This window comes from Leucoraja erinacea, chromosome 11 (genome assembly GCF_028641065.1).
Source record: "Leucoraja erinacea ecotype New England chromosome 11, Leri_hhj_1, whole genome shotgun sequence".
Classification (NCBI taxonomy): Eukaryota; Metazoa; Chordata; class Chondrichthyes; order Rajiformes; family Rajidae; genus Leucoraja; species Leucoraja erinaceus.
Window position 1 is genome coordinate 3,337,651 of NC_073387.1, and position 72,089 is coordinate 3,409,739.

At 47.5% G+C, this 72,089-nt stretch overlaps 1 protein-coding gene across 2 annotated transcripts; it reads left to right on the plus strand.

The window, feature by feature from the left end:
• Positions 1 to 3,731: 3,731 nt before the first annotated feature.
• Positions 3,732 to 57,864, plus strand: LOC129701419 (programmed cell death protein 4-like). Of its 2 annotated transcripts, none has more exons than XM_055642575.1 (11): positions 3,732 to 3,897; positions 27,899 to 28,138; positions 30,290 to 30,387; positions 36,192 to 36,305; positions 39,260 to 39,481; positions 43,952 to 44,049; positions 45,950 to 46,061; positions 47,562 to 47,669; positions 49,420 to 49,530; positions 53,133 to 53,272; positions 57,340 to 57,864. In XM_055642575.1, the coding sequence occupies exons 1-11, from the start codon at positions 3,873 to 3,875 to the stop codon at positions 57,398 to 57,400; spliced, it is 1,329 nt and encodes a 442-aa protein (XP_055498550.1). In that variant the 5' UTR covers positions 3,732 to 3,872; the 3' UTR covers positions 57,401 to 57,864. The 2 variants fall into 2 exon arrangements, with proteins under 2 accessions (XP_055498550.1, XP_055498551.1); XM_055642576.1 differs by having other exon boundaries at positions 27,902 to 28,138.
• Positions 57,865 to 72,089: the final 14,225 nt, after the last annotated feature.

A 72,089-nucleotide genomic window follows, 5' to 3' on the forward strand; every position in this document is an offset into this window, starting at 1 on the left:
CCAACCTTTCCAGTTTCAAGATATCCTGGCACATTGGTCTAGTTCAAGGAGGAAATTGTAGTGGTCAGACAGCATCTGTTGAAGGCATTGGACAAATAACCTTTTGGGTCAGGACCCTTCTTCAGTCTGTTGGGGAGAAGGGGTTTCAAGAGGGCCAGAACACAAAAACATGAATATAATGCTGAGGCTCCAGAAGGTGCTGGTCAGACCGCATTTGTAGTATTGTGAGCAATTTTGTGCCCCATATCTGAGGGATGATGTGCTGGCTCTGGAGAGGGTCCAGAGGTGGTTTACAAGAATGATCCCAGGAGTGGGTGGGTTAACATATGATGCCCTTTTGACGTCACTGGGCCTGTACTTGCTGCAGTTTAGAAGGATGAGGGGACACCTCATTGAAACTTGCCGAATAGTGAAAAAGGCTTAGATAGAGTGGATGTGGAGAGGATGTTTCCACAGGTGGGAGAGTCTAGGACTAGAGGTCATAGCCTCTGAATTAAAGGACATTCCTTTAGGAAGGAGATGAGGAGGAATTTATTTAGTCAAAGGGTGGTGAATCTGTGGAATTATTTGCCACAGAAGGCTGTGGAGGGCGTCAATGGATATTTTAAAGGTAGCGACAGAGAGATTCTTGATTAATACGGTGTCAGTGGGGAGAAGGCAGGAGAATGGGGTTAGGAGGGAAAGATAGCTCAACCATGATTGGAATATGTTCGAAGCAAGTTCCAGTGACGTCAGTGAGTTCGCGGAAGCAGTCACGGACTTCATCGCAACAGTAACCGACAACATCGTCCCCACGGTAAGGGTAAGCACCTTTCCGAACCAAAAACCCTGGGTAGACAGGTCTGTTCATGTGGCCCTGAATGCTTGCACCGCTGCCTACAACTCGGGCCTGGCATCAGGAAACATGGACGTCTACAAGGCAGAGTCCTACCGACTGCGAAGGGCGGTGAAGGACGCAAAGAGAAGGTACAGAGACAAGATGAAGTTACAGATGGAGCAGCAGGACACCAGAAGCCTGTGGCAGGGGCTACGGATTGTAACCAACTACCGGAGCACCCCTCCCTCACCCGCAAGTGCCGGCACCTCCCTAGCTGATGACCTGAACTCCTTTTACGCTCGTTTCGAGAGGGGCAACACCACTCCAGGTCTGCCGACTATCGACAATACCGACAGCGGGCTGGCTACCGAAGTTGAAGGGAGGAATGTGCACACATTCTCGCTGTCCGAGCACGACGTGAGGAGGGCTCTGACACGGGTGAACACGAGAAAAGCTGCAGGCCCCGATGGCATCTCGGGGCGAGTACTCAAGTCCTGTGCTACGCAGCTAGCTCCAGTGCTCACTACATTATTCAACCTCTCCCTGGTCCCTGCCTGCTTCAAAAAATCTATCATTGTACCGGTACCAAAAAATGCCTCCCCAGCCTGTCTGATTGACTACTGTCCGGTGGCCCTTCCCTCGGTAGTCATGAAATGCTTTGAGAGGCTGGTGAAGAAACACATCTGCGCCTTCCTCCCTCGGAACATGAACCCGTTGCAGTTCGCATACCGTCCGAACAGACCCACAGACGATGCGGTCTCCCAGGTCTTGCACACCGCTCTCTCCCACCTGGACAGCCAGAAGGGGGGCTATGTGAGGATGCTGTTCATAGACTACAGTTCAGCCTTCAACACGATAGTCCCCACCAGACTGGCCAGGAAGCTAATGGAATTGGGGTTCAACACCTCCCTGTGTGCCTGGGTCCTGGACTTTCTCACCGCCAGGCCCCAGGTAGTCAAGATGGGAGGAAATACATCGGGGTCCCTCACCCTGAGCGCAGGATCGCCCCAGGGTTGCGTCCTCAGCCCCCTATTGTACTCCTTGTACACACATGACTGTGTGGTTAGGTTCAGCTCCAATTCAATAATTAAGTTTGCTGATAACACTGTGGTGGTGGGCCTGATCTCAGACAACGATGAGAAGGCCTACCGGGAGGAGGTGGCGATTCTGACACTCTGGTGCCAGGGTAACAGCCTCCTCTTGAACATCAAAAAAACGAAGGAGCTGATCATGGACTTTAGGAGGGCACATCATCCGAGGACGTACACTCCATTGAGGATAAATGGGGATCCTGTGGATAGGGTGAACTGTTTTAAATATCTGGGAGTCCACATCTCCGAGGATATGACATGGGCATCACACGCCTCAGCACTCGTGAGTAAGGCAAGGCAGCGCCTTTACCACCTCAGGCAATTGAGGAAATTCAGAGTGTCTCCGAGGATCCTACAGTGCTTCTACGCAGCGGCAGTGGAAAGCATCTTGTCCGGGAACATTACCATCTGGTTTGGGAATTGCTCTGCCAAGGACAAGAAGGCTCTGCAGAGAGTAGTGCGTTTGGCCGAACGCACTATGGGAACTTCACTCACCCCCCTGCAGGAACTATACAACAGGAGGTGCAACTCCAGAGCAAATAAAATCATGGGAGACCCCTTCCACCCCTGCAACGGACTGTTCCAGCTGCTACGGTCAGGCAAACGCCTCCGTTGCCATACGGTGAGAACGGAGAGGTTGAGAAGGAGTTTCTTCCCAGAGGCAATTCGGACTGTAAAGGCCTACCTCACCAGGGACTAACTCTACTGAACGTTTTTCCTTCCATTATTTATTATGTAAAAGAATATGTGTGTTATGATTGTGTTTACAATTTGTTTGGTTGTTTGGTTGTTTGTCTTTTGCACAAATGTCCGCGAGCATTGCCACTTTCATTTCACTGCACATCTCGTATGTGTATGTGACAAAAAAACTTGACTTGACTTGATTGAATGGTGGAATAGACTCGATGGGCCGAATGGCCTAATTCTCCTATCAATTCTGACCTGATGACCTAAGAGGAGGGATGAAGGGACCCTGTCAAGTGATAGTTGGATTCAGGTGAGGAAGGTTGATTACCGGATGGGTGGAAAAAGGAACCAAGGCTTTCAAGAGAGAGCTAGATAGGGCTCTTAAAAATTGCGGAGTCAGGGAATATGGGGAGGAGGCAGGAACGGGGTACTGATTGGGGATGATCAGCTATGATCACATTGAATGGCGGTGCCGGCTCGAAGGGCCAACTGGCCTACTCCTGCACCTATTGACCTGCTGGTGATGGAGGTGGGAGAGTTGAAATAAAGGTGTGTGCAGGCCGGGGGAGGGGTGTTGAACAAAGATCAAAGCTGAGCTCTGTGATCTTTGGTGTTGACTGCTTGGATGGATTGGCGAATGCAGTGTCGTGCAGGCTATCCAAGGGGAATACAACGCTCTGTTCTCCATTGTAAATGATTGTGGAGCTGATGTTTACTCTGGGTTGCCTGTGTAAAGTCCCACGTTCATGTCGCCGCCAGCTCGGTCGACCTGTTTACGCCCTTTGCAAATTCAATCTCTGCCCTCCCTCTCTCTCTGTGTGTGTGTAGGAAGCAACTGCAGCCAGACACAGAATGCTGGAGTAAGTCAGCGGGTCAGCCAGCTCCAAAGATCCTTGTGCAGCATCTCTGGAGAGAAGGAATGGGGGACGTTTCGTCTCTCCCTGCCAAAGATCCTATCTTTGCTCCTTCTCTGACTCTGACTTTGTCTCTGTGGCTCTGTCTGCCGCCCCCTCTCTTAAGTAAACAGTGATGGTTTAAAAATACTGAGCGCCCTGTCCCTCCCCCGGCAGCCTAGGCCAATCCCGCCGCCGTCATGTGATACGAACGTGGAAGATACGGAAAGTTTGCAAAAAAAGTTTCTCGTCCTGTTGACTTGTTTAGTGTGAGTTGGCGTGGCGGCATCAGGGAGAGGCCCGGAGTGAGCCAGCGAGAGAGAGAGTGAGAGAGCGGACCAGCACCTTGACACAGTGTGATACAAACAAAGAACTGCAGAGGCCATGGCCACTGACACCCAGGGGTCGGGTAAGCAGCCTGCGACGCTTGCACCGTGGGGGTGGGTGGTGGTCACCCAGTTACTCGGGGCATGATCACCCCGGGGAGTAGATGTGGTCCCAGCCCCGGCTGATCCTCCCTTGCTGCCCCGAGTAATTTTGGCTTCATGCCCCCGTGTGTGTGTGTGTCCACCCCCCGTCCCAAACTCGTGGTAAACTCGCACCGAGCCCCCCCCCCCCCCCCCCCTCCCTCCCTCCTCCCCCGCCAGAAACCAACGCTCAGCTCAGCAAGAGTTGCACCTTCTCTCTCTCTCCCCGCCTCCACGTGCAGTTGGGGACACATGTCAGAAAATAATGTTTGTCTTTCCTCTGGAGAATGCAGCAATGAACTGTGTGCAGGGAGCAGGAGAATCTGCAGCTACGGTCACCTGAGCCAAGTGACGATTCAACTCGTTAGTGCACATAAGTGATTTGTCCCTATGGATCTTTGCTGTGAAGTTCTTCCCCAACACTGTGTAACCTCGCCCACACTCGGTGACGTTGGTTCTAGGTCCAGAACACGTACACATTTGAAATTCCTTGTCTTCAAATCCCTCCTCCAACCCAAATCTATCAACCCAAATCGAAGGTTACACAGAATCTGATCTCACCCGTTTCAGCACCAGCCAATATTGTAACTACTTCCATTCCCCGCTGCTGGTTGCTGAGGTCCAGGTCGCAAGGAGTCTATTCCAAAATAATGGAGCCCACCTTATTAGGTCCTCCTGTGCCTTGGTGCCAATGCTAACAGTGCTACGAGTTGCCTTGGAACTGATGTTTGTGGTGAAAGTGTGGTAGGACTGCCTCTCGGTTGCTTGTGGGCATGGAGTGAGTTGGCCTGACCTACCTAACAACAGTAATTGCCCTTGTGTATGGACAGCGGAGAAATGTGTACAGAGAGGATTCTTAACCATTTACACCCCTGATATTTTTAAGGCAGAGATAGATTGATTCTTGATTAGTACAGCACCAGAGGTTATGGTGAGAAGGCAGAAGACTGGGGATAGGAGGGAGAGATACATCAGCCATGATTGAATGGCAGAGTAGCCTAGATGGGACAAATGGCCTAATTCGGAGTAGAATTATTCCTTATGACCTTATGATCCTAAATCACCAGCACGTTTTAACCTTGACGTGTGGAAAACAATGTTTTTTATGACTGCGTAAAACTGATCCCAGGAGTGAGTGGGTTAACATATGACACTGCTCACAAGCAAACACTTTCTAATGCGCAGAATATCAGTATCCACCACCAGAAGTGGCTGGATAACACTGCCACATGTTACATTCTGGGGGACAGAGTTGCTTTGTGTCTTTGCAAACTAACACAAGGTATAACTCTTCAGACACAAGCAACTACTGATATTGGAATCTTACGCCAAAATGAAATGCTGCTGGAAGAATTTAGCAGATCATGTGGAGGGAATGGATGATGACTGAAGAAGGATCCTGACATAGAAACATAGAAAAATAGGTGCATTTGGTGTTATTTGGAGTAGGCCATTTGCCCCTTCGAGCCAGCACCACCATTCAATATGATCATGGCTAATCATCTAAAATCAGTACCCGGTTCCTGCTTTTTCCCCATATTCCTTGATTCCTTTAGCCCCAAAACATCCAGTGTATTGGCCTCCACTGCCTTCTGTAGCAGGGAATTCCACAGATTCGCAACTCTCTGGGTGAAAAAGATTTTCCTCATCTCAGTCCTAAATGGCCTATTCTTAAACTGGTTCTGGACTCCCCCAAAATCGGGAACATTTATCCTGCATCTAGCCTGTCCAATCCTTTAAGAATTTTACGTGTTTCTGTAAGATCCCCTCTTATCTTTCTAAATTCCAGTGAATACAAGCCCAGTCAACCTCATTCTTCCATCGTATGTCAGTCCCGTCATCCCGGGAATTAACTTGGTGAACCTACGCTGCACCCCCTCAATAGCAATAATGCCCTTCCTCAAATTAGGAGACCAAATTTAAGGAGACCAAAATTGCACACAATAGTCCGGGTGCGGTCTCACCAGGGCCCTGAACAATTGCAGTAGAACCTGCAGGGCCAGACCTGAAACTTTGGCTGTCCGTTCCCTCCACTGATGCTGCCCGAGCCACTGAGTTCCTCCAGCAGTTTTTGTTTTGCGCAAGGTATAACCCAACGTCCTCATCCTCACCAGTCCACCTGATGTAGCTGTGTATAAGAGCTTTGGCAGAAATGATGAAAGTGTTTGTGGAGACACCACCCACCTTTACACTGAAGATACCCTCCATTGATTGATTGATTGATACTTTCTGGTTACGTGTACTTGGTACAGTGAGATTCTTTGTGTGCATTCAGTACAAGTATGCAAGAGTAAAGGGTGACAACAAAGTTACAACAGTTTTCAATTGCGTCCCTCTTCCTTGTACTTGGTGATGTGTCTTCCACCGACCACTGGGATTCACGTGGGCCTGTCCCCGTCAGACCTCACGCAGGCGATGTATTGGCGACGTCCCTCTCACTCGCCAACATCTCTCCTCGCTCTCCCGGCAACTGATCCCGCTCCTGGTCTGCTCTGACCCGGTGGCCAGGCCCAGTCCTGGTCTGCTCTGACCTGGTGGCCAGGCCCAGTCCTGGTCGGCTCCATTATTTTGTTTGACATTATATCTGCGGAATCGGACAGACTCAAGCCATTTATGTCTGACCATCCATGAGACCTGGACTACTGCTATCTGCCTGGCATATCCCTCACTCTACCGCTGCCATCAACCAGAGGGTTGCCCCCTGCCTCAACGAAGGTTGCAGGAGGGTTTGCAAGAAGTAACAATGGGCATACCTGAAATGAGATGGCATCCTGGTGAATTTGCATTGCAGGGCAACAAGCATGCTAAGTATGAAGCAGTGTGAAGCAAAGTGATCCCACAATCACAGGGTCATACCAAAGCCCCATCAACACCAGTCCAAAAGATGGGGAACAGGTAATTAGCAGCAGAGTTTCAAGTCTATGTCTGTTCTTATTGGTGACTAGACTAAGTGGGACCCGTTGGGGCCCATTGTCACACGGGAGGCCTGGTCCCCCAACGCAATGTTCCACCACTCGCGCTTAGCCCCCAACTGCGCAGGCGCGGCTGACGGGTTCCCTTTGTGACGCCCCTGATATCCCCTCACCTCTCCGCTCCGCCCCTTGCCCTAACCCCCCCCCCCCCCCGGCCTGCCCCATGCACTCACTCCATCCCCCCCCCCCCCCCCCCCTCAACCCTCCCTCTCCATCCACTCTTAGTGGCTCTCCGGTGGCGCAGCCATTCCCCGCCCATTGGGTTCCCATTGTGACGTAGGGCACGCAGGTATTACTGCGCAGGCGCAGCTGACGGGCACGGAAAGTGGGAAAGGGATTTATTAAAGCTTAAAACGCGAATAACTCTTCAAATATAACAACAATTTAAACGTTAAAGAGGGGGACGGCTTGAGGCAGAGGCTGTTGCGTGCTGTGCTGGTGGGGGGTGGTGGGAAGCATTCTGTAGGTGGGGGAGGGAAGCGCCCTGCAGCTGGGGACAGCTCCAGGTGGGGGCCGGCGGGAGTGTTCTGTAGTTGGGGGACGGGAAGGGCTTCAGGCAGGGGCCAGCGGGGAGTGTCCTGCAGCTGGGGGGAGGGGGACGGCTTCAGGTGGGGCCTGTTGGGGGCTGGTGGGGGGGGAGCGCTGCCTTGGCCTACTGCTGCCGTGGCCTACCGCTGGCCTGCTGCTGCCAGGGCTGGCAGGAGCGTCCTATAGCCGAGGGACGGCTTCAGACAGGGGGCGGTGGGCGGAGAGTCCTGCAGCTAGGGACGGGCTTTCTGGAGGGTTAGTATGGGTGTTGTGGGCCAAAGGGACTGGTTTCCAGAGGGCTAGTATGAACATTGTCGGCCGAAGAGACTTATCTTGGGCTAGTATATAGGTGTTGTAGGCCAAAGTGACCGGTTTCCAGATGGCTAACATGGACATTGTGGATCGAATGGACTTTTCTTGGGCTAGTATAGGTGTTGTGGACTAAATGGACAGCAGCTGGGGCCGGTGGGAGCGTTCTGTAGCTGGGAGGCGGGGAGAGCTTCAGTCGGGGCCTGTCGGTGGGGGGGAGGGAGGGGGCACTGCCATGGCCGACCCCTGCCGCTGCCTACCCCTGCCGCAGTCGTGGCCTACCCCTGTCGCTGCCTACTGCTGCCTACCGGATTCAGGCGGGGACGGGAACAGCTCCCGGCCTCATTCAACGTCTCTCGGCCCCGGCCACACTCAGCAGCTCCCAGCTCCCGGCCTCACTCAGCGGCTCCCGGCTCATCGTGGTGGTCAACACAGATGCAGTCAGGACAATGGCGCGTAAGATGACAAAAAATCGTAGCGCTATCGGGTACTGTTTTTGCGCAAATATGAAAAAAACGCACACCGGAAGAGGACAAGATGAGAGTTTTAGTTACGTATAGATGCCCATTGTGTGAGTGCCAAAGACTAAATGTAGCTATTGCAAGTATATTTAGCCTGCAGTGCTGAGTGGGAGACCTATCTCATTTCCATACCATGTGTAGGAAGGAACTGTAGATGCTGGTTTAAACCAAAGATAGACATAAAATGCTGTAGTAACTCAGTGGGACAGGCCGCTCTGGAGGGAAGGAATAGGAAGGGTTTCGGTTCGAGACCCTTCATCAGACTAGTCAGGGGAAAGAGAAACGAGAGATATAGATGGTGATGTTGTGAGATATGGAATAAATTAATGAAAGATATGCAAAAAAGTAACAATGATAAAGGAAACAGATCATTGTTAGCTGTGGCCGAGGTGAGAACGAGAAGCTGGTGTGACTTGGGTGGGGGAGGGATGGATGAGAGGGGAAAGCAGGGCTTACTTGAAGTTAGAGAAATCAAGCGAAATATGAGATGCTGATCCTCCAATTTAGTCTCACTCTGACAATGGAGGATGTCTAGGACAGAAAGGTCATTGTTGGAATGGGAAGAGTTTGGCAACCGGGATATCGGGAAGGTCCAGGCAGACTGAGTGAAGGTTTTAAACAAAATGATCACACAGTCTACGTTTGGTGTCCCCGATGTATAAGAGTCTTAAGGACTTAACTAAGGGAGGTCCCTTTGCAAGGTAGTCAGAGGAATGCAATGAATGCAGGCCTTGCCAGCGGTGCCACAACTTGCAAATGAACTTTTTAAGAGGAGCCAGTGAGCGATTTTTGAAGTGTGGTTATTGTGTGGGAGCCCACTCTGAGCAGCAATGTAATAAATCTGAGAGTTGGAAATCGGAAGTTTGCATGAATCATTGAGGATGAATCACATGGAAATTGTTCCACCCTCGTAATAATACCATCTAGTTTGCAGCAATACAGCGGACATTTCCAACAGATACACGCAAAATGTTGGAGTAACTCAGTGGGACAGGCAACATCTGTGGATAGAAGGAATCTGAAGAAGGGTCTCGGCCCGAAACATCACGCATTCCTTCTCTCCAGACATGCTACCTGTCCCACTGAGTTACTCCAGCATTTTGTGTCTTATCTTCAGTGCAAATCAGCATCTGCAATCCCTTCCTAGACGTTTCCAATATATCGTTATTGGATTATTGTGATCATGATAATTGCTCATATCTAAGCTTCCCCCCAGTCTAGTTTCAGTCAAAAAACTAAATCAAGCACTTGAACAACTAATCTTTATTTTATCAATGCGCAATTACAGTTCAACAGTTAGATTTACTAGAATGTTGCCTGGGTTTCAGCAACTAAGTTACAGAGAAAGGTTGAACAAATTAGGGCTTTATTCTTTGGAGCGCAGAAGGTTAAGGGGGGACTTGATAGAGGTCTTTAAAATGATGAGAGGGATAGACAGAGTTGACGTGGATAAGCTTTTCCCACTGAGAGTAGGGACGATTCAAATAAGGGGACATGACGAGAATTAAGGGGCAGAAGTTTAGGGGTAACATGAGGGGGAACTTCTTTACTCAGAGAGTGGTGGCTGTGTGGAATGAGCTTCCAGTGAAGGTGGTGGAGGCAGGTTCGTTTTTATAATTTAAAAATAAATTGGTTAGTTATATGGACGGGAAAGGAATGGAAGGTTATGGTCTGAGCGCAGGTATATGGGACATGGGGAGAATACGTGTTCGGCACGGACTAGAAGGGTCGAGATGGCCTGTTTACGTGCTGTAATTGTTATATGGTTATATTGTCATAACTGCTGTACCTATCCCACTGCGGGTTCGATCCTTGTATCTACCTGATCAAGCCCTCTAGGCTTCACTCGAAAGAGACACTCCACGCAGTCCCAAGCGCTCTCCCAGAAGATTGATGTTGGACCTCATGGTAGCAGACTTGTATAGGTCCCGGGACCTCGAGGGGCCGAACTACATGGGGGTGGTCTCTGAATAATCCAATTACAAATATGGATTAACCCCATACATAACAGACATTTCCCTAACCCAATAATACAGCAGCGTAATACATTGTATTCAAACAGGACTTCTCAAGGAAGTCAACTTAGAAAAATTTACCCTGATCTGCAAGAAACCCAGACAAGGCTCAATGCCTCACCCAATCAACACTCGACAAAGTGGAACTCTGTAACATTATTTACAATCATTTACAAGGTGTATGTCTGGTTTGCAGCCATCCAATCCATGCTATGCATTTTGCACCTAATTGACAGGGTCTGCAGATGTTCTTATTCTTTTCTTGCAACATGAATCTAAGCGCTAGACACACTGGTGCCACTCCGCAGCTTGTCCCAGCTCTGCAGAGAGCAATTCCAAATTGACCAAATCTCCCAGCAGCCCTGAAGCTTTTACCCCATTTTAAAGTTCTAGCCTCTCCAATTTGGCAAGGATTAACATTCCTTTCTTTGTATCATATATGATAACCCATCATTTATACATGATAACCCATCATTAATATATGATAACCCATCATTTATATATTATAACCCATCATTTATGATAACCAAATAGTTCAATAATCAGCTAACCAGATGTACATATGTGTGTACATTACATTTCCCATCTTATCAGCAACACAAGATGATGATGTTTCTTCCCAGAATCTTGTCAAGCGTCCTGAGTTTTCATGGGCAGTAGCTTCACAATTTCCGTCTTATGAGTCTTCACCTCCTGAGTTTTTGTGGGCGTGAATTCCCTCCATCTGTGTTGCTGCCCATTCTTCCATCACTTTCCACAGTCAAACCTAAAATCTGAAATTCCTGAAAAACCTGGGACAAAGCAAGTTACCATCATGCACCCATGCTTTCCCATACATTCTCTATAGTTCCCTAATACTAATACTATTCCCATTCCTACCTATTATATTACTGTATCCCTATTCCTATTCTGTTCCCTAATATACTCTTTATTATTCTAGGATCAACACTAATCAGCCTTCTTCATATTCACACGATGTTCTAATATGTATATCTGATGATGGGTCCTCATATAAATTTCAGCTGGGTTCAGTCCAGATTTCCCTACAGGCGTGATTCTAATTTAAAGCAAACCATGATAAATGTTCCAATTCAGTCTCAGCCTTCAATTTCATATGTCAGTGTCCATCTCATCCTTCTCATTCCACAGCATTATAGCCGATAATACAATTCCATTCCAATTCCTGTGGAATTCCCAGCTGTTCAAATTTAAACAATTAATTTTCATATGTTGTCAATTTCATCATAAATCCAATCAAGACTGCCTAATCCAGCGACAATTTATTTCCACCTTGATAATAGAAGCCGCTTTACCATCAAGGATTAAACAATTTAATTCCATCGGTCAAATATGCATTGGCTCTGCTATTCTCAATACCTATTCAAGTTTTTCCCTCTAATTTACTCGGTCTCTCCTCCAGTACCTCTTCTTATTTATGTATGTCTCCTTACTATGTATGTCTCCTTTCTATGTTGGCTCTTTACTATGTTGATTCTCTACTACATTGGCTTCGTTCTCTGTCTAGGGGTTCTCGCTTTTACTAGTTCTTTTTAAGTCTCTAAGTATCTTTTCAGGATGGTTAGTATTGACTTTCCGAGGGGAACTCGTACATTTTCAGTCTACCTCGTCATTTTATACCACCACCTTACGTTTCCGAGGTATGTCTTAATTCCTGACATTCGCTAGGGTCTGTCCCTTCCTTGATAATAACTAAATAGTCCAGTCCCATCTTCGACTATCCTCCTATGAGTGAGACAGCAGAAGAATGTCAAATTAACTGTCAATTCTCTCACAATTTTAAGAATGTATCCCATAAGCCCTCTTTAAATTAATTTACTGTAAACGAAATTTTGGCGCAAAGTGAGTATTTGGCCCGAACCACAGAGGAATTCCTTTTTTTAATTCAAATCCAATTCTTAAAGAGGAGCTTATCCCAATAATCATTACAAGTTGTCGGTGTTGTATCTTTTAAAGATGATTAGAGTGTCCTTTACTCTCCTTCCTTTTCTTTCTCCAATAGCTAGGTGATATAAACGTTGGGCACTAGGGTAGGCCCTTTCTTCTTTTCTGATGGTAGTTTCAATTACAAGGGAGTAGGGATACTGAGCAGCAGCTTTCTCTGTCTACTGGCCTTCCCAAATATCTTAAAGGGGCAGGACAGTATCATTTCCTCACCTGTTTCTGGGGAGCTACATTACCTATTGCTGTTTTCTTCCCTTCGTTCTTAAGGGGTCTGTGCATTATTTCACCTCACTCCCCAGATAGTGTCTCGTCCTGCAGGCACAAACTCAGCAACACATTAATCTTCTTTCCCCACTCCCGTTCCTCTTGCACAGTAACTTTGTTTCTTCTCTCCCTAGTGCCATTTACATTCCTTTGTTGCCATCCCTTCTAACGCTAGCTACTATGTTCCTTTTCTTACTTTCTTTATCGCCCCTTGGTTTTTCTTCAATCCTGCTCTGTTCTGCCTTCTCGTTGGACACTCCTTACTCCAGTGACCCAATTGGGTGCAGTTGAAACAAGTTCCATGATTTACAATCTTCTTTAAGGGGTTTTCTGGGGAAATCATAAAATGGTTTATAATTTTCTTCTGTGTGATTTTCAGTTTTTACTACGATAGTACATCCAATTTGTTAATTCTGGTAAATTACTTGAGGAGGTTCTAGAGTAGGGGTCATGTCTCCACGCCCACAATTTCAGGGCGGGTTGGTGAGTCAGGACTGAGAAAATGGGTTAGCTTGAGTGAACGGTGTGTGACTTCTTAGTTCCTGACATTCGGACCATCTCTCTCTCTGGTCTCTTGGGTCCCAGTAGTCTCTTGAATTAAAGGACCTCCCATAATTTCTTGGATTTCGGATGTGTCTATATTCTCTAGGATCTCTAATTTCTTCGTAATCCTGGAAATCCTTTCTTTGACCCCTCTCTTTCATTCGCTCCTTTGTTGGGCAGGCCCGACTCCAATGTCCCATTCCACCACAAGTATAGCATTGATTAGGCAACATGGTTGGTCTTATTCTACCCCTGGGTACCATTGGAATGGGGTCTAAATTGGGAGTGTAGAGGTGATAATAATCTGAGTAATCTGGGACCCTAATTTCTCCCAATCAGTAATTTGCTGGTACTCTGGGAATCCATGGTTCAGAGTTAGATTTTGGTAATTCTTCCTTGGTTATGTGTTCACTTTCTCTCCCAGTTGCAGGATAATTTTCCTGGTTCCTACCTTCCTTCCAATAATATCTCACAGCTCTGGCTATTTGACTGGCTCGGTTCTCAGACCAGTTCCTGTTATCAGTTTTATTTAAATCCGCTCCTTTAGTGGAGAGACAATTCAACAAGATAGCCCAATATTGAGGGGAACTTGCTCCATTCTGTTAGTCTAAATCACCGGATTGGTCCATATATAATTTTGAAAAACGGTCTAGAAATTCGTCTGCTCCTTCACCCTTCTCTGGTTTTATTTCCAGAACTCGACTTAAATCGCCTGGTTTCTGGAACGTTTTTGTAAACCAGTCATCCATTACATTGCACTGTCATCCATTGCTGCGTTTTCCAATGTTTCATAAGTCTGGTGTCCTAGGGCTACTAGAAATTTGGTATTCTCAGCTGGAGTAATTATCTGTTGTATGGTCTCCCACAAATCCCAGGAATCTGCATGATATACACGCATTGATATACACGCATTGATATCCATGCATTGATATACACGTAAATAATCTATAAAGGCAGCAGGTGACTTCATCCAACTGGGGATTCTATTTAGTACTGCCATTATTTCATGGGGCTTCCACGGCATATGGTGCGTCTGTGGTACGGGGATTATTCATACTCACTGCGCTGGCCGAATCTGCTGTACCTATTCCTTCCATTACTGGTAACTGCCCATGGGATACCTGTTCAATTTGCAAGCTTTCGGTTACGTCAAAATCTATCTCGGTGTCTAAAATCACTGTCTCACTCTCAGATAAATCTTCCTGTTCTCTGGGGGTTTCCCGATACTGCCCAAATAAATCATTCCTTTCTACTCGAGTATTCTGTCTAGGTTGTGGTTCACAGAAATACTCTGGCGGTGGCACTATATCTAACATACCTTTCTTAGCAATGTTACAAAATTTTGAGATTTTAAAAATCAAGTCTGCAATTTATCCCATCAGATAATGCATAACAATAAGTTTAATTTGACACCAAATTCACTTTCATATCTCAAGTATTAAAAAAGTTATGGCCATTTTCATACTCGGAAATTAGCATCTTGTTCCCTATTGATTTTCAATGGACATTACAAAAAAGCTGTGATCTTGGATAGTCAAAAGCCCATTTCTTAAGGAAAGATTAACATTTTTAAATAGCCTAAGTGTCCAAAGATTATTCACAGATAATTCACAATATAACATGATTTTTATATCTAATTTACATTAATTTATAGACCAAATGGAAGGAATTTAGTGTTCAATTGCTGTAAATAAATGCCCATTTAAATTGGCTTTCTAGTGGGTTCATGTGAACGCGCTGGTTTAGAACGTTGACATCGCGCTGGATTAGTGCCCTCAAATGCCGAGAAAAATACTGCGGGATATAAAAAGCCCAAAATGAACTACTCGCTATAGATAACTTGATATATAGGGTTATATATATGCCCCATTTAATGTAAAAATAAGGTACATACCTTTAATTGTTTGCTTTATAAAACCCTAAGGCTGCGAGAGGTTGCGGAATGAGACAGTAATTTTAAAATTATTATAACTATATTATCGAGGCCTATAAAACTAATAATACCTTTTGCGACCGGGTCTTGCAGCGATTTTTCGTTAATGATTTACTAGGCTGAACATCTGCGATTAGTACAGCCTAGTAAAAATCGCGTTTTAAACCCGCCCCCTCCAAACAGCGCCAAAACGCAGACCTGGCTGTGGGCAGATTCCCAATGACGATTCAGGTAGGTTTTGTAACATACCTACCTTTCTTTTCCTTAAACACCGGAGCTAACATTTCCGTTCTACTCCGGGTGCCATAAGCCACTGGACGATCCATCAATGATGGCGTGGATAGGATCGAAGGATCTGGTACCTCAGTATCTGCTTTTGGTAGAATCTGTTTCATAGGTAGAATCTGCAGGAGTTGTTATAGATTCTGCTAAAATACTTATGACAGACGCAAGTCATACACGGCGGTAATGAAGCCTGGGAAACGCAAGAGGAACATGGTGGGAGCTGCGAAGTTCCACTGGCGTTAACATTTGTCCACTCTTCTAAATACTCATCTCCTTCCCCCTCAAAGTCTGCACCAACCATAGGATTCCTAATCTTTAATTGTACAGGGACTAATGTTCTTCCAGGAGATGTACATTTCCCTTATTCTGAGGTTCCCTTCATCTCCACTCCTGTCCTTCCCACTGCCTGGAGGTCGATCTACTTTACCTTCTTTTAGTTATAGTCCAAGTTTTGCGATCGCTTTGTCCCAATTAGCCATTCTCACAACCTCCTTATTCGCCTTACGTTCCTCAAAATATTTTCTCCATAACCCTATTAATTCTTTTGCACTTTCGTTATTACTATGCTGCCAAATGATCCGTTCTATGTATTTTATTCCTCTTGCTGCTCTAATACCCCCCAGCGACCATAGCTTATTTCCTAATTTGTTATTTAATGCTCCTGATAAATTTCATAATTTTTCTTCCTTGTGAGGAAACTCATTACACATTAGTTGCAATGGGTTCTGTTACATCTCGATTAACATTATTCCCCATGCTTCCGAACACCTAATATAGAATTTTTAAATCCTTCCTTTTGACCCTTAAATTTACCCAGCTCACTCCTAGACAATGGCTAATGGTTCAAAGCGATTGCAGCCTTGCAACTCGTTGCTTCTTCGCTCCACAAATCCTACTCTCCTATTCAAATTCTTTTCCTATCTCCCACAAGTCCACACACTTTCAACCTTACAACTTTTTCAATCCCCAGCCACTCAAGAATCAGAGTACTCCAGGGAACAATCAAACACATCCAACCACAATCAAACACACTCTCGCACTCATTTAATCCTCAATCAAAACATCCAAAAATCTTCAGACACGTAAGTAACACAGTCCACAATTAGGATAACACGCTACCTATTACTGTCAGGCACAACCACACTCCTAAATAAACCACAAACATTTGTCTATTATAAATCACGCACTCTAAAAAGTCCTCCTCGTGGTGCAATCGGTCAGCGGGATGACACCTCTCCCAATGTAGCGATCGAAAGAATACAACCCCTGAACGAACCACCCCAATTCAGATTCTTCACAATATGATCTTAAACAAATAAAAATATTTAACTCAAACACAATCTTCAAGTTTCTAAATCCGTAAACACTCGCACAAGCAGCAACACAAATGACGGTCTGCGGACTTAACAAGATCTAAATCTTAACTTTCTAACTCTCTATATACTCTAAGTTTATTCACATACACAGAATATTTACAAAATCCGGATCCCATGACAATACGAAAAGCTAGATTCTTACAATTTACAAAATGATTTTAAAGCTCTCGTGCAGTTCACGAACACTCGATCTCGATACTGCGTCACGCTGTTATCACGCAGTGAACCTCTCCCTTTGATACCGAAGATTTTCCCCTTCCTAGTTTATTCTGTGCTGAGGGGTACTACTCTTTAAATGATTACTTTTCCTCCCGAATGTTACTATCCTTCTGCTAAGACTGGACTTCTATAGGGGGACCTCTATCCCCCCCCTCTCTAAGTTCGATATAATTAGGGGTATCCTTCGCTATTCGGATTACTTTTCAAGTAAACAGGTTCCCGTCTCTCAGGTACTCTTCGCTGTCAGGTACTAATCAACAATTGATCAGAGGGCTATTATTCACTGTTTTTCAGCTGCTATTCAGAATCGATCACGGACATGCACCAACTCCGAAGTTCTATATACAGAAATTCGAATTCCACCTTACTGGCAGAACTTCAATATGAAATTTAATATTTGAAAATTTGGCTTTGCAGATATAGACTGGAACTTCTAATTTTAGTGCGTATCTGTCCTACTATGCGGGCACTCAAATCAAACTAAAATTGCCCAGTTGAAATCTTGAATGGACTGGAGTATTCCGGCCAATCTATACTTTGTCCACCCAAACCCAGTACCTTTACGAGGTTCCTGGTCCGTCACTTCAGAGAGAGACTCAGATACCCTCCCGCAGACATTCCTCTCTGCTGAGCACCGAGGATTCAGCGCATAGCCGCTTTGCGCTGTGAGTTATCGATGCCGATTTTCAGAGCGCAACTTTTTAATTTGCGCTCCAGGCAAAGATCCGATCGATACGTAGGTCAGACCTGTATTTTAATACCACACCAATTGGATGCCAAATCTAACCCTGGGCCATTCCTTGCCTGATGAAGCATGTCTGGCTCGTGTTAAAGCAGCTGCAGTCTGCCAACTATGACCAAAGTGTTGGGCCTCTAACCCATGAAAGGGCCTCTAACCCAAACCCAGCAGGGCCTCTAACCCCACCCTAGTTTTATGGGGCCCCTAACCCAAAAGAGCGGTAATCAACCCCCGTGCTTGCTAGACTCTGTACTAAAGATCTCGATTAGATCCTTTTCCCAAGCCCGCGAATGATCGATTCGTTCCGACTAATAAAGTGCTGAAAATCAATGCGAAAACCGCACCGTGAGCCCGATTACTGCACTCGCGATCGAAACAGCTCAACACAGATGATCGCAAACTTGTGTTTGGGGGTCTTTTGAGATCCCGGACATGCCCCCAATGATAATTACTTGTATCTAAGCTTCCCCCCAGTCTAGTTTCAGTCAAAACACTGAATCAAGCACCTGAACAACAAATCTTTATTTTAACAAAGCGCAGTTACAGTTCAACTACTGTACCTATCCCACCGCGGGTTCGATCCTCGTATCTGCCTGATCAAGCCCTCTAGGCCTCGCTCAGACAGAGACACTCCAGAAGGGCACGCAGTCCCAAGCGCTCTCCCAGAAGATCGACGCTGAACTTAGTGGTAGCAGACTTTTATATGTCCTGGGACCTCGAGGGGCCGAACCACATGGGGGTGGTCTCTGAACAATTCAATTACAGATATGGATTAATCCCATACATAACAGACATTTCCCTAACCCAATAATACAGCAGCGTAATACATTGTATTCAAACAGGACTTCTCAAGGAAGCCAACTTAGAAACATTTACCCTGATCTGCAAGAAACCCAGACACGGCTCAATGCCTCATCCAATCAACACTCGGCAAAGTAGAACTCTGTAACATTATTTACAATTATTTACAAGGTGTATGTCTGGCTTGCAGTCATCCAATCCATGCTGTGCATTTTGCACCTAATTGACAGGGTCTGCAGATGTTCTTATTCTTTTCTTGTAAATTGTATCTAAGCGCTAAACACACTGGTACCACTCCGCAGCTTGTCCCAGCTCTGCAGAGAGCAATTCCAAATTGAACAATTCTCTCAGCAGCCCTAAAGTCCTAGCCTCTCCAATTTGGCCAGGATTAACAGTCATGTGTACCCAGATACAGTGAAAAAATCTGTTTGCATGCTATCCAGTTGAATGATACCACACATGAGTACAATCAAGCCATATATAAGTTGTTTGCAGTCTTAAAATAAAGCTTTCTGTCCTTTTGATGAGACGGGATGTGATGCTGAGGGGTAGAAAGAGAAAAGAGAATCTGTTTATATGAAATTTTGTTTTTCAAGTCTGGTTTTGGACACTTGCCTCATGGAGAAGATGTGGTTGCAATGACAAAGGATAAACTGGATTAATTCTTGTTCTTGATATATTATTCATCCAAATTTGCTGCCACAAACCACATCAGTATGGCATGACCTTCACTTTGTTCATCCATTTTTGTGTTTAGATTTAGGTTAGTTTGGAGATGCAGTTTGGAAACGAGCCCTTGGGTCCACAGACCAGTGATCCCCGCACATTAACACTACTCCACACAAAGTAGGGACAAGTTTTCATTGAAGCCAAGCCAAGGGAATGTGGGAGGAAACCAAAGAGAAAACCCATGCAGGTCACGGGGAGAACTTACAAAGTCGGTACAGATAGCACCCATAGTCGGGATCCAACACTGGTCTCTGGCGCTGTAAGGCAGTAACTCTACTGCTACGCCACTCCCCCGCCCAGCGCTCTAACAAAATAAAAAAACCCGAAGATAGACACAAAAAGCTGGAGTAACTTAGCGGGTTAGACAGCATCTCTGGAAAAAAAGAAATAGGTGAAGTTTCGGGTCGAGATCCTTCTTCAGACTCTGAAACATTACCTGTTTAATTTAGAGATACAGCACGGAAACAGGCCCACCGAGTCCGCACTGACCAGTGATGCCCGCACATTAACACAAGCCTACACACACGAGGGACAATTTACACTCCAAGCAAGTGTACAAACCCAAGCCAATTAACCTACAAATCTGTACGTCTTTGGAGTGTGGGAGGAAACCCACGGGGAGAACAGATAACCCACGTTATCAGGATCAGCCCCGGGTCTCCGGCGCTGCAAGGCAGCAAATCTGCTGCTGCGCCACCGTGTCGCCCGTATTTCTTTCCAGAGATGCTGTCTGACCCGCTGAGTTACTCCAGCCTTTTGTGTCTACCTTCAAAAGAGACACTGTTTCATGTTGAAGATTCTTGGTCAGAACTATGAAAATAATCTAATTAGTTTAATTCATTATTTATGCTTCTTTGATTTCTGACATAAAGCTGTAAATTGGGAGGAGAATAGGCCATTTGGCCCCTCGAGGCTGCGCTGTCATTTAATAAAGTAATGGGTGACCTGTACCTACTCTACGCTCCTGTGTCCTGTAGACATGTTCCACATGATGATTGCACTCAACATATATCTGCCGTTTGGCATTCCACACGGGATTGTTCCCTAGAGGGGGCACTCTCATTCTTCCATCTCTCACTCGCGCCTTTCATTGGAACTTCAGGAAGAGTAACACCTGCCTTTTTCCCCTCCTCTCTCCAGGGATCCCAACACATCTCATGCGTCTATTATATTATGATTGATATATTACTTCAGGTTCAGTGCACTTAATTTGTTCCTCGCAATGTTGTCTTTTTGACTGTATATTAAAAAAAAATCGAATGGAGGTCGGTGAATGCAGATGCTCTCTGTTTAGTCCGCAAGGTAAACCTAAGATTCCAGCATCCTGCTGCTTTAGTTGTCCCATGCTCGCTACCTTCTCTTTGGGCTCCAGCTATGGCTGTCCATGCATGGACAGGCTATGACTGTCATAGAGTCATGGACTTGTGCTGCGTAGAAGCAGGCCCTTTGGCCCACCTTGTCCCTGCTGTCCATGATGTCTTTCTATGCTAATCCCATTTGCCTGATGCTAATCCCATGACGCCAATTCCATGGCCCATATCCCTTAATTGTTTTCCGATATTAATGTCTAAAAGGCGTTTAAATGTGGTTATTATATCTGCCCAGGCTACCTCTGTGGCCAGCTCATTCTCAATATTCGCCATCTTCTCCCTGAAACACTTGACTGCCAAATCCCCTTTAAATTTCTCCCCTCTCACTTCTGCCACTTAAACCTCTGCCCTCTGGTTCTAGACTCCCCAGCGATTGGGAGAAAGATTGATGATCTAGTCCATCGGTGACCCGCATTATTTTATATAGCTCCAAAAGGCTACCTTTCAGATGTCTATATTCATGTGACAATAAATCCAGACTGTTCAATCTCTCTTTATAACTACAGACCTCTGTTCCAGACAATATCTTCGTGAATTTCTTTTTAGTTTAATTTAGTTACGAGATACAGCGCTGAAACAGGCCCTTTGGCCCACCGAGTCCGAACCAACCACAGATTCCGCACATTAACACTATCCTACACACACTAGGGATAATTTTACATTTACACCAAGCCAATTAACCTACAAACTTGTACGTCTTTGGAGTGTGTGAGGAAACCGAAGATCTCTGAGATAACCCATGTAGGTCACGGGGAGAACGTACAAACTCTGTACAGACAAGCACCCGGGATTGAACCTGGGTCTCTGGCGCTGTACGGCAGCAGCTCTACTGCGGCTCCACCTTCTTTCGATGGCTGCCACATCCTGTAATGTGGTGACCAGAGCTGTATACAACCAAGCCTAACAGGAAATGTAATCTTGCCTTCTGATGAGACACATTACAGCTTTCAGTCCTGAACTATGAGGAAGTCCTCTGAAGAAGGGTCTCAACCAGTAACGTCACACATTTCTTCGCTCCAGAGATGCAACCTGTCGTGCTGGGTTAAGGGCCAGTCCCACTTGGCCGTCATTTACGTGACAGGCCGGCCTTGACTGACGCGCGACTGTTGCGCACGTCATCACGCGTCCGCACAGCCGTCTGGATCGCGTGACGTCATTTGAAGATAGACACAAAATGCAGGAGTAACTCAGCGGGACTGGCAGCATCTCTGGAGAGAAGGAATGGATGATGTTTCGGGTCGAGACTCTTCTTCAGTCTTGGCCCCGCTCTGGGAGTAGGAGTAGGAGTGGGGTCGGATCCGGATCCGCACGGCCGTGATCCCCAGGCCGAGCCCGGCGATCGCTTCCTGCTTCTGCTGCTGTTGGAGGTGAGACGTTGCGCCGCGCCAGGGTGTCCCACGTGCAGCACGAAATCCTGGCGCTGCGCGATACAGCGCGCAACTCCACACTCCTCCACGCCACTCCATGCACCCGTCACATACTTCCCACATGCTACAAGGACGCGTAAATGGCGTGCAAATGACGGCCAAGTGGGACAGGCCCTTTAGCATTTTGTGCCTATCTTCAATGAATTAAACAGTCTTCTCTTATTTCCCACATTTCCATTTCCCGCCATCGCCTTCTGGTAACTTCTTTCATCTGATTTCACCTGTGTAAAATGTACTTTTGGTATGCACTAGCCTGCACTAACTTCATCACTTGCCACCACCCCCATCTGTCTTGGTCTGTCACACCTTTCCTTCATTTCCTCTGTTCCTCCTCTCACTCCCTCCACAACTTGGAACGCATTGCCTCTTAACATTTCCTATTCATTCTGCTTCTCTCCCCGCAGATGCTGCTAGCTCTGAGTATTTTCTGTTTTCTGTTTTGTTATATAAAGTGCACATTATTTTTAAGGGGAAATTAGATGCTACAGTGCCCTCCATAATGTTTGGGACAAAGACACATAATTTATTTTTGCGGCTAACCAGTGGTTTGCATTTTACAGTGTTGCCTCTGTATTTCTGTTCATGAAATCTTCTGCAGACAGTGGTCATTGACAAACCTACACCTGACTCCTGAAGAGTGTTTCTGATCTGTCGGACGTGGGAATTGTTTGGGATTTTTCGTTATTATAGAGAGAATTCTTCTGTCATCAGCTGTGGTCTTCCTTGGCCTTTGCGATTAGTAAGCTCGCCAGTGCTCTCTTACAGATGTTCCAAACAGTTGATTTTGGTTTGGCTGATGTCTCTAACGGTTTTATTCTTGTTTCTCGGTCTTAAAATGGCTGATTTGACTTTTATTGGTGCAACTTTGGTCCTCATGTTGATAAACAGCAATAAAAGTTTCCAAAGGTGATTGAAAGGCTGGAGGAAAGACTAGGTGCTGAGAGCTCTCTTATACCTGCATTAAGGAGGCATTTAAACACACCTGAACAATTACAAACACCTGTGAAGCCATGTGCCCCAAACATTATGGTGCCCTGAAATGGGGGCACTATGTATAAACGCAGCTGTAATTTCTACCTGGTGAAACCAAAATGTATCAAAATACCTTATAATAAAATCTGACAATGTGCACTTTAACCGCATGCATTTTTTTCTATTACAAATGTCAAATTGTGGAGTACAGAGACAAATAAATAAATGATGGGTCTTTGTCCCAAACATTATGGAGGACACTTCATTTCTAATTTGTGGTTGTCCGTCCCTCCACCCAAAATGCTGGAGTAAGTCAGCGGGACGGGCAGCATCTCAGGATAGAAGGGATGGGTGATGATTCAGGTCGAGACCCTTCTTCAGACCCACTTCAAGATGATGTGAGGTAGTGGAAGGACCTGCAGTTTAATTAACAGCCCGATAGGGTGGCATTCTAAGCATTTCTGTATCTCCCAAGTCTTCCTATGGAGATAGATAATAGTGCAAGTTTAGTTATTGCCACATGTACCGAGGTACAGTGAAAAACTTTTGTGCATGCTCACCAGTCAGTGGAAAGACAATACATGATTACAATCGAGCCATTTACAGTGTATAGATATATGATGGAGGGACTATGATGTCAGGACTGTCTTATGAAGAAAGACTGGATAGACTTGGTTTATTCTGTCTAGAATTTAGGAGATTGAGAGGGGATTTTATAGAAATATTATAGAAGGCGAAAAACTTACAAAATTCTTAAGGGGTTGTACAGGCTAGATGCAGGAAGATTGTTCCCGATGTTAGGGAAGTCCAGGACAAGGGGTCACAGCTTAAGGATAAGGGGGAAATCCTTTAAAACCGAGATGAGAAGAACTTTTTTCACACAGAGAGTGGTGAATCTCTGGAATTCTCTGCCACAGAGGGTAGTGGAGGCCAGTTCATTGGCTATATTTAAGAGGGAGTTAGATGTGGCCCTTGTGGCTAAGGGGATCAGGGGGTATGGAGAGAAGGCAGGTACGGGATACTGAGTTGGATGATCAGCCATGATCATATTGAATGGCGGTGCAGGCTCGAAGGGCCGAATGGCCTACTCCTGCACCTAATTTCTATGTTTCTATGTTTCTATGATAAGGGAATAATGTTTAGTGCCAGGTAAAGCCAGTAAAGTCCGATCAAGGATAGTCCGAGGGTCACCAATGAGGTAGATATAGTAGTTCAGGACTGCTCTCTATTTGTGTTTAGATGATTCAGTTGTCTGATAACAGCTGGGAAGAAACTGTCCCTGAATCTGGAGGTGTGTGTCTTCACACTTCTTTTCCTTTTGCCTGATGGGAGAGGGGAGAAGAGGGAGCGAGCGGCCAGCGTGCAACTCATCCTTGATTATGCTGCTGGCCTTGCCGAGGCAGCGTGAGGTATAAATGGACTAAATGAAAGGGAGGTTGGTTTGTGTGATGGTCTGGGCTGTGCCCACAATTCGCTGAGGTTTCACAAGGAAACGGTTGGTTTAGTGCTGATGTGAATTCCATTTTCAGCATCAGAACAGTTGACTGGAAGTAATTAAATCTTCATGCCACGAGTGTTCTATTGGCTTTGAGAAACGTCCGGTCCAATTAGCAAGAGGGGTAAGAACTACAGAAGCTGCTCAGCCGGTTTGAAACAACATCTCAGAGGAATAGATCGGTAGATGCACAGAGTCTCTTGCCAGAGTAGGTGAATCAAGGACCAGAGGACATAGTTTCAAGGTGAAGGCGAAAAGGTTTAATAGGAATCTGAGGGGTAACTTTTTCACACAAAGGGTGGTGGGTGTATGGAACAAGCTGCCAGAGGAGGTAGTTGAGGCAGGGACTATCCCAACATTTAAGAAGACAGGATAGGACAGGTTTGGAGGGATAGGGACCAAATGTAGGCATGTGGGACTAGCGTAGCTGGGACATGTTGGCCAGCGTGGGCAAGTTGGGTCGAAGGGCCTGTTTCCACACTGTGATACTCCATGAGTCTTATGGCAATGCTGGATACTTGGATAACGCTTGGTTTACAAAGCAGGGAAATCTGTGAAGGAAAAGTAGTCTGAAAGGGTCTCTGCATGTGTTGGCATCACAGTGCCGAGTCACAGCTTCCCCAAACTCTGACCTTGTCAGATGCAAGCATGTTAAACACTTCATGGTGTGCTCTGAGGCGCAGTGTGTTTTGCTGCGAGGGTATGTTGTGGCACTCTCTCTGATCGCAGTTCTGTGCATGTGGAAGCAGAGGGTTGGCTGCTGGGAGGGGGTGTGGCGGGAAATTGCCAGGAGTCTGCAACTGCCCAGCTGCAACGTCATCTCACAAACAGACTGCAGTGTGCATGCATCACCACTACTGGCGGCTTCTGCTGGCCTTTTTTGGAATACTGCCCCCTGTTTTATTTTGATGGTTTCCTCAAATTCCTTCTCAAGCTGAGCCTGTGCAGAAATACTCGCCCACACAGGGGGAGGATCAATAACAAAATGTTCGCTGAATTGTGCAGATTTTAATCCTTCTTCCCACCCAAAGGTTTGAGCAGGTGCTCTGGGCTGAATTGCCAGGAAAGAACTTCCCTGTGGAGTAGCATTAAAACACGCAGATTAATAACCAAATAAACTGCTATTCCACAGACATATTTCACTTGGGCAGCTTACACCCCAGCAGTACGAATATTGACTTCTGTAACTTCAAGTAACCCTTGCTCTCTCTCTACACTCTCCCCCTTCTCAGTTCTCCGATTAGTCTGACCACTCCTGATTACAATTTATGCTTTGTTGTTGCTTCGAGCTAACAATGATCTGCATATTTTCCTTGATCACCTCATTTGATGTCTGGTACTCACACCTTACACTTCCTTATCTCTGTGTCTTCCCTTCCCCCGACTCTCAGTCTGAAGAAGGGTCTCGACCCGAAACGTCAGCCATTCCTTCTCTCCAGGGATGCTGCCTGTCCCTCTGAGTTACTCTAGCATTTTGTGTCCATCTTCGGTTTAAACCAGCGACTGCAGCTCCTTCCTACACATCCCATTCAACGTCGCTTCAAAAATTAGTTCCTGCACTTTGCCACGTTTGTGGAATCCTGTCTATCAGCTGTTTGCGTATGTTATCCCAGTGATTTGCTGAAGTATATTGCACCATTTGAATAGTGTAGTGGGATTGTCTCTTGTCTCCCTTCAAGGGACACACAGGAACTTGACATAATATTTCACCTTGAAGATGGCTTTTTGGATGTAGATATATACCATGTGCATGGCGCTGAACTCTAAAATCTCTGGACAGGATAGTTACAGCAACTGCTTCAGGTATGAATGCTCACTCCCATCTAGTTAAGGCTGCTGCTGAAGAGGTCACTTAACAACTGATCAGTGTACATGTGACACCTTTTAACTTTTTGTGTTTGTGATGATCAGAAGCTGCTCCACTGAAGGAGTCTCTTCCCATATTCTATGCTTCCCTTTCATTGCAACTTGCGCTCCTCTGCCCTGGATTACTTACCTCTTTGTACTGATAGTGCCTTGTCTGGTTGGCGATCTAGACGTTGGCGTCAAACAGGAACACCTTGACCGACTCTGAACTTGACACCCTGGTCACGGAGTTGCTGCCTTACAGCAAAATGCAACGCCGGAAACCGCGTACATAATCCATCCCGATTACGGGCGCTGTCTGAATGGAATTTGTACGTTCTCCCCGTGACTTGCGTGGGCTTTCTCCGAGATCGTCGGTTTCCTCCCACATTCCAAAGACATACAGGTTTGTAGGTTTGATTAATTGGCTTGATAAATGAAAAACAAAATGTATAAAATTGTCCAGTATAAAATTGTCCTACTTCCAGTCCCTGGTGGACTCTTCGGAAGGTTCAAGGTACCCAAGAGGAGTTACATAAATCGCGTCTTAGCTCCAAGGCCTAGGTAGCCTAACAAAGTTCGGCAGATTATAGGAAATTAATGCATTCTTATGAAATTTGAGGTCTAGGCAGTACTGAAGACATGTGGGCTTGTAGATGTTAGGGTATCATGGTGAGGATGAGCTATTCTGCTGACTGGTGTTATGTTTTCCCTTGTGGGTGTCTGGAGTCGGAGGTTAGACTTGTTGGTGCTGCCACCAACAACATAAGGATTGTGCACAGCAAGGTCACGATGTGTTTTGAAAGTCACCTAATGTACTTGGCAGTCTCTGTTGCACGCACACAAAGTCTACACTGGGTGCCCAAGAGAAACTTCAGCACAGCCACCGCACAAGTGCCCGAACAGACCAGTTTGTGATAAAATTACTTCCAATAATAAATAAATAACTACTTCGGCTAACTTCCCGTCCAAGTGTGAAATGTTTCGCGTGGCTTTTTCTGACATGCGTTTTTGCTTTCGGTAACTGAAAACTTTTTTTTTTTTGGCCCTCTGGCATTTTTCTCTGTGCACTATTATACTTGTGTATAGCTTGGTGGCACTCAAGCATGGTATGATTTGGCTGGAGAATACACAAACATCATAGCTTGGTACGTGTGATGATAATGATCCAATGCCAATAACAAACAATGTGGTCACCAGTTTTAATGCTTCTAGTTTTATGGCTGTAGGTGGTTGTTAGATGTTGTTGTGGTGAAGCTCCTTGGACCGTTTCAGTTTAGTTTAGAGATACAGCACAGAAACAGGCCCTTCGGCCCACCGAGTCCACACCGACCAGCGATCGCTGCACATTAACACTATCCTACATACACACGCATGGGACAATTTACATTTATACCAAGCCAATCAACCTGCAAACCTGTATGTCTTTGGAGTGTGGGAGGAAACCTTAGATCTCGGGGAAAACCCATGCAGGTCACGGGGAGAACGAACAAACTCCGTACCGACAGCACCCGTAGTCGGGATCGAACCCGGGTCTCTGATGTTGTAAGGCAGCAACTCTACTGCTGTGCCACCGTGCGGCCCCCTGTTGTGTTGTGGGAGATGGGTGTGAAAGCCTGTGTGTGTTGTGTTTTTCAGCAGTTGAAGACCATGCTCTGGGCCAGGCTGCAAAGGCTGACTCTCTAGCTGAGCGGGAGGAGGAGCTGCACAAAGCCCGTCTGAGCGCCAAGGCCAAGAGGAAGCTGCGGAAGAGCTCGTCGCGTGATTCTGGGTCTGGCCGCGAGTCGTTTTCCGAGAGTGGGGATGGAGGCTGCAGCAAAGGCAAGATGGGGGACAAGAAATCCCGATCTGGAAAGGGTCGAGGCCTTCCAAAGAAAGGTAATTGGGATGAAGGTGTTGAAAATGGAGAGTAAATCTCTAGCCTTTCTATGGACGCATGCTTCCTTATCCCTGTTAGTTTCCTTGTAGCCATTCAATTGCCTCTCTGCATTCTGGATTGTGCACAGGCTTGCACTAACACTTCTGTGGACTTGAAACCGCCCAGTCTCTGAAACAAAAGTGGTAGTAGTAAATCCAGGCAAATATGGTTTCAGACTCCTCTGACAGCAGCCACGGCCTACAGCGGTGGAGGACATCATGTCTATACTTGGCCAGGCTGACCCTGCAACAGGTCGGCCAGAACAACGGACCTTCATCGTCAGATTAAGGTCCCTGCGCTTAGAACAACTGGGACTTGCAAATGGTGCCAAATCTGACGACTCTGTATACTCTCTTAGTGTACTACTGCTGTACACTTGTATTGTATATGAGATGCTTACAGAAATATTCTGAGCAACACGGCTGCAAACTCTGGTTGAACTGCATTCCAGGGAGTCTGAGCACATGAATACCTGACTCATGAACTGTGGCAGTTGCTTGGCCAACATGTTAATCCCCCAGTAATGATGGGATTAGATATCAGCTGCAGAGCTGCTCAGTCCATTCCCAATTTCTTAAAAACATAGAAAATAGATGAGAAGGCCATTCGGCCCTTCGAGCCAGCACCGGCATTCAATATGATCATCCAAAATCAGTACCCCATTCCTGCTTTTCCCCCCCATGTCCCTAGAATCTGTTAGCCCGAGGCGTTAAATGTAACTCTCTCTGTCTCAGTGAATTGGCCTCCACTGCCTACTGTGGCACAGAATTCCACAGATTCATAACTCTCTGGGTGGAAGGTTTGTCCTCATCTCAGTCCTAAATGGCCTACCCCTTATTCTTAAACTATGAACCCTGGTTCTGGACTCCCCCGACATGGGGAACAATTTTCCTGCAACTAGCCTGTCCAATCCCTTAAGAATTCTATATGTTTCTATAAGATCACGGATCATCCTTCTAAATTCCAGTCAATACAAGCCCAGTTCTTTCATCATATACAAGTCTCGCCATCCCGGGAATTAACCTGGAGAACCTATCTCAATAGCAAGAATGTCCTTCCTCAAATTAGCAGACCAAAACGGCACACAATATTCCAGGTGTGGTCTCACCAGGGCCCTGTACAACTGCAGTAGGACCTCCTTGCTCCTATACTCCAATCTTCTCGGCATGAAGGCCAACATGAGAGATGCCTGCCCCAGCCACCATGCAACCACTGAACATTGTTCAATTGGAAAGGAGGATGTCCACTCCCAGTATCAATCTCTGCTTGGAAACTCCAGACCAAGGTGGGGATGCTTCACCAGAGCTGAAAGTGAGAGGGAGATCTCTCGCCCTTTGTGACACTTCATAGAAAATGGTGGAACTTCTAACAAAGCAATGGATGAAAGAAGACACACAGTGCTGGAGTATCTCAATGGGTTAGGCAGCATCCCTGGAACCTGCTGGCATGAACATTGAATTCTCCCAATTTTGTTAGCCTTTGCTGTCTCCTCCCATCCCTCAGCCCTCGGGCTCCTCCTCCTCCTTTTTCCTTTCTTCTCCCCGCCACCCCCCATCAGGGTTTCGGCCCGAAACGTCGCCTATTTCCTTTGCTCCATAGATGCTGCTGCACCCGCTGAGTTTCTCCAGCATTTTTGTGTCCCTGGAACCATGTATAGGTTTAGTTTAGTTTTGAGATACATCACAGAAACAGGCCATTTGGCCACCGATTCAGGGCCGACCAGCGATTCCCCACTCCTACCACTAATCCCACACACGAGGGCCAATTTTACATTTATACCAAAGCCAATTAACCTACAAACTGTACGTCTTTGGAGTGGGGGAGGAAACCAAAGATCTTGGAGAAAACATACAAACTCGGTGCAGACAAGCACCTGTAGTCAGGATTGAACCTGGGTCTCCAGCGTTGTAAGGCAGAGGCTCTACTACTGTGCCATAAAGATGATGGAAAATGGATATGAAGCCACGGGTCAGATCAGCCAACACCTTGCCAAATGAGTGAGAAGGTTGAATGAGTTATGTCTCGTGATTTTTATTCTTCTCTGTCCTGCTGGAAGGTGGCAGAGCATCAGTGCGTGAACCCTTCTGATCGAGGCCTATTTTGTGTTACAGGGGGAGCTGGAGGCAAAGGTGTGTGGGGTGCCGCAGCCCAGGTGTATGATGTGGAGCAGCCGGACATTCACGACCCCAACTATGATGATGATAAGCAGGTACTCCCGGGTGAAGTTCCAACCAAAGTGGTCGAGGGGCAATCAAACGGGGATCCAAGAAATATGGTGCAATTTCAACAGGATTGCACAGAGAAACTATCTCCTGTATGTTGCCAGGGGGCGCTGGGGGAGGGAGATGTCATCCCTGTCGGCAGTCTTCGTTTTTTCATCCTTTTTGTTATTTTTAGCGTTTGTTTAAAGTTTATTTTTTATGTTCTTCTGTTTGTTTTATGTGGGGGGAGGGGGAAACTTTTTTTTCAGGTTCTTACTTTCCCGGGGATGTGATCATGTTTCGGATCACATTCTCCGGGCTCTTCCGGCCTACCATCGATGGAGTTGAAAAGCCGCCTCGGACTGTCGCGAGCCCCACCGCGGGGCGCGGACGTACCATCGGAGCGGATCCCTTGCCTGGGATCGCTCCCACCGCGGCCTGCGAACTTACCATCAAGGGCTCAAAGTCTCGGGAGAGGCTGGTCGGGAGCTCCAACGCCGCAGAAGGTTCGTCCAGCCCCGACGCGAGGTTCGATCGCCCGGCGCGAGGGGAGCTGACATCCCCCCCGAAGCGGAGGGTCTGAACGCCGCCGGCTACGGGACTCAAGACCGTCCCGTCTCGAGGCCCCGGACCAAGGAAGAACAACAAGGGAAGAACTTGAACTTTATTTTGCCTTCCATCAAAGTGAGGAATGTGTAGGAGTCACTGTGATGGATGTTCATGTTAAAATCTGTTTTTTGAGTCTGTTGCTTTTTTAAATTGTATGACTGACCTGGCTAGTGAACCTTATGAACCTTATGGTGTTGGGACAGGGGGGGGGGGGGGGGGGGGGGGGAGGTAATCATAATCATAATTATACTTTATTAGCCAAGAATGTTTTGCAACGTACAAGGAATTTGATTTGCCATACAGTCATACCAATAAAGAGCAACAGAGCGCACAAAATACATTTTAACATAAATATCCACCACAGTGACTCCTCCACAATCCTCACTGTGATGGAAGGCGAAAAAAAGTTCAATCTTTTCCCTTCCTTGTTGTCCCGCGGTCGGGGGCCTCGAGCCTTCCGTTGACGAGACGATCTTGGCTCCCGTAGATCTCCCGTTGTTTGTTCTCTCGTGGCGGCGATCAAGCTCCTGCATTGGGGGGGATTCTCAGCTCCCATACGCCGGGCAATCTGATCCCGGGCTGGTCGAAACCTTCTGCGTCCTTTGGCGCTCCCGACATCGATCTCTACCCGAGACTGCGAGCTCCTCGATGGTAAAATCCACAGGCCACGGTTCGAGCGTCGATCCCAAGGAAGGGATCGCAGGCTCCAATGGGAAGTCCACGGCCCTGCTGTGGGGCTCAAAGTCAGTTTCGAGCAAGGCCGCCAGCTTCATGATGACAGGCCGCAGAGCGACCAGAGATACAATCTGGAAAACAATCACATCTCCGTCAAGGTAAGAGATTGGAAAAAAAGTTTCCCCCGCCACCACCGCCCACCCCCCACATAAAACAAACCAGAGATCATTAACGCAAACACACTAAAAATAACAAATAAACCCCGAAAAGACATACAGACTGTTGGCGAGGCTGCCATCGCAGCACCACCCTGTGGTATCTTCTGATGTAGAATTTTCCCGCCACTGTATGGAGGTATTCTTGGTTTTTAACGTGCGTTCAATTGCTCTTGTGCAGTGATTATTTGGGACATTGCTGAACATCCCTAATGCTTTCATTGGGTTACCGAAGGTTTTGTTTCATATATCACAACCCATATGTCAGGATATATTGCAGGAGCGACAACACATAGATATTGTAGGAAAGAGCACCCTGTTGCTTTTCTGTTGTCATATTCTAGGATATTAGTGCGATCCTCTAATGAAAGTTCAGGTATAGGGAACATTGAAGATGTGTTGGCATCCATACATTAGGTTATTTCAGTTGTTCTGCTGACTGGTGTTTCATTTTCCCTTGCGGGCGTGTGGAGACTGGTTAGATTTGTTGGTGTTGCAGAACAATTTAAGGTCTATAATCCCTCCCCCTCCTCTCTATCCCTCCCCCACCCAGCTTCAAAGTCGTCTTGTCGAGTCTCTGCCTGCCCTCGTTCTCACAGCCCACAGCCAACAACGGCCTGTTTCTTTGTCATTGTTAATTAGTTTTGTATATCTTTACTTAATTTGTTCTATATCTCTCTCGACACTGTCTATATCTCTTGTTTCCCTGTCACCCTGACTCTCAGTCTAAAGCAGGGTCTCGACCTGAAAAGTCACCTATTCCTTATCTTCAGAAATGCTGCCTGTTACACCAGCTTTTTGCAGCTATCTTCAGTTTAAACCAGCATCTGCAGTTCTTTCCTACACGACAATGTGCACAGCTTTGAGGGTTGCCCAATGTCACTGCACGTACCTGGGCAGTCTTGGTGCGTGCACCCGCACTCTGTGTTGGATGTCCAAGACAAACTTCAGCACAGGGCACAACAAAAGTGCCCGAACTGTCCAATTTCTTTGATACCTTTGATACCGGGAGGCACAATAAGGCCTTTGACATGGTTCCTCATGGAAGGTTGGTTAAGAAGGTTCAATTGTTGGGTATTAATGGTGGAGTAGCAAGATGGATTCAACAGTGGCTGAATGGGAGATGCCAGAGAGTAATGGTGGATGGCTGTTTGTCAGGTTGGAGGCCGGTGACTAGTGGGGTGCCTCAGGGATCTGTGTTGGGTCCACTGTTGTTTGTCATATACATCAATGATCTGGATGATGGTGTGGTAAATTGGATTAGTAAGTATGCAGATGATACTAAGATAAGGTGTTGTGGATAATGAAGTAGATTTTCAAAGTCTAAAGAGAGATTTAAGCCATTTCGAAGAGTGGGCTGAAAGATGGCAGATGGAGTTTAATGCTGATAAGTGTGAGGTGCTACATTTTGGCAGGCCAAATCAAAATAGGACGTACATGGTAAATGGTAGAGAATTGAGGAATGCAGTTGAACAGAGGGATCTAGGAATAACTGTACATAGTTCCCTGAAGGTGGAATCTCATGTAGATAGGGTGGTAATGAAAGCTTTTGGTGTGCTAGCCTTTATAATTCAGAGCATTGAGTATAGAAGTTGGGATGTAATGGTAAAATTGTATAAGGCATGGTGAGGCCAATTCTGGAGTATGGTGTACAATTTTGGTTGCCTAATTATAGGAAGGATGTCAACAAAATAGAGAGAGTACAGAGGAGATTTACTAGAATATTGCCTGGGTTTCAGCAACTAAGTTACAGAGAAAGGTTGAACAAGTTAGGTCTTTATTGTTTGGAGCACAGAAGGTTAAGGGGGGACTTGATAGAGGTCTTTAAAATGATTAGAGGGATAGACAGAGTTGACGTGGATAAGCTTTTCCCATTGAGAGTAGGGAAGATTCAAACAAGAGGACATGACTTGAGAATTAAGGGACAGAAGTTTAGGGGTAACATGAGGGGGAACTTCTTTACTCAGAGAGTGGTAGCTGTGTGGAATGAGCTCCCAGTGGATGTGGTGGAGGCAGGTTCGATTTTATCATTTAAAAATAAATTGGATAGTTATATGGACGGGAAAGGAATGGAGGGTTATGGTCTGAGTGCAGGTAGATGGGACTAGGGGAAAATAAGTGTTTGGCGCGTACTAGAAGGGCTGAGATGGCCTGTTTCCATGCTGTAATTGTTATATGGTTATATGGTTAGAAGGCTGTGCCCCTAGAACATGTACCTCAAGCTGAAAGCGCCCATTCAGCAAGGTTACGAATGCAGTTTTCATACACAGCGCGCATGTTCACAGTTTTTTTGACTACCTCTCTGGGTTTATTGTGTTAATACAATTGCCTTAATTTATTTTAGCTATTTTTACATTTCTTTATTCATTGGATAGTTTATCTCTTCCAATTTCTATCACAAAAGAAGTATTTTAACTTCCCTTCTCAGTTTTGCTATGTAGGCGTGCCTAAAGAGGAAGTAGATTGGAATTTTTTGCCTTGCATCACAAAATACAAGATACAATTTATTTGTCATTTGGACCCCTTGAGGTCCAAACGAAATGTCGTTTCTGCAGCCATACATTACAAACAAATAGACCCGAGACACAACATAATTTACATAAACATCCATCACATTGCTGTGATGGAAGGCCAAAAAAACTTATCTCTCCACTGCACTCCCCCCCCCCCCCGATGTCAGTCAAAGTCAAAGCCCCCGGCTGGCGATGGCGATGGCGATTGTCCAGTGGCCATTAAAGCCACGCCGGATGATGCAAGGTCGCACACCTTGATGTTAGAGCCCCCGGCGTGCGCTCGCACAGTCCCGCGGCCATTCCAAGCCGTGCGGGGCGGTGATGTAAGGCCCTGCTCAGGTGCTCTTCAACCCCGCAACTCAGGCGGGAGAAGTCGCCGTTGCGGGAGCCCTGAAAAGTGGTCTCCCTCCAGGGACCCGCGGGCTCTCAGTGCCCCCGTCCGATAGACCCGCAGTTGCAGCCTCCGAATCTCCGCAGTGAGGAATGTGGGGGAATCCACTGTGATAGATGTTTATGTTAACTTTTATGTAGTTGTGTGTCCTGTTGCTTTTTTCCTCCCTACGGCTCTATGGTAATTCGCTGATCACTGTACCTTAATTGGTACATGTGACAATAAAAGACCTTTGAAACCTTCAGTTTAGTTTACCGTTTCTTCAATGATGCCAGATGGGTCATTCTAAGTCTATCATTTAAGTGTTCCTGCCTTCACACACAATTGTGAAGTTCAAGGTGGGTGCATCAGGATTGAAATTGGAACTGCGGTTCCCAATCACAGGGTAAAAGTTCCTATCATTCACTTTAAAAAAAAAAAAAAAGCCAATTCCGAAGTTAGTTATGTTTTTGAGGTGAGGTGGTAGATAATTGAGCAAAGACTGGGAATGGTGTTGAGGTACAATCAGGAATATTTTTATATTTCATGGAAAGAGGCCATTATGCCCATTAAATCCATGCCGACTGGCATCATGATCATGTTCCATCACTAATTTATTCCCCTGTGACCTATTCTCTCCAAATTTCCATCAACGACTCTCAGATTTTACCACCCACATACTCCAGTGGTAACTTTCATTGGCCCATTAACCTGTTCAGTGCCACCCCCGAGTATACTCGGGTCAGAGTGAACAGGCGAAACAAAAATCTTGGCCGTGTGGAAAGGATGTTTCCACTGGTGGGAGAGTGTAGGACCTGAGGTCACAGCCTCGGAATTAAAGGGCGCTCTTTTAGAAAGGAGGTGAGGAGGAACGTATTTATTCAGGGGGTGGTGAATCTGTGGAACTCATTGCCACAGAGGGCGGTGGAGGCCAAGTCAGTGGGTATTTTTAAGGCTGTGATGGACAAATTCTTGATAGAATGGGTGTCAAAGGTTATGGGGAGGAAAGGCAGGAAAATGGGATTAGGAAGCAGAGATCAGTCATGATTGAATGGCAGGGTAGACTGGATGGGCCGAATGGCATAATTCTACTCCTATAATTTGTCAATCTGTGAACAGGTTAATCTACTAACTGCCGTGCCTTTGGGATGTGGGGGGAAACAGAAGGAAACTTGCACGGTAATGGGGCGAATGTGCAAACTCCTAATAGAGAGCATTTGTGGTCAGGGTTGAACCTTGGTCCCTGGCTTTTTGAGGCAGTGGCTCTGCAAGCCACTGAACTGCTACTAATCAATCTGAGTGGCTGAGTAGGAGCAAGGGGAAGGTTGGCTTACACCAAACCCTGTGATCTAACACTTGAACTGGCTCCTTACTTGGTCTGGTGATGAGTCTCTTGAGTGTGCCAGTAACTGATGCCTTCTTTGTTGCAGGGTGAAACTGTGTTCCAGACAGTTGTTCCTGAGCTGGATGACAGCGAGTTTGAAAAAGCAGTGACCCCCATTATTCAGGAGTACTTTCAACACGGCGATACCAAAGAGGTTGCTGTAAGTGTGATTCCCAGTCCTTCTCTCAAGTGGAAATCCCTGCACTGAATGTTCAATGGTTCTTCAAAGATGTGGGATCAGATAACAGTGAGAATCTTGTTCTGTGGAGCCTCCAGCCCTGGTTGATTAATTAAAGTCAAATGTAGATTTTGACCAAAAATCAAGAAACATTCGGCAGGATGTTTAAAGAGAAATGCACATAACGCTAGGGTAGGATGTGTCAAATCTTGAATTATGTGGCATCCCTTGAATCAGGCTCGAATCTCATGAATCAAGTAACTAAAGTTTGAAATCAAGCTTCAAGCGAAGTAGTTGGGGGTAAGAAGTTGGGGACATGTGTTCTTTCGAAGTTGTAGTTGTACAGGGTCTTGGTGAGACCACACCTGGAGTATTGCATGCAGTTTTGGTCTCCTAATCTGAGGAAAGACATTCTTGCCATAGAGGGAGTACAGAGAAGGCTCACCAGACTGATTCCTGGGATGGCAGGACTTTCATATGAAGAAAGACTGGATAGACTCGGCTTGTACACACTAGAATTTAGAAGATTGAGGGGGGATCTTATAGAAGTTTACAAAATTCTTAAGGGGTTGGATAGGCTAGATGCAGGAAGATTATTCCCGATGTTGGGAAAGTCCAGAACTAGGGGTCACAGTTTAAGGATAAGGGGGTAATCTTTTAGGACCGAGATGAGAAAATCATTTTTTTACACAGAGAGTGGTGAATCTGTGGAATTCTCTGCCACAGAAGGAAGTTGAGGCCAGTTTGTTGGCTATGTTTAAGAGGGAGTTAGCTGTGGCCCTTGTGGCTAAAGGGATCAGGGGGTATGGAGAGAAGGCAGGGATGGGATACTGAGTTGGATGATCAGCCATTTTCATAATGAATGGCGGTGCAGGCTCGAAGGGCCGAATGGCCTACTCCTGCACCTAATTTCTATGTTTCTTTGAAGGGATGCTTAAGAAGTTTGAGAAGGAATAAAGCACAAATTACAGGGAAGCAAAATGGCAAATGGTGATCGGACTCTCAGGAGTGAGTGGTGCACCTGTACATGGATTTGATGCAGGGAGAAGAGGCAGAATGTTAACCACCATCAACACCTTTCAATCTTTTGCCAGTTTAAAAAATACTTGTGCAGGAGAGAGAAAAAAGTCCTCAATTCCAAGTTGCAGAGGTTGGCGGAGAGCTGGATTGCACAAAGGGGATATCTGCAAAAGCGTGACACCAGGTCAAATGGAGGAAGTTAAGGGGGTAATAGATTCTTTGCCTCTGTTAACTGCTGCTAGTAGCAGGTTTATTAATAAAAGTCATCTAAAAATACACAATATTGTTGCTCAATAGGCGGAAGTTGGAATTTAAAATCCAATATTATTACTGATGAGTAGATATGAGCAGGACTTGATATGTGACCGAGTCATATGGTCACAGTTTTACTTCACGGATTCTGGATTATGTTCTTGTTCTTGCATCATTGACAAGTCTGGCATCGCTTGTCCTTGAGAATTAGTTTGAACAACATGCCTGGATAGAACGGATGTGGAGAGGATGTTTCCACTAGTGGGAAAATCCAGGACCAGAGGCCACGGCCTCAGAATAAGAGGACATTCCTTTAGGATGTTTCTTTAGGCAGAGGGTGGTGAATCTGTGGAATTCATTGCCACAGAAGGCTGTGGAGGCCGTGTCAATGGATATGTTTAAGGCAGAGATAAATAGATAGATTCTTGATTAATACGGGACTCGGGGGTTATGGGGAGAAGGCAGGAGAATGGGGTTGAGAGGGGAAGATAGATCCGCCATGATTTGACGGAGTATAATTGATGAGCCGAATGGCCTGCTCCTATCACATGAACTATGCTAGAAACAGGGGTTGGTTAAAATTTGGCCTTATCATTGCGGAGCTGAAGTCACATATGGGTCAATCCGGGAAATGTTGCCAGTTTTCCTTCCTCATGATGAATCTATTATGTTTTTAATGGTAAATGATCATTTCTTGGTCACCCCTACTGATATTAATGCCTTCCTGTTTCAATTCTTGAGCTGCAATAGTGGGTATGAATTAACCTTCTCTGGATTAGTAAACCCAGTGCCTAGATCACTGTTTCTACTCTTAGCTATTGGTAGTCGAGAAGGATTGGATGGTGCAGTCTCTGTCCTTGGCAATAATGCAGTAATTATAAAAATCTTTTGGCTGGTTTGACATTCCAGTTCCTGATCCTTGACATCGGGCAGAAGGGATGGGGAAGTAATGTTGGATTGATCCATGAAGAGTGAAAGACATGGACACTTGGGAAGGAGAAGGCCAAGAGGTGATTGCTTGGAGCTTGGAGCCCAGCATTCGGTCAACCGCGCTTATTGACGTTGGGTTGTAATCTTCCCGCACTTCCGTCGCGAGGCAGCATGGTGGCGCAGTGGGTAGAGCTGCTGCCTCACTGCTCCAGAGACTCGGGTTCCATTCTGACTATGGGTGCTGGCTGCCCGGAGTTTGTACCTTCTCCCCGTGACCTGTGTGGGTTTTCTCCGAGATCTTCGGTTTCCTACCACACTCCAGGTTTGTAAGGTTAATAGGTTTGTTGGTCTTAAGAGGCTGCCTTAATAGGTTAATGTATAAATATTTTTTTAAGTTGTCCCTAGTGTGTTACTGTGTGGGGATCCCCGGTCAGTGCCGACTTGGAGGGCTGAAGGGCCTGTTTCCGCTGTATCTCTAAACTAAACTACAGCAAGCCTTAGAGGACTGCAACTCATTCTGCGAGTGTCATCTGTGCTTTGCATCCAGTTTGACATGGCCGGCACTCTGATATAACCAGTGGGTGAATGAAGGTGGGAGATGGGGCAGAAGGTATGTTAAGGTTCCGTGTGTGCCTGTTGGTAGCAGGTGTGTGGTTGGCAATGGTGTGGGGGGTAGGGGGTAGGAGATTGCATGCAAGACCATGCGTAATGCGTAATGTTGTCTTCCCTCCTAGACTCTGCTGAAGCAGATGAACCTCGGCAGCAAGAAGAGCAAGCTGCCATTCCTGTCGGTGAGCATGTCACTGGAGGGCAAGGCCAGCCACCGCGAGCTCACCTCCCGGCTCCTGGCCGACCTGAGTGGGAAGCAGCTGCTGACCGAGGACGTGGCTGGAGCCTTCGACAAGCTGCTGCGTGACCTGCCCGACCTCATCCTCGACACACCCGAGGCACCTCAGGTTGGTAGCACTGACTGGCTCTCTCCATCTCGGGGCCACACGGTGGTGCAGCGGTAGAGCTACTGCCTCACAGCGCCACACACCCGGGTTCCATCCTGACTACGGGCGCTGTCTGCAGGGAGTTTGTACGTTCTCCCCGTGACCTGCGTGGGTTTTCTCCGAGATCTGCGGTTTCCTCCCACACTCCAAAGACGTACAGGTTTGTACAGTGCCCCCCATAATGTTTGGGACAAAGACCCATCATTAATTGTTTAAGAAGGAACTGCAGACGCTGGGAAAATCGAAGGTACACAGAAATGCTGGAGAAACTCAGCAGGTGCAGCAGCATCTATGGAGTGAAGGAAATGGGCAACGTTTCGGCCCGGAATGTTGCCTATTTCCTTCGCTCCATAGATGCTGCTGCACCCGCTGAGTTTCTCCAGCATTTTTGTGTACCTCCCATCATTTATTTATTTGCCTCTAAACTTCACAATTTGAGATTTGTAATAGAAAAAAAAAATCACATGTGGTTAAAGTGCACATTGTTAGATTTTAAAAAAGGCTGTTTTTATACATTTTGGTTTCACCATGTAGAAATTACAGCAGTGTTTATACATAGTCCCCCCCATTTCAGGGCACCATAATGTTTGGGACACATCAATATCATGTAAATGAAAGGAGTCAATTTTAGTATTTTGTTGCATATCTTTTGCATGCAATGACCGCTTGAAGTCTGTGACTCATGGACATCACCAGTTGCTGTGTGTCTTCTCTGGTGATGCTCTGCGAGGCCTGTATTGCAGCCATCATTAGCTTATGCTTGTTTTGGGGACTAGTCCCCTTCAGTTTTCTCTTCAGCATATAAAAGGCATGCTTAATTGGGTTTAGATCAGGTGATTGACTTGGCCACTCAAGAATTCACCTTTTGTTAGCTTTGAAAAACTCCTTTGTTACTTTAACAGTATGTTTGAGATCATTACCTTGATGTAAATTGAACCGCTGGCCAATGAGTTTGATTTTTGAGCAGATAGTATGTGTCCACACACTTCAGAATTCGTTATGCTACTACCATCAGCAGTTGTCTCATCAATGAAAATAAGTGAGTCAGTACCTTCAGCAGCCATGCATGCCCAGGCCATAGCACCCCCACCACTGTGTTTCACAGATTAGGCAGTATGTTCTGGGGCAGTTCCTTCTCTCCTCCATACTTTGCTCTTGCCATCACTCTGATACAAGTTAATCTTCGTCTCATTTGTCCACAAGACCTTTTTCCAGCACTGTGGTTGCACTTTTAAGTACTTCTTGGCAAATTGTAACCCGGCCATCCTATTTTAGAATCGGAATTAGAATCAGAATTTATTCACCAAGTATGTTTTGCAGCATACGAGGAATTTCACTGGCCAGGTCAGTCATACAATTAAAAAGCAACAAATCACTCAAAAACCCATTTTAACATGAATATCCACCACAGTGACTCCTACACATTCCTCATTGTGATGGAAGGCGAAATAAAGTTCAAGTCCTTCCTCGGTCGGGGGCCTCGAGCCCTCTGTTGACGGGACGGTCTAAACTCGAGTAGGCGGCGGCATTCGGACCCTCCGCGTCGGGCGATCAAACCTCGCGTCGGGGCTGGACGAACCTTCTACGGCGTTGGAGCTCCCGACTCAGCCTCTCCCGAGACTGCAAGCCCTTGATGGGAAGTCCGCAGGCCACGGTGGGAGCGATCCCAGGCAAGGGATCCGCTCCGATGTTAAGTCTGCGCCCCGCGGTGGGGCTGACAACAGTCCGAGGAGGCCTCCAGCTCCAGCGATGTTAGGCTGCAGAGCCCTGAGAATGTGATCAGAATATTGATCACACCTCCAGGAAGGTAAGAACTTGAAAAAAAAAAAAGTTTCCCCCGACCCCCCCCCCCCCCCGAACCCCCCCCCCCCCCCCCCCCCCCCCCCCCCATAAAACAAACTGAATAACATTTAAACAAACTTTATACAGACGCTAAAAATAACAAAAAGATTTGCATCTTGCGGTGTAGCCTCTGTATTTCTGTTCAGTAAATCTTCTGCGGACAGTGGTCATTGACAAATCCATACCGGACTCCTGAAGAGTGTTTCTGATCTGTTGGACAGGTGTTTGGGGATCTTTCTTTATTATGAAGAGAATTCTACTGTCATCAGCCTGCCAGTCCCATTGCGATTAGTAAGCTCACCAGTGCTCTCTTTCTTCTTAATGATGTTCCAAACAGTTGCTTTTGGTAAGCCTAATGTTTGGCGGATGTCTCTATAACAGTTTTATTCTTGTTTCTCAGTCTCATAATGGCTTCTTTGACTTTCATTGGCAAAACTTTGGTCCTCATGTTGATAAACAGTAATAAAAGTTTCCAAACGCGATGGAAAGACTGGAGGAAAGACTAGGTGCTGAGAGCTCTCTTATACCTGCATTAAGGGGGCATTTAAACACACCTGAGCAATTACAAACACCTGTGAAGCCATGTGTCCCAAACGTTATGGTGCCCTTAAATGGGGGGGGGACTGTGTATAAACACAGCTGTAATTTCTACACGGTGAAACCAAAATGTATAAAAATACCCTTTAATAAAATTTGACAATGTGAACTTTAACCACATGTGATGTTTTCTATTACAAATCCCAAATTGTGGAGTATAGAGGGAAATAAATAAATGATGGGTCTTTGACCCAAACATTATGGAGGGCACTGTAGCTTAGAATAGAATAATGTTTATTGTCATTTGAACCTAAGTTCAAACGAAATTAGCTTGATATCAATGTTAAAAAATTGCTTGTGTGTGTAGGAAAGTGTTAGTGTGCGGGGATCGCTGGTGGTGGTGGATTCGGTGGGCCGAAGGGCCTGTTTTCCTGGCTGTATCTCTAAAACTAAAAAACTAAAACTAAAATGTGCCCACTGCCAAGCGTGTTGTGTGTCCACTTCCTCCACACCCTGCGTGCAGTAGCCCGAGCAGGGAGACATACGGCAGGGCTGCCAGAGGTCGCAGTGGTGTGTGTGTGTGTGTGCACAGCTGGCTACGTCAAGGACATGGGTTGCTGTCAACCAAGGATGACAGTGCAAATTCACTCCCCCACCACCCCCCCGTCCTTTCCAAAGTGACACAAGCGCGGGTCGGGCAGAAACTTCAAGACTTGTGCATTAAAAACAGTGCTGTATTACCACTCAGGTCAAGCAGCATCTCTGGAGAGCATGGAGAGGTGACGTTTCAGGTCAGGAGCCAACTTCAGACTGAAGAAAGGTCCAGGCCCGATACTGACCAGATCCTGCCAATCCATATTCTCCAGTGATGCTGCCTGATGCACTGAGTTATCCCAGCACAAGTTTTTTTTTTTTTTGCTCAAGGTCCCAGTATCTGCAGTTCCTTGTCTTCATTGACTTCAAAACTTGGATCGGTCATTTGTTTTGGTCAGCCTAGGGCTTTGGTGGAAAATGAAGCAAAGCAAATAGAGTCCGCGTTAATCGAAACGAATGACAAGGCCAGTGGCCCAGAAGTGAGGCTATTAGAGCCACTGCCTCCCAGCGCCAGAGACCCAGGTTCAATCCTGACCCTGGGTGGACGTTGTCTGTGTTTTCTCCCTGTGACCACATGATGTTTCCACTGGGTGGTTCGATTTCCTCCCACTTCTGAAAGATGGTTCGTAGGTCAGTTGGCCACTCTAATCTTCACCAGGTGCACGCTAGAATCTGGTGGAATGGATGAGAATGTGGGGAAAATAAACTGGACTTCGCATAGGATTTGTGTAAATGGGCGGTTGATGGCTTGCATGTACTGGATGGGTTGAAAGGCCGTATTCTGTGCTGTGTGACCCTGGGTTCAATGCCCTCTTCCTATCGCTAAAGTTTGGCCTTTCCACCGTGATCCATTCTGGTTCTGAGGAGATGGTTGTGCTTGCTGGAGTGAACGAGGTTTTGGGTTGCACCATGGATGCTCACTCCAAGATTGCGGTCATTCTCCTGGGTCACTGGTGAATGGGATACGATCCTTGGGACCACGGTCCATTGGGTACAGAGAGGATCACTGGCCCTGCTCAATCCTCTGCCTAATGCACGTGACCCATTTGGGCCCCCGATGGCCACTTCAAAAAGTGCTCCCCGGGTCTGACGTGGGACATGCTGAGTGCTGGGGGAGGTGGTCTCTAAACCCCTGGTGCGGTGTTCCACATGGCCCAAACCTTGCACTCCTCTCTCCGCTCCCCACTATCCCAGCTGAACACACTCCCCAGGCCTGAGTTGGAGGGAGACGCAAAATGCTGGAGTAACTCAGCGGGACAGGCAGCATCTCTGGATAGAAGGAATGCGTGACGTTTCGGGTCGAGACCCGGTGCTGAGCCTTAGGTCCATGTTGACCTAGGGGATGGGGGTAGATGGGTCCTAGGGGAGTTTAGCCGGGGGTGATGTGGGGAGGGGCGGAGCGTGGGATGTATTTCCCTCCCCCCATGGCTGACGGCTGTTTGGTGTGTCTGTGCACAGATGGTGGGCCAGTTTGTAGCCCGCGCCATGGCGGACCACGTCCTCTCTGCCGAATTCCTGGATAGCTACAAGGGGAAGGTGGACTGTGAGCAGACCCGGTAAGCACTCACTCACTCACTCACTCACTCACTCACTCACTCACTCACTCACTCACTCACTCACTCACTCACTCACTCACTCACTCACTCACTCACTCATACCGTGGGCTCCCATGGCGGGGTGCACCTCTTGCATTTTGATCCCTCTCGCAATGGGGCAACACGGTGGCGCAACGGTAGAGTTGCTGCCTTCCAGTGTTTACAGTGCTAGAGACCCGGGTTCGATCCCCACTGCAGGTGCCGTCTGTACAGAGTTTGTACGTTCTCCCCGTGACCACGTGGGTTTTCTCTGAGTTCTTCGGTTTCCTCCCACACTCCAAAGACGTCCATATTTGTAGGTTAATTGGCTTGATATAAATGTAAATTGTCCCTAGTGTGTGTAGGATAGTGTTAATGTGCGGGGATCGCTGGTCGGTGAGGACTCGGTGTATCTCTAAACTAATCTAGAGCCGTCACCCTCCAGGAGGCTAGAGGGCTGCGACCACTGCTTTTGACTCTTCCCGTTGCATGTGCTGTGTTGGAGAGGCTGCTGCTTCTAGTTTCTGGGGGAACGGTCTCTGCACAGCCCCGCTCTAGATCACAATCCCAGGCGGCCCATATTAACCCTGCTTGCTGCCAGTGTTCAAATGAATTGGCTGTCCCACCAACCAAAGGCAGCATTGACCGGGGAAATTTAATATCCCGCTTTGCCTCAAGTCTCTAATGGTTCCTTTGTTGGAGGGGTGTTTAAATATCAATCAACGGCCCCATTCCCCATTTTCACCTCTCCTGCTTTACACTGGGATGCGGGAAGCAAAAAGCTCCTCCTGTTTTCCCCCCCCCCCTCCCCCTCTCCCCCTTTTCCCCCTTCCCTCCCTCCCCCCCCCCTCCCCCCCCCCTTCCCCCTCCCCCCTTTCTCCCTCCCCCATTCCCCCCCTCCCCCCCTTTCCCCTCTCCCCCCTTCCCCCTCCCCCCTTCCCCCCCCCTTTCCCCCCCCTCCCCCCTTTCCTCCCCCCTCCCCCCCCTTTCCCCCTCCCCTCCCCATTCCCCTCCCTTATCTCCCTCCCCCCCTTTTCCCCCCCCCCTCTTTCCCCCCCTTCCCCCTCCCATTTTCCCCTCCCCTCTATCTCCCACCCCCCTTTCCCCCTCCCTCCTCCCCTTTGGCCTCCTCCCCTCCCCCTCCCCCTCCCCCTTTCCCCCCTCTCCCCCCCTCCCCCTTTCTCCCTCCCCCCTTTCCTCCCTCCCTCTTCCTTCTCTCTTCTCCTCCTCTCCCGCCTCTCCCCCACCTTCTCTCTCCTTCCCCTCCTCCCCCCCTCCCTCCCTCCCCCTTTCTCCCTCCCCCCTTTTTCCCCCTCCCCCCTTTCCCCCTTCCCCCCTTTCCCCCCCCCCCCTTCCTCTCCCCCCTATCTTTTTTCCCCCCTTTCCTCCCCTCCCCTCCCCTTCCCCCTCCCCCTATCCCCTCCCCCCCCTTTCCCCCTCCCCTCCCCCTTTTTTCCCCCCTTCCCCCTCCCCCTTTCCTCCTTCTCCCCCCCTTTCCCCTTCCCCCCCCCCTTTCCCCCTCCCCCTTTCCCCTCCTTCCTTTCCTCCCCCCCCCCTTTCCCCCCCCTCCGCTTTCCCCTCCCCCCTTTCCCCCCCCCTCCCCTCCTCCTCCCCTTCCCCCTCCCCCCCCCTTTCCCCCCCTTTCCCTTTCCCCCTCCCCCCCCCCTCCCCCTTTCCCCCTCTCTCCCCCTCCCTCCCTCCCCCCCTCCCTCCTCCCCCTTTCCTCCCTCCCCCTTTCCCCCCCCCCCCCCCCTTCCCCCTCCCCCCCCCCTCCCCCCCCCTCCCCCTTTCCCCTTTCCCCCTTTTCCCTTCCCCCCCCCCCTCCCCCTTTCCTCCTCCCCCTTTCCCCTTCCCCTCTGACCTGGTGCCAGTTTCTCTGCAGCCAAGCGCTGGACAAAGCCACGGTGTTGTTGAGCATGAACAGAGGGATGCGTCTGGACAACGTGTGGGGAGTTGGCGGAGGCCTGCGCCCCGTGAAGCAACTGGTCAAGGAGGTAGGGCAACGGGACGCACGGCTGAGAAGAGGTGGTTTACTGGGCCCTGTAGGTGGGTATGGGGCTGGCTGTCAACACAGGGTTGCAGGTTGTGCTGTGGGATTAACTCCAGTTCCACCTCGTGATTCTCAGAATGTTGCCGAGATTTGTCAGGCCTGGTGAATTTAGTCTCCGGAGTGGGATGGAGCAGCAGGGTGTAAAATTACAGGTGGGGACGGTGACGAGGGAGAGGGGTGGTGGTCAAAGGGTCCTGGTGTAGGTGTGCTTCTAGAAATGAGTGTGAAAGTGTCCCTGTCTCGCCAGGCTCCTTGCTTTCCGACCCCATCCCCGAGCACTGTGCTGCCTTGGTGCGGGATCTGTGCTCCCACTCCCACAGTGCCAGGACCTGTGGTTGTGGCTCCTCTCTGGAGCCGAGATGGCCACTGACACTGATGATGCAGCTGCGGACTCGTCAGTGGCCGATGCAGCGGCTGCTTATCTGCTGTGCACAGCGATCATTCTCTACAGTGACGTCCCCCTGCCCTGGCCCTCACCTCCTCACATTAACCCTGCCAGCACAGGACCTCTTGTTCTGGCTCTGTTGGTTAATTTTGGATCCCACTGTAAATTGGGCTTCACGGGGCTTTTATTCATGACTTTACTGCTTGCCTTCTTCATCCGAGGCTCAGCCCACAGTTGTCCGAATTTGAAGGCGGTCCATTCAGCTCCACTGAGGACATTGAACATGTTCAAAGTAAATCCCCGCTATTCTGTGGCACACCTCCGATCCACAGAATGAATCTGTGAAATAATAGTTGCTGCCTTACAGTGCCAGAGACCCGGGTTCCATCCCGACTCTGGGTGCTGTCTGTACGTTCTCCCCGTGACCTGTGTGGGTTTTCTCCGAGAACTTTGGTTTCCTCCCACACTCCAAAGACGTTCAGGTTTGCAGGTTGATTGGCCAGGTGTAAATGTAAAATTGTCCCTCGTGTGTGTGTGTAGGGTAATGTTAATGTGCGGGGCAAACTCGATGGGCTGAAGGGCCTGTTTCCGTGCTGTATCTCTAAATTAAACTGAGAATACTAGCATAGGAATTGATCTCTGAACTGTCTTATATACTTTAATCAAATTAATGCCCACTCTAAATTGCACATATCAAACATACTGTGCTGAAAGTGAAATTTCTCATGAGCTGCAAGATCAGTCCTATTGTGTGCAAGGCTTGTTGGAGCTGCCAAAAATAACAAACTAGCCTGGATATGGTACAAGTCTCTGTTTTACATTTACAAATGATGCAATGCATTGGAAAGTTTACACCACTCCCTCTCCAGTTCATTGTGTCAGCTCCCCCTTCACTATTGGTCCAGCCAGCCTCCATCCCGTCCCTTGTTCAGTAAAGCACTCCAGCAAAGGCCTGACTCCACCACAAACCGTTTCCTGAACTCCCTCAAGGGGCGTTGCACGGCTGCGCGACCGGTGGGTGGGAGAGCGCGTGAAGTAACTCTTTGAACTCTCTGCCAGATGAACCTCCTGCTGAAGGAATACCTGCTGTCCACGGACACTGCTGAAGCTGAGCTCTGCCTGCAGAACCTGGAGGTGCCCCACTTCCATCATGAGCTGGTCTATGAGGTACCTTGGCCTTTGCTTCACCGTTAACCTCTGCTCCCCCTCCTCCCCCTCCTTTGAGTCTCTTGATCTACATGCACTAGATCAGAAGTCCACCACACCCTGCGGGAAGTCATGAGGCTGCTGGTGACCACTAGGTTATACAGTCTATGTATGTGTCCACACCTTGTGGAAGGACAGCACTGTAGCCACTGTCATTTCACTTGCACTTTTTGTGCAATGTGACAAATGAACCGTTGTATTGTATTGTATTGTACTGTAGCTGGTCCTGAATTTGCTTGGTATCTGAAGCAATTCCAGACGCATCTTCCCCCATTTGCTTTGGCAGAAGTCCCTTTGGCTTGCCGTTCTAACTATTCCCTATCATGTATCTACACACTGTAAATGGCTCGATTGTAATCATGTATTGTCTTTCTGCTGACTGGATATCGCGCAACAAAAGCTTTTCACTGTACCTCGGTACACGTGACAATAAACTAAACTAAAACGGACTCCATCAACTAATCCTGGCATAATCTCGGCATTTCCCCCAGGAAACCACACAGGAGTTGCAACACTGATCTTTACACCACATCCCTCCACTTCATCCAGGAGGCAAACACTCCTCCCGGCTGGAGCAGCTTGTATGCCCAGAAACACGTGCGATGCTCAAGGCATCGTCAGCTCTGCAGAGAGAAAAGCAAACGCAGATTGGGCAACCACCTTGCAGGATGCCTCCAATCTGTCTCCACCAAGAACTGTGGCCCCCTAACCTCTGTCTCCAGGGACCACCTCCCACTTGCAACCTTCAACCTCAGCATCAGTTGCAATCATTTCATTCCCTTGGCCTCTTTTGTTTCAGATCTGCAGAGTTAACAATATTCCTTCTGGTAATCCCAGGTAATTGCTCTCCTTTTTATTTTACCCTTCATTTAAATACCTTCTCAACTCTCATAGAGAGATACAGCGTGGAAACAGGTCCTTCGGCCCAACTTGCCCACACCGACCCACATGTCCCAGCTACACTTGTCCCACCCACCCGCATTTTGTCCATGTCCCTCTAAATCTGTCCTATCCATGTTCCTGTCTAACTGTTCCTTAAACGTTGGGATAATCCCTGCCTCAACTACCTCCTCTGTTCCATACACCCATTTACCCCTCAGATTCCTATTAAATCTTTTCCCTGTCACTTTAAACCTATGGTCTCTGGTCCTCGATTCACCTACTCTGGGCAAGAGACAATGTGCATCTACCCGATCTATTCCTCTCATTATTTTACACTCTTCTAAAAAATCACACTTTATCCTCCTGCGCTCCAAGGAATAGAGACCCAGCCTACTCAACCTCTCCCTGTAGATCAAACCCTCTAGTCCTGGCAACATCCTTGAAAATCTTCTCTGTACCCTCTCCAGCTTGACAACACCCTTCCTTTTTGTTCCGGTGCTCTTCCCCATTCACACTTCCTTTCACCTCAAGTTTGTCCTGCTGATCACCCTCTCTCTCTCCACCCTGTCTTCCACCCTGTCACTTGCCTTCCTCCTTGATCTCCACCCCGCCTTGTTCTCTGCCTCCTAAATCTTGTTTCCTTCTTCTGATGATTTGCACACTTTCTTCCACAGATGCTGCCTGACCCGCTGAGCAGTCCCTGCTTCCATTTGCATGTCTTTCATTCTCTCACTCTTTCAGGTCCCCCTGCAGTTGGTCCCCCTGTGTGTAACATCTTGGTTTTGCCCCTGGACCTCCATTGACCTGTGCTTTCCTGCTCTGCCTGCAGGCTGTGGTGATGGCCCTCGAATCGACCAGTGGCAACGCCTCCAATTTGATTGTGAAACTCCTGAAGAGCTTGTGGGAATCTGGCTTTGTAACTCTCGATCAGATGAACCGGGTGAGTTTGTTGTTGCCTGGAAAATCCGTGTGGAAAAAGACCATGAGAAACAAAGGAAATCACCTTTTGTTTAGTTTAAGGGCCTGTCCCAACAGCATGCGCTTGCATGCGGCGAGCGCGACCAAACCAGAAGCGGGGGCCGCGCGGAGGTCAAGTGATCCCCGTACAGGGCTGGTCCCAACAGCATGCGCCTGCATGCGGCGAGCGCGGTCAAACCAGAAGCGGGGGCCACGCGGAGATCGAGTGAGTGACGTGAAGTTCGAGCGAAATCCACGGGATGTTCGCGCGTGACGTACGGCGTCAAGACGAGTCCGGCGTCGAGACGCTGCGTATTCCCGTCGAGGCGGTGCGTACGGCGTCGAGGTGGCTACGGGCCGGCAGGCCGTTGCCGCGTGGAAGTTTTGAACACAGTCAGTTTTTCGGAGCCCCGTGCGATGTCGGGGCCAGCTCCGCTCTACTCCATACGGCTCCGGCGATCGAAGTGGGACCGGCCCCGCGGGGCCGTACGGCTCAAGCGACCACGTTGGGTCTCGCGGGACCGGCCCTTTAGATTACTTTAGTGAAACAGTGCGGAAACAGGCCCTTCGGCCCACTGGGTCCGTGCCGACCAGCGATCCCCGCACATTAACATTATCCTACACCCACGAGGGACAGTTTTTACATTTACCAAGCCAATTAACCTACAAATCTGCATGTCTTTGGATTGGGGGAGGAAACCAAAGGTCTTGGAGAAAACCCCACGCAGGTCACGGGGAGAACGTACAGATTCCATACAGGCAACACCCGTAGTCGGGATCCATCCCGGGTCTCCAGCGCTGCATTCGCTGTAAGGCAGCAACTCTACTGCTGTGCCACTGTGACCGCCCTATTTTAACCTTGATATTTAAGTTTATCATCTCTAGCTGCAGTGTGGCCTATTGAACAGAGAAGGAGAACTCAGTGGGATAGGCAGCATCTCTGGAGAGAAGAAATGGGTGACGTTTCGTGTGGAGACCCTTCTTCAGACATCCAGCACCTGCGGTTCCTTCTTTGGGAAGGAATGGTTTAAACTGAAGGTAGACACAATAAGCTGGAGTAACTCAGCGGTTCAGACAGATATCTGTGGAGCGATGGAATGGGAGACGTTTCTGGTCGAGACTTCATCATTCTGAAACGTCACCTATTCCTTTTCTCCAGAGTCTGACGTGTTGAGTTACTCCAGCTTTTTGTGTCTATCATCTGAACGAGATCTCTGTATTGTGTAATTTCCCCCTTGTATTGTGTAATTTCCCCCACATTTCATCTACTCCAATATTTATAAAATTATGCTTTTGAAGTTGTCATTTCTAATAATTCCAATCAGGTTTCAGCGATCATATTCCATTGTGATTCCAAGCTGTGTGTGAAGCAAGAATTGTGGTAGTTCAGTTATCTCTGTCTTTTCTTGGGTTCTTGTCATTCCTCTCAGCAGAAACAACTTATTGTTTCCTTACCAAAGCTTTTCCCACTGTTAAGTAACTTCACCGAATTCTTAGTTACCATATTTCCCGGCATCCAAGATGCTATTTTTTACTCTAAAATAAGGCCCGCGTCTTGGAGGCCGAAGGTTAGGCCGAGCAATGCCACTCTCGTAGCGACTGCTCCGTGGAACCTGCCACGCCTTCGACCCTGGAACTGTGTGAAGTGGGAAGCGGCTGTAAAAGGACAGCGCCACTGTGGAGGGGAGAAGAGTTCCTTTCCACAGCGTGTGCAGAGCCTGGCCCGGGTCAGCATGGCCTGGGCTGCACAAAGTAGTAAACATGGCTGGGCCTCCAGGGGTAAAGTTGCGGAGAGGGCTGGAGCGTTGAGAAGGAGGGGGTCGGAGATCATGGCAGCAGCTCATTCACTCACTCACTCATCGCTGCCGCGGCGCTCTGGGCGCGGAGCCACCGCATTGGGAGTGAAGTAGGTCGGGCGGCTGCGAGCGGCCGCGGGGACCGGACAGCGGAACCGGCCGCCACCTCAGCAGCTTCTTCTGCCGGCCGCCAGCTACGGTGTCCTTCGGCACTGGCGCAACCGATGGAGGTGGTGGGGTGCGTCTTTGACGCAGGTGCGTCGTCATTGCCGGGAAATACGGTAATTCCCGGCGATCTCAGCTCCTGGGGCCTCGACACTGATGATATTCTGATTTGTGCCGCTCTCTAAGCTGTGGCTTCTGAGAGCCAGGTAGTTTCCCATCACACTGAGGCTCATCCTAAATGCAACTGTTGGAAATGGCTGCCAGTCCCTGAAATGGTCGAGCTGCAGTGAGAGAGGTGGATGAGACCACAAAGTAAGGCCCTATGTGGCCACTCGCCTGATGCTGGAGGTCAACACTATTTGTAAGGAGGCAGTGGAGATATCCAGATTCCTGACTAAGTTTAGTTTTTTTTAGTTTAGAGATACAGCGTGGAAACAGGCCCCTCGGCCCACAGTGCCCGCACTGACCAGTGATCCCTGCACATTAATGCTACCCTACACTACACACACTAGGAACAATTTACATTTATACCAAGGCAAACAACCTACAAACCTGTACATCTTTGGAGTGTGGGAGGAAACCGAATATCTAGGAGAAAACTCCTCGCAGATCACGGGGAGAACGTATAAACTGCGTACAAACGGCACCCATGGTCGAATGGTATGTTAGCTTTCATAGCAAAAGGATTTGAGTATAGGAGCAGGGAGGTTCTACTGCAGTTGTACAGGGTCTTGGTGAGACCACACCTGGAGTATTGCGTACAGTTTTGGTCTCCAAATATGAGGAAGGACATTATTGCCATAGAGGGAGTGCAGAGAAAGTTCACCAGACTGATTCCTGGGATGTCAGGACTGTCTTATGAAGAAAGACTGGATAGACTTAGTTTATACTCTCTAGAATTTAGGAGATTGAGAGGGGATCTTATAGAAACGTACAAAATTCTTAAGGGGTTGGACAGGCTAGATGCAGGAAGATTGCTCCCGATGTTAGGGAAGTCCAGGACAAGGGGTCACAGCTTAAGGATAAGGGGGAAATCCTTTAAAACCGAGATGAGAAGAACCTTTTTCACACAGAAAGTGGTGAATCTCTGGAACTCTCTGCCGCAGAGGGTAGATGAGGCCAGTTCATTGGCTATATTTAAGAGGGAGTTAGATGTGGCCCTTGTGGCTAAGGGGGTCAGAGGGTATGGAGAGAAGGCAGGTACGGGATACTGAGTTGGATGATCAGCCATGATCATATTGAATGGCGGTGCAGGCTCAAAGGGCCGAATGGCCTACTCCTGCACCTAATTTCTATGTTTCTATGGTCAGGATCGAACCTGGGTTTCTGGTGCTGTAAGGCAGCAACTCTACTGCTGCACCACGGTGCCACCCAAATAACAGGATGAAAACAGGTCATCTGGTTGTGAACTCACTGCAGTTCATGGGAGAATGCAGCAGCCAGGTTTAGTTACACAAACAAGAGTGACTATTCCTAACAATTAATGGATTGTCTCTGAGGTACTTGGAATGACCTGGAGTTTATCCAAAGGTGATATAAGTGCAGGGCCAATTGTCTTTTATGACCACAACTTGCTGAACACACAACCTTCCTTGTCCACCCATCCCCTTCTCTTCTTCCTCAGGGATTCAAGCGGGTCTTCGAAGCCATGCCTGAGATCAGCTTGGACGTGCCAAACTCTTACAGCACGCTGAGGGGCTTTGTGGAGCTTTGCCATCAACAAGGTGTCATCACCAAAGCACTCCAGGAGCAGTGCCCTACACGGTAGGATGTGCCAACGCTTGCATTCAACGGCTTTCCCTAAATCAGGCTTGAATCTCGCGAATCAAGTAACTAAAGTTTCAAAATCAAGCTTCAGGATAAGTAGTTGGGGGTAAGAAGTAGTGGACATGGGTTCTGTAGAAGGGATGTTTAAGGAGTTTCAGAAAGGATAAGTTTTAGCACATTGGCCTTCATCATTCAGAGTATTTTGTATAGAAGTTGGGAGGTTCATGTTGCAATTATATAAGACATTGGTGAGTCTGCATTTAGAGTATTCTGTTCAGTTCTGGGCACCATGTTATTGGAAAGATGTTGTCGAGCTGGAGAGGATACAGAGAAGATTTACAAGGATTTTGTTAGGACTAGAGGGTCTGAGCTATAGGGAGGGGTTGAGTAGGCTGTGTCTCTCTTGCCTTCCAGGGCCTTCCTAGTTTGGACCTCCATTATATTGCATGCCTGCATAACACAATATCAAGAGAGGTGAATCGAGGACTAGAGGACATAGGTTTAAGGTGAAGGGGAAAAGATTTAATAGGAATATATGAGGGGCAACTTTTTCACACAAATGGTGGTGGGTGTATGGAACACACTGCCAGAGGAGGTTGTTGAGGCGGGGACTACCCCAAGAAACAGTTAGAAGGTACAAGTTTGGAGAGATATAGGCCAAACGCAGGCAGGTGGGACTAGTGTAGCTGGCCGGTGTGGGCAAGTGGGCTGAATGGCCTGTTTCCATAGCGTATCACTCTATGATTCTATAAAGCATAAATCACAGGGAAGCAGAGTGGGTAATGGTGATCGGAGTCTCAGGAATGAGTGGTGCATCTGTACATGGATTTGAAGCAGAGAGAGGAGGCACATTGTTAGCCACCGTCAATACCTTTCTATCTTTACCGTGGAACTGCGGCTCAGATTCAGAGGACCGTTGTTGAGGTTTGGCCTCCAGGGCCTTCCTAGCTGGGATCTCCATTATTTCACATGACTGCATAACACAATATCAACTTCCCTGATTCAAAATGTCACAATATTTTGTGCAGGGGAGCGAAAAAAATTGCAGAGGGTGGCGGAGAATTGGATAGGACATAGGGGAGATCTGCGATGGCGTAACACCAGGTCAAATGGAGGAAGTTGAGGGGTAATTGATCCTTTGTGTTGCCTGCTGCTAATGACAGAGCAGTGGGACCAGCCCAGGGGTCAAGCTGTGGGGAGAGTGAAACCGAGCTAATACAACAGATGGACAACTTGCACCAACACAGAGACAGAAAACAAATTGCCTGACGCTAAGATCAGATTTTTTTTTCCTTTCACATTTCCAACATTGGCAGTTTTTATGGTCTTTGTCTTAAATTGAGAGTCAATGCATTAAAATGATTGTAAATCTGCTAGCACAGGAGCAGTGGGTGGTTAGGACATGTGTAGGAAGGAACTGCAGATGCTGGTTTACAGCAAAGATAAGACACAAAATGCTGGAGTATCTCAGCGGGTCAGAGAGTGCATCTCTGGAGAGAAGGAATAGTAGATGTTGCAGGTCGAGACCCTTCCGTCTGAAGAAGGATCTTGACCTGAAACGTCACCTATTACTTTACTCCAGCGATTCTGTCTGTCTGACCTGCTGAGTTACTTCAGCTTTTTTCTGTCTTATCTTCTGGGGGTTATGACATGTCTGTCTGCTAACTTGCAGGCTGTTTTTGGGGAGGATAGGATAGGGTGCTATGAAGATGAGATGCTCCCCAGATACAGCTGTCTCAGGGGTGATGGAGGGGGAGGAGGGTTGCAGCAGCCACTGTGGTGGCTTCAGTTGGAGGACAGTGAAGATGCTCACTGCAGTAGTCTGACCAGGGTGGTTCTTGTAGCTACAGCCGTAGGAGGTCTTTAACATGGCCCGTCGATCATGTCTTGAGCCAGCTGTTTTCATTTGTTGGAGTGCAAGATATTACAGAAATAGAATGTAAATACAAAACAAAGCACAGGTTTCCTGTACAGGCCGTTGCCAGTGTGGGTCTTTATTTTACACAAGTACACTGCACATAGTCACACATCTATACGAGACTGATAAGATAATGAATATATCACATGACACAAATCACACCATTCTGGTACTCGAGTTGTTAAAGTTACAATGACCTTTATGAATAAGACAAGGAGGAAGTAAAGAGATCCCGGGGCTGCAATGTACCCCTGTAGCCCAATGTACCCAACGTAGGGGGCTGGGGAGAATGTCTTTACCAAGGGTGGGGGGACAGGAATACAGAGTGGGTCTGGTTGCAAGGAGCTCTCATGCAGTTAAGGGGTGGATTAATGTAAGGGGGAAGGAGTGAGTGGATTAGTTTAGTTTAGAGATACAGTGCGGAAACAGGCCCTTCGGCCCACCAAGTCCCCACCAACCAGCGATCCCCACATATTAACACTATCCTACAACTAGGGACAATTTACGCATACACCAAGCCAATTTACCTACATACCTGTATTTCTTTGGAGTGTGGGAGGAAATCGAAGATCGCTGAGAAAACCCACGCAGGTCATGGGGTGAATGCACAATCTCTGTACAGACAGCTCCCGTAGTCGGGATCGAACCTGGGTCTGGCAGTTATAAGGCAGCAACTCTACCGCTGAGCCACCGTGCCGCCCTGGGGAGGGAGGAGCAGGAGGATAGGTTCCTGCAGAGACGAGATGGGCCTAATGGCCCACTTCATATTTTAAAACTGGAGGCCCACAGAACCCTGACGTGGGGTTGGCTGTAATTTTTATTTTAAATGTGTAATGTTTAGTTTATTGTCACGTGTACCTCTAAGTTAAACATTGGTCCTGCATATGGGCCACTTGTTTCACTGGCATAGATGACCAATAATGCCCCTTTATACACCTCCTTTAATGTACCTATATATCCCAAGCTACCTCACAGGATTATCATAAACACCTTTACACTGAACAACACAGGACCCAGATAGCTTGAATGACACAGACCTTTTCCCCAGGGAAGGGGAATCAAGTACTAGAGGGCATAGGTTTAAGATGACAGGGGAAAGATGGAAACATGAGGGGAAAATTCTTTGCACAGACAAAGGAGGGTATATGGACGGAGCTAACAGAAGAGGTGGTCTCTGAATAACATGCAAAAATCATTGGGACTGGCTTAGTTTGGTTTATTGTCACGTGTACCGAGGTACAGTGAAAAGCTTTCAGCGTGCTACCCAGTCAGCAGAAAGACAATACATGATTACAAACAAGCAATTCACAGTGTACACATACATGATTTGAGGAAGGACATCCTTGTGATTGAGGCAGTGCAGCGTAGGTTCACGAGATTGATCCCTGGGATGGCGGGACTGTCATATGAGGAAAGATTGAACAGACTAGGCTTGTATTCACTGGAGATTAGAAGGATGAGGGGGAATCTTATAGAAACATATACAATTATAAAAGGACTGGACAAGCTAGATGCAGGAAAAATGTTCCCAATGTTGGGTGAGTCCAGAACCAGGGGCCACAGTCTTAGAATAAAGCGGAAGCCATTTAAGACTGAGGTGAGAAAAAAACCTTTCCACCCAGAGAGTTGTGAATTTGTGGAATCCCCTGCCACAGAGGGCAGTGGAGGCCAGATCACTGGATGGATTTAAGAGAGAGTTAGATAGAGCCCTAGGGGCTAGTGGAATCAAGGGGTATGGGGTTATTCATTGGGGATGATCAGCCATGATCACAATGAATGGCGGTACTGGCTCAAAGGGCCGAATGGCCTCCTCCTGCACCTATTTTCTATGTTTCTGTGAATAACGTTTTGTGCAAGATAAAGCTAGTAAAGACTGATCAAAGATAGACTGAGGATCTCCAATGAGGTATGTAGCAGTTCAGGACTGCTCTCTGTTAAATAGCAGGTAAGCACCTTGTTATTTTTAGCACAGCATCTGAAGGCAGGTAGGTCGGGGTCCTGGATGTAGGACCTCCTGTGCAGTGTTGGGCGGGATGTTTTCCACTCTCTACAAGGTGCAGCTTAAGTGCAACTGCAGCCCATTATTTGTGAAACATTGACTATCTTTGCTCAGCGTTGCATGTTCATCCACTCTCTCCCTCTCCAGTGACGATGGGAGCTCTGTGGACGATGGCACCAAGAACTGCATTACTGAAGCAGCTCAGTGAGAGGCCTGGCGGTCAGATGGAACGTGATGCGGCAGTGGGAGGCCTGAGCAAGGGTGGTGTTTGGATCTGCAGAATGAAGGGGTCTGAGGGTGCATCAGGCGGGGAAGCAATCCTGTCAGAGTTCCATTAATTGGTCTGCCTGCTGCCATGATAAAAAAAAAATGCAAACCCTACGCTATAAATGTGCTTTTGAACTCCCTTCTCATAAGCATGGTATCCCCTGCTCCATTTTGATCTTGGATCTTGTGGACTTAGTGCTGGAGGGTTTATTTTAGAGCTCGGGACAATGGATTGTGGAACTTTGAAATGCTTCCTGTTAAAATGGAACTTTTAAGGAATGATTTGGTTGGGAGTGGGTTTACTCTGTGTGTTCTCACACCGCAGTGAAGAATAATCAACCGTAAATCCAATCTGTAACATTCAGAGTCTCTGTGGCCTCTTGAAAATAAAACAGTTTGCTTGATCATGATGTCTGTGGTTTTATTTGAGTTCTAATGCAAGGAGAGTTTTATGGCGATACATGGATAGGACAGGCTTGGAGAGATATGGAGCAAGCGCAGGCAGGTGGGACTAGTGTAACTGAGACATGTTGACCAGTGTGGGCAAGTTGGGTCGAAGGGCCTGTTTCCACACTGTATCACTCTATGACATGGATCATTTGTAATGGGCAATTAACGTATGCTGTTGGGACGTAGGAAGAAGTTAATTTGTTTGGGAGTGTGGGGCAGTGGGAGGTGAAATGGAACCCACAAGTTTCTACAGGCGGAGTGATGGTGAGGCTGTACATGTGCCCGCTGTGCCACTGTGCCATCCTCTTCTGAGGGCTTGCATTGATCTGACTTTGAAGACCTCAAAGTGACCATTTTTAAGTAGCACCTACAACTTCCCAATGACCAATGCATGGAGACTCACAATCCACCTTGACAATCAAGACCTGCAGAGTTCCCCAAATGCTGGTGGCAATGTATAGCACAGGGGTGGGGAACCTTTTCATGTTGGAATGCCACATTAAGTTAGCTGTAATCTAATAAGGCCACATCCAAGAAACTTCAATTGGATAAACTTCAAAATGTACATTATTTTGGAAAAATCTAACTACTATGTACTAACTTCAAGAAAATGAAAAAAAAATGTTAATTCTTAAGTTAACTAACCTTTTAATGACTTTGCTGTGACTGCTTTTTGTGGGAAAGCATTTGAACATTTGGTTGCATCATGGAGGTACGCAGTTTCAGCTGATCTTCTAGATGGGTGTCCGTCATTTGTGACCTTAAGGGCGTCTTGATTTGGGTTAGGTAAGAGAATGTCGATTTGCAGCAATAAGTGGTTGCAAAGCAAGAAAGCATTTTTCGTGCATGTTGTCGAAGACGTGGATATTCTATTGAATATTTCCATATTTCAATCTGATCTTTCTTAGCGTCAAATAAGGACTTTAAAATGTCATCTTCTGAGAGCTCAATCAATTCCATCTGTAGTTCTTTAGGAGCCTTGGATACATCAACTTGGTGAGGTTGAAATGCTAACTTGAATGCTAAAAAATGCTAATTTTTTTAAATCTTCTTTTACTCTTTGGTATTTTAAATATTTTTAATGAAGAGGATTTCCAAAATCTACAGAGTGATTTAGGCCATTTGGAAAAATGGGCTGAAAGATGGCAGATGGAGTTTAATGCTGATAAATGTGAGGTGCTACACCTTGGCAGGACAAATCAAAATAGGACGTACATGGTAAATGGTAGGGAATTGAAGAATACAGTTGAACAGAGGGATCTGGGTATAACCGTGCATAGTTCCTTGAAGGTGGAATCTCATATAGATAGGGTGGTAAAGAAAGCTTTTGGCATGCTAGCCTTTATAAATCAGAGCATTGAGTATAGAAGCTGGGATGTAATGTTAAAATTGTACAAGGCATTGGTGAGACCAAATCTGGTGTATGGTGTACAATTTTGGTCGCCCAATTATAGGAAGGATATCAACAAAATAGAGAGAGTACAGAGGAGATTTACTAGAATGTTGCCTGGGTTTCAACAACTAAGTTACAGAGATGGGTTGAATAAGTTAGGTCTTTATTCTCTGGAGCGCAGAAGGTTAAGGGGGGACCTGATAGAGGTCTTTAAAATGATGAAAGGGATAGACAGAGTTGATGTGGACAAGCTTTTCCCTTTGAGAATAGGGAAGATTCAAACAAGAGGACATGACTTCAGAATTAAGGGACAGAAGTTTAGGGGTAATATGAGGGGAACTTCTTTACTCAGAGAGTGGTAGCGGTGTGGAATGAGCTTCCAGTGGAAGTGGTGGAGGCAGGTTCATTGGTATCATTTAAAAATAAATTGGATAGGCATATGGATGAGAAGGGAATGGAGGGTTATGGTATGTGTGCAGGCAGGTGGGACTAAGGGGAAAAAAAAATTGTTCGGCACGGACTTGTAGGGCCGAGATGGCCTGTTTCCGTGCTGTAATTGTTATATGGTTATATGGTTAAATACGTTCATTTTACGATTAAAATTAAAATAATAAAGGATGAACAAAAACATATTACTAAAAATAAAAGGATTTGTTCTACAAAATTTGGATTCATTCGAAAGGCCGCACTTAATGGCCCAGAAGGCCGCATGTGGCCTTAAGGCCGCAGGTTCCCCACCCCTGATAGCTTCTGGATCATGTGGTGTTAGAATGAGCAAGTCCAATGGATAACTTCCCCTTCCATTCCCATACCGACATCAACTGGCAAGGATTGGAGGGATATGGACCATGTACAGGCAGATGGAGTTTGTTCAATTGGCATAATTGATGGCACAGACGTGGTGGGTTGAAGGGCCTACTCCAGTGCTGCATATTTCCATGTAATTTCAAGATCAATAACAATGCTAACCCAAGACTGGGCGATTGTTTTGCTGAACACCGTCTGCCTGGTCCTACGTGATCTCCTGGTTGCCAAACACTTTAACTCCCCCCCCCAATCCCACATTGACCTTTCTGTCCTGGGTCTCCTCCACTGTCAGGGTGAGGCCCAGCGCAAATTGGAGGAATAGCTCCTCATATTTCAGCTTACAACCCAGCGGTATGAATATTGATCTCTCTAACTTCATTTAACCCTTGCTTTCCCTCCCTCTCCCCTTCCCTCTGCCACCCTAATTATCTGACTAGTTTCATTGTCTTTCTGATTTATTTTACTAATTGTATGCCTCCTTGTCACCTCCCCTACAGCTAACAATGAGCCATTCTACATTTCCTTACCATTGCATGCTTTGATCTTTTGTTTTCACACCTTACTCTTCCCTATCTCTAGACCCTCTCCCCCGACACTCAGTCTGAAAAAGGGTCTCGGCCCGATCCATCACCCTCTCCAGAGATTCTGCCTGTCTCGCTGATTTGCTCCAGCATTTAGTGTGATTCATTTTTGTCTTATTGTGTGAAAGACATCATTTTGCATGCTATACAGGTAGATCTTACCTTAAATGAACACAATCATACCAGACATGAGAACAATAGATTGTGCAAAAAGGGAATGGCCAGAGTGCAGAATATAGTGGTGCAGCTGGAGAGAGAGAGGGTGCAGATTTAAAACACAGTGGCTGATTTGCAGTGGTGTAGATTGGAAGATCAGGATTACATCCTTGGCATATGAGAGATCAGGTCAAGAGTCAAGAGCATTTTATCGTCATCTGTCCCAGATAGAACAAGGACATTTTTACTTGCAGCAGCACAACAGAATATATAAACATAGTACAGGTGCACAACCTTTTATCCGAAAGCCTTGGGACCAGACACTTGTCGGATTTCGGACATTTTCGGATTTCCGAATGGAAGATTTTTATCGTAGATTAGGTAGGCAGCGCGGGCGGCTTGAAAAGTCTGGAGCGACTGCCTCCTCCCCGGAGACCGGGGAATCATTGTAAATCATTGCATAAATGTTAGTCAGTTAGTTTGGAGGGATTTTATGTGGTGGTGGTGGGGTGGGTGGGTGAAGGGGTAAACTTTAATTCTTAGTCCCCTACCTGGTCGGCGACTCCCAACATCGCGGAGCTGGGGGCTCCGTCCGGCCGCAGGCGGCGCCGGTTGTAGCTCCGACCCCGGCAACTCAACCCCTGGCTGCGAGGCGCTCCAAATCCAGCGCCGCCCGCAGCCCCAGCTCCGCGAACATTGGGAGAAGGCGGCCTCAGCGCCCTGGAGCTTACCGCACAGCGACCCGGTAAGGCATTGCCCGCTTCCCGCTCGTATCCCAGCGCTGCGACGCCGCCGACTCCCAACATTTGCGGAGCTGGGGGCGTCCGGTCGTGGGCGGCGCCGGATTTGGAGCGCCTCGCAGCCAGGGGTAGAGTTGCCGGGGTCGGAGCTACAACCGGCGCCGCCCGCAGCCCCAGCTGGGAGTTGGCGGCCACAGCGCTGCGGAGCTTACTGCACGGTGACCCGGTAAGGCATTGACCGCTCCCCGCCTCTCCGACCAGGTAGGGGACTGTAAAATGACTTACTGCACACACAAGTCTTTTACTGTAACTGTTTATTAAAGTAACTCTTTGGCACTATGCTGTAGCTGTCCGTGGTCATCACTGGAGCTAGAGAGCGAGTTAGAGGTGGGGACACTACAATTATACTGGAGACAATGGGGAGTGGTTAGTAGTGGGGAGGTCACTATGGTTAAAGGAACATGCACTGATCTACATCCTTCCTCTTAGAAACAAAAGCATGGCAGGTACTATACAGAGTGACCACGGCTCATACGCTACGAACACCAACCGCACCGGCAACAGTACAACACTATGCGAGTTCCCCGTAGCGGACAGGCGGCCTGACCAGCCGGCCAGAGCGGGTGCGTAAACCGCCCTCCTCCTCATCGTCGGGAACAGAAGGGACAGCAGCCGGGGGATGGGCAGGAGAGGCGGGCGGAGGAGAACGCGGGGCTGCGGGCGGAGAAAGAGGCTTGGCAGGCGAGGTAGGTTTTGCGGGCGATGCCGGCTTGACAGGCGAGGCAGGGGAACGGGCGGACAGTTGTGAAGGTAGGGTGCGTGGCATGCGAGGTGTTGTCGGGGCGTGAGGGGCAACGGGAGGTCGAGAAGAGATGGGGGGGTGAGAAGGATCAGCGGGAGGCGGAGCGGGCTCATTCACAAGGAGCAGGTGCTGGCGGGAGCGACGGTAGATAGCCCCCTCGTAGTCGACGAAGTAGGAGCGCGGAGAACCGGCGTCGCCGACTACGACGGCCAGGCGGTAGTGGCCAGAGGGGGACTGCATTCGGACAACCTGCCCCGGGAGCAGACGTGGAAGTAGCCGGGCGGATTTGTCGAAGGAGCGCTTCTGGGTCACCTGTTTTTTGACAATGCGCTCAGTGACAGTGGCAGGATTCTGTACAGAGGGCTTGAGGGACTGCTGGGAGACCGGCAGGGGAGGTCTGGTGGTGCGAGACATAAGGCGCTGGGCAGGGGAACCGAGCGCGGGGTCGCGGGAAATGTTGCGGAGGTTAAGCAGGGCAAGGTGGAAATCAGCACGGAACAGGCGGCAGTGTTCCAGCAGCTCCTTGGCGCTACGTACGGCCCGCTCAGCAAGTCCGTTGCTCTGAGGATACTCGGGGCTGCTGGTAATGTGGTGAAAGTTCCAACGGGCAGCAAAGGTTTTAAACTCGTCGCTGGAGAATTGGCTGCCGTTGTCGGACTGGAGAGTCACCGGGGAGCCGTAGGTGGAGAAGTGGCGGCGAAGCTTCCCGATGACAGCGGCAGAGGTGATGGAGGTCAGCTGGTCGACCTCGAACCAGCTGGAATAGGAGTCCACCAGGACCAGGAAGTGCTTTCCGCGCCACTCAAAGAGGTCGGTGGCAACGGCCATCCATGGGAGCTCTGGAGCCGGCGGCTGCAGGAGAGGCTGGCGCTGCTGATGGGGGTGCAGGGTGTTGCAGGCAGCGCAGGCGGAGACCCTGTCACGGATGTCCTGAGCCATACCTGGCCAATAGAATTGGCTCTGGGCATGGGATAGAGTAGCTTCCACCCCAGGGTGGCCGCTGTGGGCAGTCTGGAAGTAATGATCCCGCAGTGCGGCAGGCACCACGACTTTGTGACCCTTTACCACCACGCCGGCGTGAAGCACCAGTTCGTCGCGAACGAGGAAATAAGGTACAGCGCCAGCAGGCAGATCGGAGCGACGGTCAGGCCAACCACGGCGGATAACGTCCGCAAGTTGTTGCAGGGCAGGATCATCAGCAGTGTGTTGCACCAGGGACTGCATCTGCTGTGAAGGAACAATGTTGACGTTTAGTACCAGAAGGTCGGAGGATTCGTACGGGTGGCGGACAACGGAAGGCAGCGGAGCACGAGAAAGGGTGTCAGCTACAAACATGTCTTTGCCCTTACGGTAGACGATCTGGAACGTGAAACGCTGGAGCTGCAGCATCATGCGCTGCAACCGGGAAGAAGCAACATGGATGGGTTTATTCAGGATTGTCACCAACGGCTGGTTGTCAGTCTCGATGGTGAAAGAGTTGCCGAGGATGTAGTCCTTGAACTTGGAGCAAGCGAAGACCACGGCAAGCAGTTCTTTTTCAATCTGGGCATAGCGCTGCTCGGCAGGGGTCATGGTGCGAGAAGCGTAGGAGACGGGCAGCTGAAGGCCGTCATAGAGCTGCAGACAAGCGGCGCCAAGACCAAACTTGGAGGCATTGCAAGTGAGGATAATGGGTCGGTGCAGGTCGAAAAATTTCAAAGTCGGGGTAGCGGCAAGCTTCAGCTTCAGAGTCACGAAAGCCGACTGGTGGTGCGGGAGCCAGACCCACGCGGAGTCCTTTTTGATCAGTTCCCGCAGGGGGGCACTCAGTTCACTGAGGTCGGGTATGAACTTACCCAGGTAATTGACCATGCCCAGGACGCGCTGCAGGCCAGGGACGTCGGTAGGAGCGGGCATATCTGTGACCGCTGAAGTTTTCTGGGGGTCGGGCTTGAGACCCCCTGCCGTGAAGACATGGCCAACGTCCTCCTCCTCTGGTGTGCCGGCCGAATCACCGGGTCGACGCTCGGGTTGACAACAATCTTATAGTCGCAGGGCAGCTTGCCCAGAACGTCATCAAAGCGGTCGGGGTACTCGGTCAGTGGGTCCATGGGGGCCTGCACTAGGTGAATGCTGTGGTGGAATGAGACTAGCCCCAGGTCCTGACACGCACGGGCGCCCAGCAGGGTGACGTTGTCAGAGTCCAGAAGGTGGAAAGTGAGGGGCCGAGAGGTCTCTAGAACTGTGCAGATAAGAGTTGCCTTTCCCACGGGAACCAGGACTCCCCCCCCGTAGGCATGGAGGCAGGTGTCGCCAGGAAGAACTTTCTCACCAGATCTGATCTGCTTGAAAAGGCTTATTGACATAACATTGGCGAAAGCGCCAGTATCGACCTTGGCTGAAAAGGAATGGCCGTTCACAGTAACATGCACAGAGGGATCCGTAATCAGAGCAGGTGCACCCAAGAGTGAAAAAATAGTTGGATCTTCATGTGAGGGGAGTGCATCAGAGTCTGGGAGCTCCTCCAGCTCGTACTGAGGAAGCAGAGCGCTATCAGGGAGTGCAATGTTGTTTAGATCAGCGAGGTTGTTTAGACTCCTTCTCGGAGCAGGGACTCTAGCTCCAGTGATGACCACGGACAGCTACAGCATAGTGCCAAAGAGTTACTTTAATAAACAGTTAGGGCAGCGTCGCGGGACAGGTGAGGTGGCGACCTTTATGGGGAGAGCCGCGGGGTTGCGTCGTGTAGTCAGGCGACCGGCTTGACCGGTGAAGTTAATGTCCTGGGGAGCCTGTCTGGACACGGAACCAACGGCTTCAGACATGCGTGCAGCATACATAGCATCCCGCAGTGTCAGATCGGGTTTCACTAAGAGCTGCTCACGCAGTTTATCGTTGCGGAGACCATTAACCAGGACGACCCTAATTAATTCGTCAGGGGTGATTGTGTCAAGGCGGCAGCGCTGAGCCAGGTGATGCAAGGCGGCAATATAAGTGCCGACAGGCTCGCCTGGCAGCTGCTGCCTCTGGAAGAATTTGAAGCGTTCGATGATGTTGTTGGTGGGTATATCACAGAGGGCAGCGAACTTAGCGAGGAGACATACCGGGTCGTTGCGGTCCTCTCCGGCGGCGAAATGGAACGATGCATACTGATCCATAGCTGCAGGTCCCGCGAGGTTGAGCAAATGCCACTTCTGACACCATGTAAAATGACTTACTGCACACACAAGTCTTTTACTGTAACTGTTTATTAAAGTAACTCTTTGGCACTATGCTGTAGCTGTCCGTGGTCATCACTGGAGCTAGAGAGCGAGCTAGAGGTGGGGACACTACAATTATACTGGAGACAATGGGGAGTGGTTAGTAGTGGGGAGGTCACTATGGGTTAAAGGAACATGCACTGATCTGCAGGGACTAAGAATTAAAGTTTACCCCTTCCCCCCCCCCCCCCCCCCCCCCCCCCTTCAAATAAAAGTCCTCCAAACTAACTGACTAACATTTAAGCAATGATTTACAGATGTTTAAGTGTTTCCCTGGTCTCCGGGGAGGAGGCAGCCGCGAGAGTAGTACAGACCTGGGTTGACCATGGGTCATTTCGGGTCAAGTTTGGCGCCAAACGCGAGCTTTGGTGTGCAGACGACATCCTGGAAAAATGGCCGGTTTTCGGAGTTTTTCGGTTTCCGGAACACCAGATAAAAGGTTGTGCACCTGTACACTGTAAACAATATAATCGATGAGAAAAAAAGTTCAGTGTGTGTACATAAACATATACTAGACCAAGTGGGACCCATTGGGTCCCAGTCACACGTGAGGCCTGGTCCCTCAACGCAACCCATTCCCCCAACGCAATATTCGACCACTCACCTATTGCCCCCACGGGAGGCCTGGTTCCCCCAACGCAACCCATTCCACAACGCAATATTCCACCACTCACCCGTTCCCCCAAAGCAATATTTCACCACTCACCCATAGCCACCAACTGCAGGGGCTGCGCATTTCCCCTTATTCACACTCCCTCATTTTAAACTTTAAAAAAAATGCAATTGCACTTGCTAGGGCTGGCAGGACTCAATGTCCTGGGATTGTAACATTGTATCGAGCAGGGTTACAATCCCATTGTGATGTCATAGCTGTAAGTGCCAGTGCAGAGGGAAGAAATGTTTCTCAAATTGAGGTTTTGTAAATATAAAAATGTGAATAACTTTCAAATTATAACATCAATCTGAACGGGGGGGGGGGGGGGGGGGGGGGGGGGGGGGGGGGGGCGCTTTCTAGAGCCGGGGAGGGGGAGGGCTTGAGGCGCGGGCTGTCGTGGTGGGGTCGAGGGCAAACTCGGCAGAGGTCGCCAATTAAGTCGTGAAAGTGGGGGACAGGGGCTTAAGGCAGCGTGAGGTATAGACAGAATGAATGGTGGGGTTGGAGAAGGGAGGCTAGTTTGTGTGATGGTCCGGGCTACGTCCACAACCCGGCAATTGCGTGCGGTCTTGGGTAGAGCCGATGCTTTGTAGAATAATTTACAAGAGTCGTAAGTGACAGTTAACTTTTTCTTTATTCACAATTTATTTATAATAACTCATCAGACAAGAACAGTCAAGCAAGAGACTGTTCTACAGAGTGAAAGCACGCAACCTTTTTATATCGTACTTGACAGGGACATGTGGAGCGGGTCATGTACATGTGTTCACATGGTTGAGTATTGTGATCCAGCATTTGGTCCTTACCCTTAGCAAAACAGCAACACGACAATTTACACTTATACCAAGCCAATTAACCTACAAACATGTACGTCTTTGGAGTGTGGGAGGAAACCAGAGATCCTGGAGAAAACCCACGCAGGTCACGGGGAGAACGTACAAACTCCATACACACAGTCCCCGTTGTCAGGATTGAACCCAGGTCTCTGGTGCTGTAAGGTAGCAACTCTACCGCTGCACCACCCTGCTGCAAAGGCATGTTTAGCCTGGCAGAGATGGGACACTTTATTGAATTAAAGTTCAGTTCCCGCTGTACGCAGCGCTGCCCATGATCATCAGGAGATGGAAGAATAGTTCAGTTTCCACAATTCCCACAGTTTGAACATCGTGGATTAAAATAGTTCACAGCAAACGAAGGTTGTGCATCTTGGGTTCCACAGGTCATCTCAATATTGCTCAAGCAGTGCCCTGAAATCAACATTAACACCAGAGCCAATAAGACCATGGGAGACCCCTTCCATCGCTGCAACGGATTGTTCCAGCTGCTACGGTCAGGCAAATGCCTCTGTTGCCATGCAGTGAGAACAGAGAGGTTGAGAAGAAGCTTCTTCTCAGAGGCCATTTGGACTGTAAACTCCTATCTCACCAGGGACTAACTTTTATTGTACTGTACTCTATTGTTTTTTTTTAATTGCTGTTTTTTTCCCTTTTTCCTTCCGCCCACAATATTTAATATGTAAAAGAATATATGATTCTGTTCCATTCTGTTTGTAGTTTGTTTGGTTGTTTGTTTGTTTGTCTTTTTGCACAAAGTCCACGAGCATTGCCACTTTTCATTTCACTGTACATCTCGTATGTGTATGTGCCGAATAAACATGACTTGAATGTCACTGTTCCAGCAACAGTCACTAAACTGAAATAAAAACGGAAAATGCTGGGAACACTCAGCCAGTCAGGCAGCATCCACGGGCAACTCCAACAAGGCCCAGCAGAAGACCTCAGTCGTTGTGTTGGCATGTGGCAGCCTTCCTGATTCAGTATCACACTCCACAACTTCAGCTATGTGGCTTTCTCTCAATCTGAACTGGCCATTACTGTTGTTCAACTGAGATGCCGACTCAGTTTTTCTTTCTTTCTTTTAAAATCTTTTAATTCGTTTTTTTTCAAAAACAAAACAACAAACAATAAAGATAAACAAAACAATGATATTGATACATATGGATCAGGATTACATTAATAACAGGTATAACCTAAATATGAGTCCAGTGTCAAAATACACATTGAATATAGACCTCCCGGTCTCTATGTAAATATAGTTAAATGTTTAAAAGAAATATATATATATATAAATAAAACAAAAAGATAAAAAGAGAAAAAAGGAAAAAACAAAAACCCTCTAAACTAGAAAAAAAAAGCAAAACAGAATCTGAGCTGCAAAGTCCATGTTTGTCGTCAAGTCCGTTCCATCGCATAAAGGTAAAATAATTATTATAACAGTTGGAGAGGGGACAATTTATGTTGTGTGAAAATGTTGAATAAATCTTTCCCAAGTCCTATCAAATTTAATCAAGGGTTCAACAATGTCACTCCTAATTTTTTTCTAAATTTAAACATTATATCGTTGGATATTTAATTTAAATGGAAAGTGGTCTAACCCTCCGTCCACACTCCAATGGAGTCTTTCCATTTAAATTAAATAGATCTGGCAATTAATGTGGTAAAAGCAATCAGCCGATGGGCGGAACGGAACAAATAAATGAATAGGGCAGCCATGTCCCACAGCCCTGCAAATTGTTCCCTTTTGGGTTCCCTCCAACTTCTTTCATTAACCTATTGACCCAGGACCTCTGCAACATATCCCATGACAACCCAGGCCTCACCCTGTCATAGACATACCCTTTCTCCCATCTACTTCTGCCCAACCTGTTCTGCAGCTTCAAACTAATCTATTTCCTTCTTGGCAGTTCTGAGAAAAGGTTTCAGATTTGAAACATTAGCTGTTTCACTTCCCATGGATGCTGTCCGACATGCTAAACCATTTGTTTTAGAAGAAACTGCAGATGCTGTTTTAAACCAAAGGTAGACACAAAAATCTGGAGAACTTAGCGGGACAGGCAGCATCTCTGAAGAGAAGGAATGGGCGACGTTTTGGATCGAGGCCCTTCCTCAGACTGAGTCAGAGCAGAGAGAAATGAGAGATATAGACGGGGAAAGGTTCCCTGCCCCTCTCTCCAACCCTCCCCCACACAAGTTGTTGTTCTAGCCTAAAATATTTTTTGTTGTTATTTCAAATTTCCTGCATCTGCATTTTTTGATAGTATATTCATGAAACGAACACAGTGCGAATTGGAATCAAATCAGAAATATTCAGAGAGGATGGGAGCACTTGTTCTGTGGATTTTTATCTTGAAAATTGCAGCTTCGGACCTCAAAGCATACAAGGCAGGGATGATAACGCTGTTGTTGACTTTAACCATCATCTGTAAACATTAGGCTGGAGTTTTACAGTCGCTGACACAGCAAATACCGCTGGGTAAATCAATTAAGCTGCTCCATTGAGGGTGTGCACAGAAATGAAAACAAAACGCAGAACTTTGTCTTTCTGATTGCACGCATTGTGTCAAATGGCTGTTTAGATGTGAAAAATGTCAAGATGTTTCCATGCTCTTGTTGAACCCTAGTCATAGAATGAATACATCACGAAAGAGGCCATTTGGCCCTTCATGTCTGTGCTGGTTCTTTACTAGAAAGAACGGCGGCGCTGCGGTAGATTTGTTGCCTCACAGCGCCAGGGACCCAGGTTCGATCCTGACTCCTGCTGCTTGTCTGTACGGAGTTTGTAAGTTCTCCCCATGCCCTGTGTGGGTTTTCTCTGAGATCTTCAGTTTCCTCCCACACTCCAAAGAGGTACAGGTTTGTAGGTTACTTGGCTTGGTATAAATGTAAATTGTCCCCAGTGTGTGTCGGATACTATAATTTATGCGGGGATTGCTGGTTGGCACGATCTCAGTGGGACGAAGGGCCTGTTTCCACGCTGTATCTCTAAAACTAAAACTAAAAAAACTAGAGGAACTCTTTGAAGGAGGCTGTTTGGGATTGGGTTTACTATTGGCACTTGTACCGAGGTAGTGAAAAGCTCTGTTTTGCTTGGAATCCAATTAAATCAGATAATACTATAGATAAATACAGTCTAGTAGCAATGTTACAAAATTTTGAGATTTTAAAAATCAAGTCTGCAATTTATCCCATCAGATAAAGCATAAAAAGTTTAATTTGACACCTAATTCACTTTCATATCTCAAGTATTTAAAACGTTATGGCCATTTTCATACTCGGAAATTAGCATCTTGTTCCCTAGTGATTTTCTATGGACATAACAAAAAAGCTGTGATCGTGGACAGTCAAAAGCCCATAACTTTCTTAAAAATTAAGGGAACTGAATGAAATTTTCAGTTATCATAGATTGAAGCATTCTGAAACAAATATAAAATAATCTTACTTGGATGACCAGAGCATATAATTAGTTAGTTACCCAATTGGAGCTCATTTCAAATTTCAATTACTAGATCTAAACATCTATCTATTTCTTAATAAATGATTAACATTTTTAAATAGCCTAAGTGTCCAAATCATATTCACAAATAATTCACAATAAAACATGATTTTTAAATCTCATTTACATTAATTTATAGGCCAAATGGAAGGAATTTAGTGTTCAATTGCTGTAAATTAAAGTCAATTTAAATCAGCTTTCTAGTGGGGAATCCTGTGAAAGCGCTGGTTTAGAACGTTCACATTGCGCTAGATTTGTACCCTCAAATGCCCAGAAAAATACTGCGGGATATAATGGGCCCAAAATTAGCTACTCGCAACTTTAAACTTTGTATAAAGGGATCTTAAGAAGCCCTTTTTAATGTAAAAATAAACAGCCTACCTTCTGTTTTCCCCTGTATGAGATCCGACCCGTTGCCGGCGGTCGGGGGTTTAGAGGATAATTTTTACACTACTATAACAATTAGATAAAGCCCTTAAAAGTAATAATAGCTAAAGCAACGGAATCTTCCAGCGATTTTTCATTAATAATTAACCAGGCTGAACATCCTCGATTTGAACAGCCTAGGTAAAATTGCGTTTTAAACCCACCCCCTCTAAACGGCGCCAAAATCGCGCACACGGGCTGGGACAGATTTTCAGCGACGCTTCAGGTAGGCTTTGCAACATACCTAAGTCTAGTCAAACTCAAGTGCGATAGATGCAGCGAATGTAAAGATACAGAGTGCAGAATATAGCTCTCAGCAATATAGTACCACAATTACGGAGAACGTCCAATCTCTACATTTTTTAGGGAATGGGGGTTCCGTCTCCCATCATAGATGAGGCCCTCACTCGTGTCTCCTCATTACCCCGCAGCTCTGCCCTTGCTCCCCCTCCCCCTAGTCACAACAGAGACATTGTCCCTAGTCCTTACCTTCTACCTATCAGCCGTCGCATACAACACATAATCCTCTGAAATTTCCGCCACCTCCAATGGGATCCCACCACGAGCCACATTTTCCCATCTCCACCCCTTTCCGCCTTCTGCAAAGACCGTTCCCTCCGCAACTCCCTGGTTAACTCATCCCTTCCCACCCCCTCCACAGGTACCTTCCCCTGCAACTGCAGAAGGTGCAACACCTGCCCCCGTACCTCCTCCCTCCACTCTGTACAGGGACCCCGACAGTCCTTTCAGGTTAGGCAGAGGTTCACTTGCACCTCCTCCAACCTCATCTACTGTATCTGTTGTACAAGATGTGGACTCTTATACATCGGCGAGACCAAACGCAGACTGGGCGATCGTTTCGTGGAACACCTTCACTCAGCCCGCCTGAACCAACCTGATCTCCCGGTTGCTGGACACTTTAATTCTCCTTCTCATTCCTACACAGACCTGTCAGTCCTCGGTTTCCTCCATTGTCAGAGTGAGGCTAAATGCAAATTGGAGGAACAGCATCTCATATTTTTGCTTGGGCAGCAGTGGTATGAATATTG

What these genes read in the sequence shown, in the direction of transcription:
- LOC129701419 (XM_055642575.1), top strand. Translation starts at nt 3,873, where the DNA reads ATGGCCACTGACACCCAGGGGTCGG. An exon ending in GCGATACCAAAGAGGTTGCT is followed by an intron (nt 36,306 to 39,259) that starts GTAAGTGTGATT and finishes CTTCCCTCCTAG; the next exon opens with ACTCTGCTGAAGCAGATGAA. An exon ending in ATCATGAGCTGGTCTATGAG is followed by an intron (nt 47,670 to 49,419) that starts GTACCTTGGCCT and finishes CTCTGCCTGCAG; the next exon opens with GCTGTGGTGATGGCCCTCGA.